This window comes from Dendronephthya gigantea, unplaced genomic scaffold, assembly GCF_004324835.1.
Source record: "Dendronephthya gigantea isolate DGI-Jeju-01 unplaced genomic scaffold, DenGig_1.0 000083F, whole genome shotgun sequence".
Lineage (NCBI taxonomy): Eukaryota > Metazoa > Cnidaria > Anthozoa > Malacalcyonacea > Nephtheidae > Dendronephthya > Dendronephthya gigantea.
Window position 1 is genome coordinate 357,006 of NW_021163093.1, and position 72,089 is coordinate 429,094.

A 72,089-nucleotide genomic window follows, 5' to 3' on the forward strand; every position below is an offset into this window, starting at 1 on the left:
TGCATCATTTCTGGTATTGTGTGTTACTAGTGCCTCTTATGTCTTCTTAAATTATTTTGAAAATTTTGAGCAAAAATCTCGGTCATATGCCCTTGTACTCACCCCAGCCAATGGCGTAAAAGGCCTTCATATACTTTCCCCCCAACCTCAAACCTGCATACAATTTCACAAGTTGGAGATGGATCACAATTGCCTCGCATAACATCCATCCAAATAACGCAAGTGCAGAAAAGTACAATAAAATAGAGGTGACTATGCAGAAGGTCTAGAAGAAAGAATAAATAACATATTTTATCGACACAGTGTGGTGTTCAAAAAGTTGGCAGTTAAAGGTATCCAATTACCTCGTGATCACGTGCGGGTCCTGCAAGAATAGCAAATACATTTGTCATTCCGATGGCAACACAGAGATTCATGAGAACTTTAGAAGGGACTTTGCTTGTGACATTTCTGTGGATTTTTTTCCAGTGTAATACGTGAGCTAACATCGTCAATATCACACCAGCCAATGATAGCGAACAACCAACTGTAGATATTATCTCAAAAGCACCCTGCTAAGGAAAATATACATTGGGTCATTCAAAACATGAAAAATGATCAAATTATGTCGAATAGAATGCTATGTACTGAATATGCTGATATTTTGTGCGATTTTTTTTCGAACTTCCGTATTCTTACGGTGCAGTTCATTTACCTGAAAATAGAATAGTAAACTATTAGCGTTAGTGATATTTCTTTTTCAAAGGAACTTGACAATAAAAAATAAGTTTTATTTAAGCTTTATTTAAAAGAGCTCCAAAAACTATGGTTTATCTTGAGTTTTTTTGTACTTGTTTGATAATTAAATCTAAGTAAATGACGTCACCACCGGGGTAAGAGTTGACGCGCGCAAATCTTTTTAATACAAGCGGAAACAAGGATGAATTTCGTTTTAGGCAAATCAGCAAGTTTGTTTACATTTTCAACAACCTAATCAGAATGCATAATTCTTGATAAAATGTACAATATATACCATTTTATATAAAGTGATTAAAATTTAGGCATTCTCATTAGAATCCATTATGGCGATTAGTTTGAAGCGAAATTCCCCCTTGTTACAAGCCGAAGGCTTCTCCTGTATAGAAAACGTGTAAGTAAATTTAAAGATTATAGACGAAAAGGTATTTCGAATAAACGATCTGTCGTAGCATATAATGAAAAATGGAGAAATCCAATAGAACGACAATAATTGTGGAAAGAATAACTTAACCGGCCAGCCTTCCGGGAAAATTGTATGAAAAAATTGAAAACGTATAAACGTATAACTACATATAATTTAAACGTGGGTAAAATAAGTATTTCAGAATTTTTTTTAATAGTATATATTAAAATAGTATTAGAATAGCAATTCACTTACTTCTTCTGCGAGACTGGTAAATCGGTCTGTTTCGTCGTTGGAAATTTTCTCTATACAAAAAGCGCATTCATTAAACAAGTAATGCAAGAAGAAAATTATCATTTTTTATTGTAATGAATTTTGAGACGCGATACATCTAAATTCATGTACATCGCCTTCACTCCAAACTGTAGTTACCTTCACAAATCATTCCATTTCCTCTGAATCCTGCATTACAAGTACAGGTGTAAGATCCAATGGTATTCTTGCACGTCGCTTGAGAATGACATCTGTAATTGTTTAACGCACATTCATTCTTGTCTAAGAAATAATAAAGATTGCAAAAAATAGTACTTTCCCAGGCAACCATTCGAATGAACATGATCTAGGAAATATTAGCAACAAAAAATAAAAGTCAGTGCACAAACATGCGCGCGCATGATCTCATCTGGCAAGCGGTTTTGATTATTACTATTATTATTATTATTATTTAAAAATATTTAAACACGGTAGCCTTTCACTTGGTGATATTCAAAGTGTTAATTTATTACCTGTTAGCCATTTTCAAATATTTTTAGCTAAGTCACATTTTAATTTGGACTCAATGTCTGCCGATGACTTTCCTTTACAAGAAAGGTTAGTGTCATCTGCAAACATAGAGGCCTTAAGTTGTTCGAGAAGATATGATAGAGACATTTAGGAAGTTAATTGATGTATAAGTTGAATAGTAAAGGGCCTAGTGTTGATTTTGTAGCACGCAACTATATATTAGTTACCTTCACAAATCATTCCATTTCCTGTGAATCCTGCATTACAAGAACAGGTGTAAGATCCAATGGTATTCTTGCACGTCGCTTGAGAATGACATCTGTAATTGTTTAACGCACATTCATTCTTGTCTAAGAAATAATAGAGATTGCAAAAAATAGTACTTTCCACAGCAACCATTCGAATGAACATGAATGCTATATCATGGGTTGTATGATTTTCTTTACCTTCGCAAACACTCCCATTTCCTGAAAATCCCTCATTACAAGTACAGGTGTACGATCCAATGAAATTCGTGCACGTCGCTTGAGGATGACATATGTAATTGCTTAACGCACATTCATTCCTGTCTAAGAAATAATACAGATTGCAAAAAATAGTACTTTCCACAGCAACCATTCGAATGAACATGAATGCTATAAAATTATCGTGGGTTGTATGATTTTCTTACGTATACCTTCGCAAACACTCCCATTTCCTAAAAATCCCTCATAACAAGTGCAGGTGTACGATCCAATGAAATTCGTGCACGTCGCTTGAGGATGACATATGTGCTTGTTTAACGCACATTCACTCTTGTCTAAGAAATAATACAGATTGTAAAAAAAAGTACTTTCTACAGCAACCATTCGAATGAACGTGAATGCTATATCGCGTGTGTATGATTTTCTTTGAGAATGACACCAGCCTTTTCTTTAAGATACATTAGAGGTTAAAAAAATTCAATATATTTTCATACTAGCAACCATTTGAATACAGGTTAAAACTTTTTTTATATATTTTCATACTAACAACTATTTGAATGCATGAAAATGAAGACTAACGCGCGCTGTTACTGATCTAACTTAATTTACCGTGGCAAAATTTCCCATTTCCAGTAAATCCTTCATTACAAACACAAGTGTATGATCCAATGGTATTGATGCACGTGGCTTGAGAGTGACAACTGTGAGTTTTCAAATCACATTCATCAATGTCTAAGATATAACCCAAACTGCATAAAAATGACTGACAAATATTTCATTAAAAATTAAGTATGATATTTGTTACTGTACTTTTGCAAATTCCCGCGTAAATCCTTTATAACATGGTTGGAAGTGAATGAATATATGCAAACCGGATAATTTTTTCTTCGTATAGTATTTGAAAACAGTCGAAAACTTTCCAACCTTGTATATATTATATATAGGAAAGACCAACAATGTTTTTTAATAGTGATTGCATAAGCTCGGGCTCGCAATGTTGGATTACTTGTAGTTTTAAATACAGTATGAAATATCGATTATTTTTGTTTTGTTTTGTTAATTATTCATGTCTTTAGAATTTCATTGTTTTCGCAGTCAATAAACACCAAAATATTATAATAGTGGGACAAATCGTCAGTCTACGCTATGATAGTTTAAAAATATCAAATTCGTAATTACTCAGTCTCAGACAGGGTCACTTCATGTAGAGTTTTCTAATAGATATTGCATAGTGTATTAAATTATGACTTACCCTTTTCACAGATAGATGGCCACGTGGTGTCGCATGAATGGTCATTCCACTTTCCGTTTGTTAGATATTCAACGCAATATTCATTTCCCTGTGCATTATTTGGCTCGTTATCATTCCAATTGAAATAGGTGGATAGGCTATAATCAGGATAACGCCATTTACCATTGCGCCATGTCAAGCCAATCCACACAGAGGACTTTTGTATAAATTCTCTGAACAGGAAATTATTAAGACCGCCTCCCGTAACCCTGGCGAGCTGTCCACTTTTGGTTTTACAATCGTTGTTCGCACTTTCCCACGATAAAGATTTAGAATTTAAGAAGTAACAAAAACCGTAAAAAATTTTCGAAGACGACGGACATGCAACTGCAAAAGAAGAAAGGCTTCACAATAACGCCTTCGAAAGGCGTTAACTTTAAACGGTGGATAAGCCAAGCTTAACGCCTTTCGAAAAACTGGCTCCAGGAAAAGAATATTTAAAAATTTATCAAGTTGATTTCAAGTTTATGATCTCAATAATGGCCATTCCTCATTAAACTATATTTTAAACTACGAAGCTTCATGAAATAGAACAATTGAAAAGAACACCCAAATATTGGTAGGATTGAGAATTTGATTGCGAAATATTACAAATGAGTAACTAAGTAAATACAATAATCAAAATATAAGGCAAGTGAATAAAGATTCATCTAGGAAATATTAGCAACAAAAAATAAAAGTCAGTGAACAAACATGCGCACGCATGATCTCATCTGGCAAGCGGTTTTGATTATTACTATCATTATTATTATTTAAAAATATTTAAACACGGTAACCTTTCACTTGGTGATATTCAAAGTGTTAATTTATTACCTGTTAGCCATTTTCAAATATTTTTAGCTAAGTCACATTTTAATTTGGACTCAATGTCTGCCGATGACTTCCCTTTACAAGAAAGGTTAGTGTCATCATTCTGCAAACATAGAGGCCTTAAGTTGTTCGAGAAGATATGATAGAGACATTTAGGAAGTTAATTGATGTATAAGTTGAAAAAGTAAAGGGCCTAGTGTTGATTTTGTAGCACGCCGCCACATATTTCACCTATATCCGACTTGGCATTGTTGATTTTGCAGATTTGTTTTTTTGTGCGTAAGTATAGGATTTGAACCATTCAAGTGGAGTTCCTCCTACCCCACAGCGCTCCGGTTTAGTTAGGAGTAGGAATGGTCGCCTGTATGGAATGCCTTTTTAAGATCTAGGACTACAACTCTGTTAAATTCTTGGGGTTTAAAGGGTCTTAATTTCGAGTGGAATGATACACACTTCAAATTCAAGCCAGGAACAGTTGATGGGAAAATGAGTCAACTATTGTTCCTTCGGCAGGAATTGAACCTACGCTTTTGCGATGCCGGTGCAATGCTCTTGCCACTGAGCTAAATAAACATTGGATGGAGTTAAATTCTAGGAATTTATATATAGGTCTTAATTTCGAGTGGAAATATACACACTTCGAATCAATCCTACAACCATGTTAATTTGTTGCCATTTATCCATGCGTGTTGTCTAGTTAGGAGAATAGGAACTTGATTCTCAACGATAACTTCATTTGCTATTAAAGATTTGTTTATCTGGCTATAGATAATTTTTTCAAATATTTGAGCTACTTATGATATGATAGAAATCGGTCTATAGTTACCGCAGTCTGTCTTATCTTCAGATTTGTAAATTGTTGTAATGCAGGCGATTTTCCAGTCATCTGGGAATATACCAGAATTTATAGACAAATTGAATATAAAGTTCAAAGACTTCGATATAGTTTTCCCTACGGCCTGCAGGAGTTTATTCGAAATTTTATCAATTCCTGCAGCTTTACAAGTTTTCAAGCTGATAATAATGCAGTTTATTTCTTCTTCAAATATTGGTTTGAGTAAATGAACTTCTGCAAGTTTTTGCGGAGAAATGTTTGTTGAATTCGTTTGTTATTTCTTTATCAGCAGTTATTATTTTACCATTTGTATATACGTCTAACACTAATGATATCATATCTTCTTGTTACTGTTTCAGGATACGCGGTGAGATTGATATAATATATTTTAGTGGATACGCGGATACCTGGATTCACTGTCAGGTAGTCAAACCACACGTTTTGTGATATAGACCTTTGCGTTGTGGACCTTTTGAAGCATTAAGGCCCGCTTACATTTGTAATTTTTCCTGCGGTTTCATGCGCGTTTTTCCTCTTTTGACTCTTGGTCAAATGGCCCGATTCTATAATCTTGAATAAAATAGAAACCTTTACTCCACAAATTTTAGATTATCTCAATAACCAACTGTTATTCAATTAGCGAAATTTTTATTCGAATATATGCATAATATACTTGTTATTGCAAGGCATTAATGAAATTTTAATACATACTTTCAATCATTATATATATTATATAGTACTTAGCCACTCACAGAATTACAGTATGGATACTTGCTTACCACTTTAAAAATTTCCATACGTATAGGTCTACAAAAAATCCCAAAAATGGGTCACTTCCTTAATTTGTGCTCATAACGCCACAAGAACTCAGCGAATAAATTATTGCGTTTGCGGTGGCGTTGCTTACAAAAATGAACTTGAGTATATCAAAATCCATTCCCCTTATTTAAATATACTAACGTTTGAAAGACCTCCAGGCCGGTTAAAATACTTATTCTTGTGAACTTGGACCATATGAACAGGCTTTAACACCTACACGGAAGTGGCAATCTCTTGAAACTCGATCATCAGTAATTTAAGTAGCGCTTTTCTCCTATGCTTCGTTCTTTAAAATATTAATCGACTGCGTATCCACGTATCCACACAAAACCTATCTTACGTCATATATTGCTGATGTCTTATTATTTTATCCTTCCTATCTTACCTATTCACGCGCATCGTTTTTAGAAAAACTGATTTAATGCGTATGGACGTATCCATGGTATTTTAAAGGTATCGCCTAAAAAATTGTCGAGTACTCGGCAATCGCTCCTGAATTAAACAAATTGCCCGTAATTCATCTTTGATTACCGTGATTTTCCGGCAACGAGTATTACGTGAATATTGGACACACAAACAATAAAATAAGTTAGAAACAGTAGCGTAACTAGCGTGACGGTTTGTCCCTCTATACTAATATTTTGGTGTTCATTGACAGTGAAAACAATAAATTTCTAAAGACATGAATAATAATAATAATTTGAAATTTACATAGCGCGACGAAATTGTCAGGCTGGCCACGCCACTGTCTATACGTAATGTCTGTTTCTATGACAAGTACACTTGCTGAAATTTCATTTTTACCTAAGCCAATTATAGGGGACTAACATTATATACCGTCATCTTTCAGGCTGTCGGAAATAGTTTTATACGGCGTTTAGCTATTATGAATCTTTAACTTGATCGATTAGTAGTACGTTTAACAATGCTAGAATATTTATATCGTACAAAGCAAAAAAATCATCTTATTAACGAAATATATTTTTCCTATTCTAAGAATTTATTTTTTAAAAACTTTTTTTAAAATAAGAAAATTGTTTCTTATAATGAAACAAAAACGATCATGTTATCCGGCAATTGTTTCCAAAATAAATGTCATCCACAACTGACTAAAATTATTTGTTTGCAAGATGCTGCTCCAATAAAACGCCTCGACCATAGCAGCAAATAGAGTTCATCATTTGTTTCATTTGTTTCAAAATTAGACTTATGTCTCGTATAAACACATACCTCCGTTGTTATAAATAAATAATTGGGGTAAAATATGAGTGATATATGTGTATAGGTAACTAAATATTATTGAACAACATACCTGGCCGTATGAATACTTTTACGTGGCAATAAACATCGAAGCTTTCGTATTTGCTGTTGTACGTGTATTGGTAGCTTCGCGTGTGATTTCCAACAGGCAGCGATTCACTGGTATCATTTGGATTCTCTGAACTTGCCGTAGCCGGACACCTGGGTTTGGGTTCTAACCAACTCACAAAAGCACTTTTCTTTGCGGATTCAACTGTGATATTTAGCGTTTGCGTACACGGGCATTCACAGGCTATATATAAATGGGAAAATCAAAAGGATGTTAACCATGTGAACTATTCTAAAACGTTTAAAGGGCTAGGTCTAAAATTTAGAATTGCGCTTTGATGCGTTAGCGGAATGTAATCTGTACATTCTAGGGATCATTAAAGTGTCGAATTATTGAATTCAGTGGTTGCTCACTGATTTTTATTCACAAAATGGTGGGCAGTGCATGCTGTTCGCTTTCTTACGAATTGATGAATGACCAGCAAAAAAGAATCCTACTGGAGTTTTATGAAAGTAGTATGGAGGGAGTTATCAAAGAAGTTGCAAGTAAAACAAGCATCACTGTTGATAGAGTAAATTATTTAGTGGAGTAGAGTAGAGTAAATTATTTGCATAAACACGACTAAATATATATATATATATAACATGGCTAGCTTTGCCATTAGCTGATTATAGTTTCAGAGGCCTTCATACGTCCTCCAAGAGCCCAGATTCCTTTTAATTTACAAATCATTCGTTATACACATATTTTTAGTGATTTCAGTAAAGTATGAAAGCTCGTGTTTCCTGATGTAAGTGGGGTGGACATATTCATATGTTCATGTTAACAGACCGCTATAAAAATCAATTTGAAAATAAATTGATAATGTAAAACACGTACGAATATATAAATAAGTCCATCCCACAAGCTGGCGACGCTACCGATTCCAATATGTGTGCTGCACAGTCTGTAGTCTACTGGCTGTAATACTATAATAAATTGTTCATATTGGCAATAGATATTTATTGCATTTTATTTTTAATTCATTTTAATGAAGCAGAGAATTTCAAAATGTAGAATTTTATTTAGGATAATTGTATGACTATAAGAATTAGCTAGTCTTGTATCAATCTGCAGAAGTGTCCAAATGTGTCCAAGCTTGAGTTAATGCTAGTTCATTGTCATCCGCAACCGATATAAATTAAGGGCCGCCCCCCCCCTCCCCTCCTTTGAAACATTTATTGCTAATATCTACCAGTGAGCTCCACATACATCTGGTGTAAGAACTTTGGGTGCAAAAAGTGAAGCCAAAGATGGCGGAAATTGAAGCACTATAATACGTCAGTTTCAGTCTCTTAACTCGCGCGGCTAAAAATTTCTCATTGTTTTTGGCTGGGAATGACGTTCCCGAAATCTTCAGATTTTCGTGTTTTTCATCATTTTGAGAACACAAAGATGGAAAAAATGGACTCATTTTACTAAGAATTTGTTTCTCTGCACCTACCCGATGTGGATGCCTTATTTTCCCACTGTAAGTGTGAGTAAATATGCATTTTCGCCATAAATTCTACTACGCATTTCAGTTATGCATTTCAAATTCTACTACGCGTTTCAATTTTGAGTTATTTTCATATATTTCCAACTTATGTTTTGAGTTCTTGTTTCGTTTTTGGTTTCGAAACGCTTTAACACTATTTTTCGTTCATTTCTTGGCCAGCTTTCCTAGCATAGGACTCTTTTTAAGGGTCCTTTACGCGCATTATGAGTTTTTTTTATAACTGATTTCATAATCATATATTTGAATTATTTAAAACTCGTACGTTTTAGGGAGCATACTCTGTACATAAATGTTCTGATTTGCGAAAACATCAACAATCCGCCACTCTTTAGCTTTCTTTGTAAGATTTTGCGAATTTCTTTGTTAATTAAATTGAAAGTATCTCAATGCAAAGCATTACTATTATACTTTTCATTGAAATTTTTCTCATTTTTTACTCAAAAATAGGGAACAATAAAATTAAAAAATACGAATTTAGTTGACAGCACACATAAGATAACTGAAACTGACGTAATATAGCTCCTTTAATATCCGCCATCTTTGGCTTCATTTTTTTACCTCATGCACGGAAGCCTTAAGTTCTTACTCCAGATATATGTGGAGCTCACTGACATATACTCACTTCTAAAAGAATTAATTAAATCTACTCAGTCTTTTAGGTATGCTTGTTTATTACGCACCTATAGCTATAGTCAATTTGATCAATTGTTCTTTATAAAATAAAGGAACAAAAAAGATACTCATCAAAGGCAATCGGAGGCAAGTCAGAATGTAAATTGTATTTGTACTTTGATACACGCTTTTTCATTTGTTTAATTTTTATGTGCAATCACAGTCCCTTAATGGTCAAGTTATTGCAGGTTTTTAAAGCACTCATCGAAGAATAGAAATATAAGTCTAATAGCAGCCTTTACTAACTCATTTAGGGCTGAGATCTCAGCCTGGTCTTAGAATAATGCTCACGTGCCATCAGTAGCGTAGTCAGGCTGACGATTTTGTCCCGTAAATTTCGAGTTGTTATGATTATTCATTTTTTTAGAAATTTATTGTTTTTACAGTCAATGATCACCAGAATATTAGCATAGCGGGACTAATCGTCAGGCTGACTACGCTACTGCATGTCACAAACTCAGCCCAGGAAACTTTAAAACGAATACCTGATTGCCCGAAAAATAACAATTTCGCGCGTTTGTATCCACAGTAGATTCGAATCAGTTGTGGAAGGGGAATGTCTTGTGAACAATCGCATATTTCAGTCTCGGAAACTTAAATTTCTTCGAATTTTTAGAACTTACGTTCTATAGCGTATTAGGATACGTTAAACGGGTGACAAAATGTCGAAACTCGCAGTTGTGAGACTCCTTCCAAACGAACAGAAATGGATATCAGGGGCCTGTTGTATAAAAATGTAGTTGGCTTTAACTATGATTAGCGCTAATCACTGTAGTTAAATCCTTAACTATGATTAGTTAACTACACGACTTAAATGCGTTGCATGCACAAAACGTAGTTTGTCCAATGATTAACTAATCATGCAGTAAACTTGCGTGGAGCTTGCCTGGGGTTGTTAAACTTCAACGAAAAAGGTGTTCTTAATATAAAAATATCAATAATTATTTATTCAAACTAGAGGTTGGCGACATTTTCATACAACCCGCTTAACTACGTGATTAAAGTTAACTACGTTTTAACTACATTAATTCGGGTAGTTAAAACGTCGTTAAAACGTTGTTAAGGGTCTCATTCAACCGGCCCCAGAAGCCTATGTGCGTTGCGCACATTTTATCAAAAAAACGCTCACCAGAAAAAGTGATCAGAAGCCTCGAAGATAACGGCAACGACAAGCTTATCTGGACCGCCATTGTTAGCAATGACAAACAACTATAACTGACCATTCTCAGCCTCAATGTCACCTGACTTTGATATTTGTGCTAAATCCATCACTTTTTTGACATGTTTTGTTGCAAGCTACAATGCTACATTTAAATACGTGTTTAAAATCCCGGAATATTTTTGTCTTCATGAACAGTTAGAATCACGTCAACAATGTATTTTTAACAAGTGGCTGTAATTATAGTGCTTAAATCGTTACCAATGCCGGAGGTATTTCGTTTTAGACAAATCAGCAAATTTGTTCACATACTTAGTAACACAATCAGAATACATAAATATCTATTACTGTGGTTAAAAAAGTACATTGTTTACCATTTAACATTAAGAATCAACTATAGGTCCTCCGGCAGGAATCGAACTTATGCTTTTGCGATGCCGGTGCAATGCTCTTGCCACTGAGCTACAGAGGTAGCTGACAAGAGCAAGCGTGGTTAATGTGTATATGATGGTAATGCCCGGAATATGTAAGCGTTAATCAATTATGATTTTTTGGCCTTCGAACCGATGTAGGTAAACTCAGTGTATAGGTTTATTTTAGCAGTTGCGAACAATATATGAGTTCAATATACTGTATGCTCGGTATGAGACGCACTAATACAAGGTCGATTTTACTCTGACTTTGTCACTGGATATGTAGAATACAATTTTACAAAGCTTTATCATTTCTGATTTATTTAATGATCATTAGCGAATATTTGCAATTATTTTTCCCAGCTAATGAATTTTCCCTCTCCTTTATTTGGGATTAGAAACAATGGTTAGGTTGGAACCGACAAAATCACTTACCGACGACAGTGAATTCAACGTAACATTTGAACTCAACGATCTTGCCATTACGTTCATACGAGAATAGATAGGTTATTACACGCTTGCCAATTGAGAAATTTGCAGGGGACTTGATGCCTGGTGGATCCTCTTGGACTATTTCATAATCAGGGCAGGTTACCTCTGGTGCTGTCCAATGGACCAATCCCGTCAGTGTTTTAGGATTTGCATATGCAGTAAACTCGTAAGATTCTTTGCATTCACATTTACCTGAATAAAAAGGTTGCTTGATTCAGCGTTAAAATTTAGGTTGTGGCTATACTATCAATATAATTATATACCTACATACCATATGATTCGCATACCGCATCGACTGTTTTATTCACGGCCTCATCTAATTCCTCTAATTTCGACTGAAATACTGATTGTGATGATGACCAGTGTTCAACGATTAGGTTCATCTCGCTGCCCACCAAGCCAACGATAGTGACATTTTTCTTCCTCTTTAGGATATTCTTATATTCATCTACCGCCTTTGTTTGATTTTCTAGACCAAGCTGTGTCCCATTAGTTAAGAATAAAATAACGTCATCCACCTCTGGCCGGATATTTTTAGGGCTGGTCTTGTTAAACACCTTAAAAAAAAAATACTTATGCGTATTGTATTTTTACGAAGAAGTAAAATTGAGTAATATATGATATAACGTTAAGAATTCTATTAATTTCAATGGTCGGTCAGACTATTGGAATGACGTAGCCGATTAATTTGATAAGTCATTATTTGTTTATTGTTAGTTAATCACATTTAACACGTGACTTATGCTGGTCAATAGCTTTTCCGAGTGTTTGAGAAAACAAAGATAAACTATATGTTCTTTGAAGTTTGCATGGTGTTGTTAAATAGCTGTCAAATGTTTCTGATATACACCATGTAATTTATTTATTTCTGAGCTTAAAAATTCTAATTTATTTATTTATTTACCTATTTATATTTTTGTTTAATTTATTTATTTATATAATGGGCTGAAAGCTTAGAATTAAATAAATTACATGGTGTATATCACAAACATTTAACAAAAAAGATAAACTGTTTTTGTCTGTTTGATTTGGATATTTTTCGATTTTTTAAATAAACTGAGAATCACAAAACCAACAAGTGCATTATATAAAAACCGTACAAACGGGCTAAGTATAAATTAATTTGTTTGTTAAACGTGCATAGAGAACAATTTAATGAAGATACGAGCGTTAAACGTAAGAAATACAATGAGCAACAAAAACCTTCTGCGTCAAATATTATTTCCGTTGCACAAAATTGCAAAAAAAGCTAAAGTGTAATAAACATATTATTTCCGAAATATTTCATTATGTGTCGACAGTAAAAATGTCTAAATCTAAAATTTTGTCTAAAAGCTTTGAATCTCACTACTATATTACGATGTCATCTTAAGAAAATGTAAACAAATTGCCGTCAAAATTCCATTTCAAAAAGTTCCACAACAATTTTACACGTGTGAAAAAAATGTTCGTCCAATCAAAAGCCGTAAATTGCATGTCCGGGGAAACAAACCTCGGTTCATCTTGGTGCAGGCTATCTTATGCTTACACGAGTAAACAGTGTGGTCCTGGCTTTATTTGAAATAGCAAAGACTGTGATATACACAGCACAAAAATAGCTACAAAGATGAAGCTATAGCGGAGAGGGAATACCTTATGCATGTATTCCCTAGGCTAGGATAACGTGAACGTGACGCTATAATGAGACGTTAAAGTAATAAACGAGAGAAAACCGATATTAATACGATAACTTACATTGTTTGCAAGCTTAAATCCCTTTTCTAAAGAGGCCGTGTTGGTCTTCACAAAGGTGTCATTGTTAAAAATTTCCGGCAATTCTGTTTTTCTCTTCACCTCTCTAATTGTCAACAATTTCTTAGTTCGGTTGTCGTTAGAGGTGATAATGCCAAGATGCGTGCCCTGCTCTGCTACATGCAACTTTTCATTTCTGATAAGCTTTATTAAAAATTCTTTTACTTGGGAAAAATTCTTCAGGCCAATGGAATACGAGCTTTCCCAGAAAATGAGAATGTCTTTCTTGCACACTGAAACAAAAGACGATGTTCCTATTAGTATCGATGTATAAATCAGTATCCAAGTATGAAGTAATTACGTTTTTGTTGCTAAGCAACATCTCAAATAACATGTAAGGAAAATTTCATATCTGATCTAATAAATAAATTATTATTCCCTGTAATTTCTTTTTATATCCAGGTGCAAGCCAGGCCAAGTAGAAATCCATACCAGAGATCAGTGCACGCGTTTTGCTATATATATTGTCCAGTTCCAGCAAAAACAGCAAGAAATGATGGATTTCGTTATTCTTGGTATTATCATTTTGTTAATTACGGTGAAAGATTGATGGAATATGACATAGTTGTCTTTATATAGGACTTCACTGATGACAAAAATTTACTAGAAAACCAATCGTTTTATTTGTTTGCGTTTTACGGAAATTTGATTTTGTAGCCTGGCATTCAATCTCGCATAGTATTTCATACAGGATTTACTGCCAAAACAGCCAAAATATAACTAAAATTATTATACATTGTAGTTGGTAAAATAAATTTGATTCGCTAATAGTTGACAGTTAAATCAAGTGAGCTTGCGGCGGTTACCAAGCGGCATTTATTTCTCCAAGAAAAAACGTAGAAAAAATAACTAGTAAATTTAGAAGTATTTATCACCCATACCGTGTAATTCAGATTTTCTACAAAGGGGTTAAGGTGGCTCGATACAGTTTTCAAGAATTCCATTGTTCATCACTTAACACGTTCAAACAACGAATTTTTATGATTTATTCCAGAGATATTGGGGGTTTTGTATATTTTGATGTCTCTACTTTTAAATCGTATTAGTTTTAGTAACAGATCGTCCGTTGCTATGGCGACATACGTGTACAAAATTCACTCCAAAATGACCAATCGCGTCTGATAGTTATAAAGAACCACGGTGAGCCTAATTTTTTTTCGTGCAATATTTTACTTGGAAGAAAAACTAACAATTAACAAAATATAAAAACATTCTATAATGCCACATTTTTGAAAAATGCAAAAATGACATTTTTTTCGATAATTTTTTTTTGCCATTATAGAATTTTTTTTATATTTTGCTAATTGTTAGTTTTTCTTCCAAGTAAAATAATGCACGAAAAAAAATTGGGGGTCACCGTGCTTGTTTTCCAACTATCCGAGGCAACTGGTCATCTTGGAGTGAATTATGTACACGTATGTTGCCATAGCAACGGAGGAATTGTTACTAAAACTAATACGATTCAAAAGTAGAAACATCAAAATATATAAAATCCCCAATATCTCTAGAATAAATCATAAAAATGCGTTGTTTGAACGCGTCAAAGTGATGAACGATGGAATGTTTGAAAGCTGTATCGAGCCACCTTAATTAAACAGATTATTTATTTATTTATTTATTTATTTGAATATGGCGTTTCTTGTACCCGCTTTTTATAGTGCGCGTGAGCACAAAGTTACCTACTGCGCATGCTCGGCAAGCGCCTGAAATGCTCAAAATGGCTTAGATTTCTTTCTCAAACATTTTTAATTAATGGAAGCAATTTTTTGACTGTACTTCAAGAGACTGAACTGCCAATTTAAGGCCACGAAGTACGCATTTAAAAGTACCTATGACGTAATGACTGCCAAACTGAATAATTTACCTTTCTTTGTGGTATTTCTTTTCGTCATTTCTTCTACTTCTAAAAAAATGTGACAATAATGTCAATAGCCTAAACCTTTTTTATAATAAGTTTTTAAAGACGTCAAACGCTGAAGTTACACGAAGTTTGACTGGCTTTACGTAGCCAATCAAACATGTGTAACATCACGCTTTTTGTCTCATTAGTTAACATTCACCGAAGGCGTTAAACGAACGTAAATTCAGTTATGTAAATTTTTAACGTATGAAGTTGAACTCTGATTGGCAGCATTTGTAATATATGTAAATGTTCATATGCACCTATCGTTTATTGTGCTTCAATGCAATTCGCTAATATCAATAATTTCGGATCGAACGTAGCTATGTCGGTACCTGTACACGCCTAATCTATAGATCATTAGCTTCCCTAACTTATCGTGTCGTACGTGTCAAGTTGTTCATAATCGTATAGTGTTTAAAAATATGAAACAATAGTCAAAAGGGAATAACCTTAGTTATTTTTCCTGCCCCGACAACGTAATAAAGAGCAATAAAACTTTCTAGGGACCCCTTTCTATCGAGTTATACAGTATAAAACTCGTTTTATCCCTTAACCCCGGTGAAATATCGATTTGTTATCGGCTATACATGTAGAGTGTAGTAATATCATTTGATACACCAGCAGATTTCAGAATTCCAAAATATTCAGTACTTTCGGGAATAGAAATATATTCAAGCATAAGTACTATGATTTGAATTTGGGATACATTCGCACTGAGCTACATGCACGACGATCTTAGAAAGTTATTGAGTAAGCTATATGCCGTTTCCCTGAGTTGTGAAATATAAAATTTGTGACGTGCCACTGGTCCGGCAGAGTTATAACATCTCATCCAAGCAAATTCCATGTTGGCGTTCCGTACGAAAGTAAGCAAGCGTTCAGTTCTCAAAGCTGGCATGCAACTTTCGTGCGAATAAATTAAGTCGAACGTTATTAAACGTTTCTCCAATAAGAGCTTGCTATCCTATGGATTCAGCGCTGTCAGCCAATGGAAAATGTATTTTAACAATTGTTTCTTCACTAATGAGACTTTGCGTTCGTTTAACGCCTTCGGTGAATGTTAACTATTATGACAAAAGTGCATTAATGCTTACTTTTAAAATTTCGCAAGGAAAACATTTATTAACATGATGTAGATGGGTAGAGACAGGTTCTTACAAAATAAATCTACACTGAGATGATGTGACAATAGGCTTTTTCAGCTTGTATGCCAATTAACCATGTCAAATCAAATGGTCTGAAATAGTTAAGTTTTTTTGGATATTCCATGGTCACAACATCCGAAACAGGTTAATTTCCATGCAAGCTGGAATGGTCTATTTGTGATATATCAATATATGAATCTATACATATGCAAAGCTTAATGTATTTACTATACTTGCCTTTGACATCACATGAGCGAATATAAACCTCTATTTCACATGCTTTCTCCATACCGCCATAAAGCGTGAAGATATATCGGATTTTATGTAAACCAGCAGGAAACAAATGAGGTGACGTTATATTTGGTTCCACTTTCAGACGATTAAGTTGGGACTTATGCGGGCATGTAATATTTGGCTTTGTCCATGGCACAATAATTCCTTTTTGACCGTCATTAGTCGTTCTCTGTATTCTTCGCTCTTTAATATCACACTCGCATTCTCCCTCTAATGAAAAGAAATGCACGGTTGAAGCAAGCAGTACTCCGATCTCGAGCCGTACACAATGAAGCCTGGATGGAAATGCTTATCACGACTGACAAACCTTTTTTCCAACTAAATTCGTTCCCAGTCTATTTAATAAAATTGGTTAAGTTAAACTATTTTGCATTACTAATGCAATCTCGATTGTGATTGGCTAAAAACCATCAGATAATTCTCAATGTCTTGCCACGTTATTATTGGATATTGATGGATTATCTCTTGAGAAGGGTTTTCCAGTTATATACATATCTACGCGTACGAAGTCATTTGAAGCTATGGGTGAAACGGCTTTCTAAATTAAATGTTTAGCCAGGAAAGGAAGCTTAACGTAACAGTTCCTTGCAAAGCAAGCACTTGCAAAATAGCCAATTAAACTGTGAAGAAAAATGTTGGCAACCTTCCTTTGTCATCGGAATATAAGTCTACCTTGATTGCCACTGCTTCAATATTTCATGCATGGTTAAGCTTTACGTTGCTTTGTCCAAAATATAAGAGCAGTTAAATCACAAAGCTTTCCACAAAGTCAAAAATCTTATATTATGGAATGACTCATGATTAAGCGTCGATAGCCAATATTTTTATCATTTGGTTTATAGTCGTATCATAGTCAAATATAGTGATAACATTGAAGGTGATGTCACCCATTTTCTACAGGCGTTTCCAGAATTCCAGCTTAGGTAACTGTGGAAATTTAAACATTTGAGGCTTCACAAAAACATCAAAACAGTCCACATTCTTCACGTGCAGAACGTGAAGTATTCTTCGAATATATAATATATGCCATTGACGTAAAAGCTTTGATTTTGAAGCGACAGTTTATATTAAAATATAAATTTACGTTTTAAAAAACCCTTTGTGAAGTTAAAGTGATGGTGTAAAAGCCTTTCATATATAGCCCAACATGACTTTGGAAAACTACTTATCAAGTTCATATATAAATAAACTGTATCTATAGGCCTTTTCCGTTTGCGCTCGGCGACTTTTAAGCAATTTTTTAAAATTTGAATAACTGTTTGGTTTCCATGCACCTACCTAGAGCTACTTTTATTTTTTTGAGTAACAGGAAGCAACTTTTAGATCCATACTGCTAATTGCGCACTAATTATTAAACAAAATCTTGACTATTAAATTAATTATTTGTTCACATGCAAGCGCAATCGGGAAAGGCCTGACTGCATCCTTCTTCATAAAGCAAATTCAGAATATTATAAATGACGCATGTACTATATATATATATATATATATATATATATATATATATAATATTATATATATATATATATATATATTATATATATATATAGACTTTAGATATAGAGTATAAATCGTTCCTTTTTCGCTTTTTAATCTTGAAAGGCAACCCTTTTTGTTTTTTTTATAAATGTCTCATTGGATCTATTATTATTTTTCTCATTTTATTTGGTGTAATTTTCAAAAACAGTTTTATAAAAAAGTTTGCCAATTTGCAGTTAAATTGCTGACGTTTTTATTGAAATACAAATTTCTGACTCAGCCATGCAACCGGAAAGTTGCTGATGTCATATGTAGTCATATGTAGTCTGTGTCATATAAAAATATAAAATAGAATCCATAAAGTAGAGGCCATATATAAGTAGAAATGAATAAAGACCATACTAACATAACTATTTATAACTAACTCTTGCCATCCAGAGTAGAGATAATGAAGAATTTGAGTAGCAAAAGTATGGTTATAATACTTTAAAAAATAAGGAAAAGTTTATGGTGCATTTGACACACTAGCTGACAATATATTTTTTAAATTAAGAAAATGACCTTATGCGTTTCTTTGAAAGTTTGTTTAGAATCATTCATGACAACATAAACAATTATGATGAAAAAAATCTCGAATTTTTTTTTAATATTAGATATCCCTCAAATTCTGCCAGGCAATTCACGAAGGTATTTTCAGCTGTGAATTTCGCAACCCATTTAGCACCCCCGCGCACTTAGTTCTCTATTACTATGAAAATTGGCTATAGTGTAGCGAAATAAAATTTTAACTTTATGTACTGTCTATGCCGAGCTTCTTCACCAATGATGCTTTACCAAAAGCACCATTTTAAAAAATAACGGAAAATATATAGAGAGCTTACCAACAATTGGGCACAAGTTTACGTAGCTGTCATATCTGAACTGAAGATATTCAGCTGTTACGTTGCAACATGGTTTCCTTATGATAAAATCTTCACGCAAACATTCTCTCTCCCACTGGATTCTGTCGTTAACGAATGCAGACCATCCTCTTTCACAAAATTCGGATTCATTTTTATGTTTTTCCTCTCCAAAAACAAGGTTTGTAGCAAAGTAAAGCATTATAGCAGTCCGCAAAGCTTCTTGACAATTGCCAAAAATGATTGGTTTCAGTGAGCTTCGCTTACCCCTCATCCTATGAATTAAGATATTTCAGCAAAATTTAATTACCGTGTAAGAGTGAAGAATCTCTACTTTTTAATTTCAAATTAAAGTGCGCAACGGTACTCTTAATTAAAGAAATTACATGTAATAAAAGATGGAATGGATTCATTGGTAAAACATGGAACTCCATAGTCGATACTGAAAGATGGATCGGATTAGTAAAATATTGACTGGATTAATACAAACATTGACTGGATTAGTAAAATATGGCCTCGATTATAGTAAAACTTGCGCTAATTAGTAAAAATTGGCTCGATTAGTAAAACACGTACTCAATTAGTAAAACATAAACACCATTAGTAAAACATTAGCAAAAACATGAACCTGAATGGTAAAAGACTCGATTAGTAAAATATGTATTTGATTACTGAAACATCTACCCAACCGTTAGTAAACCGTGGATTCAATAAGTAGAAATAAACGGTGGATAAGTCAAAATTAAATAACACTCTTACATCTCTCATGGATGTGTCAACCTGAGTATTATGCACTGAATATGTAGTTGTAAAAAGTATCTTTGTATTAAAGTATAAAAAACATTTAGTTCGTTTGTTGAATAAAACGGCAGACTTGCTTTCTATTTTGAACTTATCCACCGTTTAAACTAAACGGGTTTGATACAACTGGCCCCTCAAAGCACCGGTTAATGCAGTATTTATTATTAAGTTTAGCTTAGTTTTGATCTAGACACAGAATTTGGCAATTTGCGTACATGCAGATGTTTAATTTTGATCGCACAGAATATGCGTGCAGTCGTTCAGCGAGATTTGATCTAGCCTGCAACGCAGACTATATATTGGGGTATATATAGTCTGCTAATCAGCGGCACAAAGCTTGTATGGTCACGTGGGTTTCCCGAGAAATTGTGGGACTCATTTTGATTGGTTAGCTTATAATTATGCAAAATAATCAAAATTTCAGAATATTTATTATTTTCACAAGCAACATAACGTCCTTCATCGAACAATCTTTGCTTGAAGAAGAGCACTTTTCGGAAGCTATTCGGATTGTATGCTGTTTTTTTCAAAGGGAAAGTCTTCATCGAGAGCAAGTCGAGGCACTCAAAGCCTTCTTACTCGGTAAGAATATCTTCTTTAGTGCTGGCACAGGCTACGGGAAGTCTCTAGTCTTTCAAGCGGTTCCTCTCCTCGCTGACCTTCTCGAAGAACAAGTCGTTGGAACCAGCATTGTCATCGTAATATGTCGGCCGCAATGTCGAGAGAACGCTTTCCTTTTACAAGATTTATATCTGACTTCTTTTCCAGCACAGAGAAACACAGCACGCACATCAGCGCGGCCATGTTGTCACAAATAATTATGCAATTTGCGCGCAATCATATACATAATCATAATTATAATACCGGAAATAATTCGAACATTCACGTGACCATACAAGCTTTGTGCCGCTGATTAGCAGACTATATATACCCCAATATATAGTCTGCGTTGCAGGCTGGATTTGATCAAGTTCACAAAATATGCTTTCAGTCGTTTACGTTTGATCAAGAACACAGAACATGCGCACAGTTTCGTTTAACTTTGATCGAGACAGAGAATGAGCGTGCGGTGTTGCTTAGCTTTGGTCGAGTACACTTAGAAAGCGTACAAACACAAAATACCTGGGTGTGCATGACAAATACCTGGGTGCGCATATTAAAATTAACTGTGTTAAAACGAGTTATATATTTGTGAACATAAAGTGTGGTATGCCAGAAAATAATCCTCATACCCGCAGCTGAAGTTAGCACGAAAAAACAGGAAGTTGAATGAGCTGCTGAACGCCAACATAATATTGCCACAAATATGTCACATGCAACCACGATTTATTTCGATTAAACAAGATTAAGATTGGCCATATGTGTGGGAATAAGTCGAAAAAAAAACTGACCGACTTTAAGACTGTCGCTTTAAAGCTCGAGTAATACATATATACACTGGACAATATTTTATTAGATGGAGAGAATTAAACTATATACTTGGATTTATAACTTGTGTGACGTTTATTAAAGTTTATATTTTTAGTTAAATAAAGTACGCGGTAACTGCCGCTGGTCAGAGTTCTGCGGACGCGCGGAACAAAATAAGAAACGTTGCGAACACGTTTTTTGTCTTTGATCGAGAAAATACAGCAAGTTTAAATTTGATTTAAGTCACAAGTTTCTACCTTATAGCCTAAGTTTATCGTCGATATCAGAAGTAAGTTACGTCATGATTATTTGCGCACCTTTTTCATACAATTTTAGTCGCAGTTTTAGCTCTTATTTACATATTTCTTTGTATTATTCATAGTTTTTACCGCTCTGTTTACGTGTACCTTTGTTGAATAAATCAATGTTAAAAATGGAGTGTTGTGCACAACTGAGTGGTTAAAACATGCGAACTTGACGCATCAGCAACCTCGTGATGTGTTGAGAACGCGACAGTAAAAATTCTGATCATAAAGGATAAAGAAATCTCGTATAGAAGGTAAGCCAGACCTTGACATTCATACGACCATGAATAACCAAGGTGACAAGGACTTGTCTGAGCCCAGTCAAGCACAAAACATAGTTTGTGGAGATATGGAGAATCAAAAGAGGAGAATCACTCCGTCAAATAAAGTGTTTCAAAACACTGTCAATGACAAACTTGAAATAACTATTTGCAAACGCAGCGAATTAACTGCATTAGTGAAGAAATTCGAAGAATGCGAAGACTACATTACTGAGAAACGTATAGAACACCTAACACAGATAACTGAGGAGTACGAACTCATAGTAAGCGAACTGAGATGTTTGTTTGAGCAAGATAAATATGGGATTTTTAGAGAAGAAGCTGACTGGTTACAAAAGGAACAAAACATTACTAAAGCATATGGTATAATTAAGAAAGCAAAGATTATACAATCTGATAGACGCTCGGTAACCCCTTCATGGCGCACAAAATCTCGATCGCACCGCAGTTCGCGATCATCTTCCTCATCAAGTAGCCGCACTAGATTGGCTGCCTTAGCTGAAGCAGCCGCAGCTCGTGAAAGCGCAGAGTATGAACGAGTGATGGCAGCGAAAGAGCATGATTGTCGCCAGCGAGAGCTAGATCATGCAAAAGAAATGGCAATACTAACCGCAGACAAAAAGGTAGCCATTGCCAACGCGAAATTGAAAGCCATTGAAGAAGGATTGCAAGAGGAGGAGTTAGCACAAAGAATTGAACTTCCAGAAATTCCAGAGGCGAGAGTAGAGGAAAGAACAAGCGACTGGGTAAGCTCGGTTGCTTCGCAAGGAGATGTCGGAGAAGTTCCTCCTCCCAATGTCATTGAAGACCCCCATGTACCCAGCGATCCAATTCCACCAGCAACCTTCGTAGATGGCCTACAAGTTTCCCATAGTCCCACTACGAACCTCCATGACCTTGGCCCATCAACAGGTTTCAATCCGTACAATCCTCGCGTTTCCCTCAGTCCTGCTACGAACCCTGTTAGCCAAGCCCCGTCTATAGGTGCCAGCCACAAACTTCGCGTTCCCCATGGCCCATCCACAAACCTTACGAATACAGACCCAGTGATAAGTGCAATTAATAGTCCACCTCGTATGGCCAACCAGGTTTTCGTTTCCCAAGCCTACCACAACCCTGCCACGAATTTTGACGGCACAGTACCACTGTGGAGCGCAAGCAGTTACCCACAGCAAACACCTAATAACCTGATACCTACCACCCCACTTGGCGCAGTTGGAGATACAACCGGAAGTCAACTAATAGAGTCGCTGATGTCTGCGAACCGACAAGTAGTCTCTGGCCTGGCAAGACAGAACTTACCAAAGTGCCATCCAGACATTTTTGCTGGTGATGCAACACTCTTTAACCCCTGGAAGAGAGCCTTCAAAGCCATGGTCAAGGACACTTCCGTCACCGCTGAACAAGAAATCAATTATCTACGCAGTTTCACTCGCGGAGAACCCCAACGTGTTGTAGACAATTTTAGAAAACGATATCAGACTGACCCTACAACCCTTCTTCAGAACCTCTGGAAAGAGCTAGAAGTGCGCTTTGGAAGCGCAGCTGTCATAACGAATGCCTTATTGGAACGCCTACACAACGCATCGAATTTTCAGGAGAAAGATCACGCAAAGCTGCAAGAGTTTTCGGACCTATGTATTGATGTGAACAGTCAAGTCGAGAGTCTACCTGGACTAGCCTGCCTACACTACCCTGGGGCAATCCGTCCGATTGTCGCAAAATTGCCAACATCCCTGAAAACGAACGACGCAACGACGCGTATCCAGGCTTTGGTGTTTTTACTCGGTTGGTAAAAGCTCAAGCGAAGATCAAAAACCATCCAAACATCCTTGCTGGCATCCCCCAGAAGCCAATTTTCGAAAGACATAGAGAAAAACCCAGAGATCAAAGGGCTCTACGAACAAATCTGGGCGTTGAAACTGACCCCCACCAGAACTCTCCACCAACACCCACCGAAAAGTGGTGCCCCTACCACAAGTGTGATCGTCATGGACTAACAGAGTGCAAAGCGTTTGCTACAAAAACACTAAGCGAAAAAACGGAGTGGATACAGAAAGCAGGACTATGTTTCAGGTGTCTGAAAGAGGGACACCGAGCGAAGCAATGCAAGGTTAAAGTCAGCTGCACTACGTGCGGAAATGATCGCCATCTGGCACTGTTACATAAAGAGAAGGAAGACAAAGAAAATAATAAAGATGATAAGAAAAGACATTCTGACGGCGAGGAGAGCGGAACTGAGCAAGTGAATAATACATGTACAGCTGTATGCAGAGAGAACAACGGTGGTATCTCTTGCAGCAAAATCCTGCTTGTTGACATTCTCAAACCTGATCAACAAAATGAATCCTGCCGAGTATATGCGATCGTCGACGACCAAAGCAACACCTCTCTCATCAGCAGTGAGCTAGCAGACATACTTGGAGCAGATGGTCCAAAGGAAAAATACTACCTGTCGACCTGCAGTGGCAACAAAGAAATCAAGTTTGGTCGAAGAGTCCCTGGCCTGGTCGTGAAATCCGCTTCAAATGGTAGAGAAGCTCCCCTACCACCACTTGTGGAGTGTGACAACTTCCCTGAAGACAAGAAAGAGATACCCACCCCTGAAGTAGCGCGGAGGTTCCCACATCTTCAAGACATCGCTAAAGAGATACCCCAGCTAGACGATAGAGCAGGCGTACACGTTCTCCTTGGTCGTGACGCACCTGAGCTGCTAAAAGTCCGAGCTTTCAAGAATGGCCCAAAGGGTGCCCCCTGGGCTCAGAAGCTACTGTTGGGATGGACCATCACCGGTCAGGTATGCTTGAATTTCCTGAATGGTCCAGTCCACATCGAAGCTCGCAAGGCAAGCATCGCCTTAGGCAGAGAAGAGAGAGCAGGAGTTTCAGCCTCCGTGGGAGCAGATGGAGTCGAGTACCACGTTGTTCCTTGCCCAAACCAACTGGAGATCACAGATAGCGTAACATCGCGTAACGTGTTTTGCTCAACTCCGATAGACAACGAAGTCAGCCTTTCTATTGAAGATCGGAAATTCCTCGAGATAATGGAGAGAGAGGTCCACAAAAACAGTACCGGACATTGGGAGATGCCCCTACCATTCCGCGAAACGAACACTGTTTTGCCGAACAACCACCCTCAAGCTGTTCATCGTCTCAACGGCCTACTAAAGACCCTGAAGCGCAAGCCACAGATGGAGAAGGATTATTTAAAGTTCATGGAGACAATGTTAACTAAGGGTCACGCAACACCGGTGCCACCAGAGGAACGACAAGGGAAGAGTGGCCGCATTTGGTACCTGCCACACTTTGGAGTGTACCACCCCAAGAAGCCGACGAAAGTACGTGTGGTGTTCGATGCTTCAGCAGAATTTGATGGAGTATCGTTAAACAAAGTTCTGTTACCCGGCCCTGATCTTGTGAACAGTTTGCTTGGTGTCCTGATTCGCTTTCGCAGAGAAAGAGTGGGAGTAATGTGCGACATCGAGCAGATGTTTTATTCCTTCTTCGTCAGTCCTGAGCATCGTGACTACCTACGATTCCTCTGGTACCAAGACAACGACCCCCAGAGGCCAGTGATTGAGTATCGTATGAATGTCCATCTTTTCGGAAACGGACCCAGCCCAGCAGTGGCCACGTTTGGGTTACGAAAAACCGCTTCAGACGAAAAGCATGGCAAAGGAGTTAAGGACTTTGTGCACCGTAACTTCTACGTTGACGATGGCCTCGCAGCTGTTCCCACTGCAGAAGAAGCTGTCAACCTCATCACCAGCACACAAGATGCCCTAGCAACCTCGAATCTAAGGCTGCACAAAGTTGTCTCCAACTCGGTCGATGTCATGGAAGCTTTTCCGATAGAAGACAGAGCGACAGGCGTACGCGATCTAGATCTTCGACGAGATGCCCTTCCAGCCCAAAGATCCCTTGGTGTCTATTGGAACCTGGAGAACGACACGTTCACGTTTCAGGTGACCCTTCCACCTAAACCATTCACTCGCAGAGGAGTTCTCTCCATGATCAACAGCGTATACGACCCCCTCGGAATGGCAGCGCCGGCCATGTTGGAAGGAAGAAAACTACTCCAGCAGCTGATAGCTACTAGCAAAGGTCCTAATGGGAAAACCCCCCTTGGATGGGACGACCCACTTCCCGAGAACATAATGAACCGTTGGCAGTGCTGGAAAGACTCCCTACAAGACCTTGAGCGCGTCTCAGTTCCCAGATGCTACCGCCCAAAAGAGTTTGGCCCAATGGCAAGAGCAGAGCTGCATGGGTTCTCAGACGCAAGTCAGGACGCAATCGGAGCATCAGTATATCTCAAGCTTTGGAATGAGCAAGAAGCAGTGTCTGTATCGTTCGTCTATGGTCAAGCTAGATTGGTGCCGACCCATCCTGTCAGTATACCACGCTTGGAGTTATGCGGAGCAGTCTTGTTGGTCGAGGCAGTGCAAAGGATATTGAAAGAAATTGACATTGAAATTACCCAAGTCATATACTACACTGATTCAAAGGTGGTCCTTGGCTACATTACCAATGAGAGCAAGCGTTTCTACGTCTATGTTGCAAATAGAGTCCAGCTGATCGAAGTCTGTCATCGCCAGACCAGTGGAGATATATCGAGATGAACGCAACCCAGCGGACCTTGCGACACGCGGCGTCAAACCCAGCAAACTGATGGAGTCAACCTGGCTAACGGGGCCAGAATTCCTAGAAATCACAGACAGTGTCTATCTTCCGAACGAGATTGAGGTTCCGAGTGAGAATGATCCTGAGGTACGAAAGGAAGTCACCACAAAGACAACTGAAGTGAACAGGGATAGCAACGCCGAAGGATTGGGGGCGAAAAGGTTTGAGCGATTCTCGAGTCTCTCGTCGCTCCAGCGTGCGATTGCAACCCTCATACTCAAAGTAAGAAGGTTCAAGCAACGAAGAAACCCACTCCAAACGAACCAAACCGTGACGGATAAGGACGCACTGCAACACCCGAGTACGGAGATGTTGACGCAGGCGATGGCGGTGATAGTTCATACAACACAAAGGGAGAAATTCAGCCAGGAGCTGCAACAGCTACAGCGATCACCAACGAATCAAGACTCGAGGCAACGCGAAGAAATCGTCACAGATAAAAAGTCTCAAAGAAGCACTCGCCTATACCGACTTGACCCATTCGTAGATAGCAATGGAATACTCCGCGTCGGCGGACGTCTGCGGCGAGCGGAGTTCGAGTTAGGAGAGAAACACCCCATCATCTTGCCACGCAACGACCACGTATCCAAACTGGTAGTACGACACCACCACAGTAAAGTGCATCATCAAGGGAGGTCATCACCCGGGCGCGGTTCGCCAAGCTGGCTACTGGATAGTTGGAGGATACCGAGTTGTATCGAAAGAAATACATTCCTGCGTGACCTGCAAAAAATTACGGGGCCGACCTTTAGAGCAGCAGATGGCCGACCTACCTGCAGACAGAATGGAGGTTGGACCCCCCTTCACCAACGTCGGGTTTGACGTGTTCGGTCCATGGGAAGTACATACGAGAAAAACTAGAGGCGGTGCGGCCAAGTCGAAGCGTTGGGGTCTGGTATTCACCTGTCTTGCAAGCAGAGCGATACATATCGAGCTCCTAGAGTCCATGGATGCAAGTGCCTTCATCTGTGCTCTCAGGCGCTTCTTCGCACTACGAGGCCAGGCGGCACTACTTCGTTGCGATCGAGGGACGAACTTCATCGGAGGGAAATCGGAGTTAGAGGATGCTTTCAACGATATGAAGCTTGGAAAGATCGAAAGGTTCGTGACAGAACAAGGTTGCAAGTGGGAACTAAATCCGCCGCACGCATCCCACTTCGGCGGCGTATGGGAAAGGCAGATCGGGACCATTCGTCGCGTTTTGGAGGGCATGTTCGTTGAACTCGGCAAGGCTCAGCTAACCCACGAGCTCTTGTCAACCTTGATGGCGGAGGTAACAGGAATTGTCAATGCTCGGCCGCTAACCGCTATACCAACGGACGTTGACGATCCACAGCCTCTATCACCCGCTATGTTGATTACCATGAAGACCCGTCCTTTAGGTCCTCCACCTGGCAACTTCCTACCTACGGATTTGTACGCACAACGTCAGTGGAAGCGGGTACAGTACCTCGCAGACCAGTTCTGGCTGAGATGGCGTCGAGAGTACCTCCAATCTCTTCAGTCAAGGAAAAAGTGGAACCAGCCGCAGAGAGATCTCATCGAAGGAGACATCGTACTAATGAAGGATGGAGAATATCGTAATGATTGGCCCCTCGGACGAGTGACGGACGCCGTGAAAAGTGAAGACGGAAAGGTGAGAAAAGCGTACATCGCGATCGAGAGAGACGGCCAGAAAAAAGTCATGTTTCGCCCCATTAAGGAGCTGATTCTTCTCATTCCTGCAGATAAAGTTAAAGACGGTGAAAAGTAGCAAGGATGTAATCATCCTTGGACGAGGAGTGTGACGTTTATTAAAGTTTATATTTTTAGTTAAATAAAGTACGCGGTAACTGCCGCTGGTCAGAGTTCTGCGGACGCGCGGAACAAAATAAGAAACGTTGCGAACACGTTTTTTGTCTTTGATCGAGAAAATACAGCAAGTTTAAATTTGATTTAAGTCACAAGTTTCTACCTTATAGCCTAAGTTTATCGTCGATATCAGAAGTAAGTTACGTCATGATTATTTGCGCACCTTTTTCATACAATTTTAGTCGCAGTTTTAGCTCTTATTTACATATTTCTTTGTATTATTCATAGTTTTTACCGCTCTGTTTACGTGTACCTTTGTTGAATAAATCAATGTTAAAAATGGAGTGTTGTGCACAACTGAGTGGTTAAAACATGCGAACTTGACGCATCAGCAACCTCGTGATGTGTTGAGAACGCGACAACTTGGATCTTACATTTCTTATATTTTTGATCAAAATTTCACGCACTCGGATATTAAGGTTTACACCCAATAGGATATTATTTTCTTGATATATCTAAACCGCGCAAAAAAACTTCGTTTATAGCTAGCAATAAAAATGATCAAGCATCGACAATGACATATTTTACTTTCTAATGCAGGTACGCACTACCCTAGTGTAATATAAATGTTCACACCTAAAAAAAATCTTCTCCGTTATACAGGGTGTATAGAAATAAACTGTTCTTATAATTTAAATGCCTGAACAATTTTCCAAGACCACGGGTGCACAAACATGCACAACCGAATATCTAATGCTGCCGGAATTGATATACTAGCTACTTTAAGTTAAGAAATTATGTTCCTGGAAGAACTCTCAGATCGTTTAACGACGTGAAATTGGAAGTGCCGTTAGTTAATGGTACTTTCCACGATAGCGCTGCTGCTGTTTTTAAAAATTTTCCAGCAGATATTAGAAGTTGTAACGATTTTAATATTTTGTAGACGAGAAATAAGAACTCATTTAACGGCCTTAGCCAATACTAGATTATTAGGATCACCTAAAATACATTATTGTACATATCTTATAATATATTATTTGTAAATAGCCGTCGTATAGTTTTGACTATTTTTCTAAATTGTTTTTATAACTAGCTAACTAAATAATGGAAATGTAAGCGCCACTCTGTGGAATTCGCATTAAACCTTTATTATAATAATTATATTTATTATTATTATTGTTCAAGGTTGTGCTTTTCACCCGTTATCAAGAACATTTCTTCAAGCGTTTCATGTACCAGACGTGTTTTTTATGTCTTGATATAAGTGTGGACGATAAGAACTAAATAAAGAGATGATTTTGTCTTCCCTTTTAAACTTATTTAAGCTAAACGCCTTTCGAAAAACCGGCCCCAAGAGCAGAAAGGCTTTTGTGCTTGTGACAAAGATATGTAATATATGCACAAAGCTGACAGTATATACTGTATATTGTTGATTATCTGCATAAATCATACAAAAAAACGCCGTTTATAGCTAGCAAATAATGATCATGCATCGAAAAATTAATGACAGACTTGTCTTTCTATAGAAATTATAACTTAAATTACACACTTTCATTGTAATGCTAAAGATACGCATTACCATAGTTAATATCAATGTTCATAATTGCATGCAAGGTGTGTAGCGAGCCCCAAAAATCGACTAGGCTTTACAAGGGTGATGGCAAAATCGGACGTACATAACCTTTCGTAAAGACCAAGGAGTATGAATATTTTGCAGACGTATTGAGCATTGGCTGAAATAAATGCAAATTACACAGCTGTTTTCTTGAAATTTGTTGATCTTAATTGTCATAAAAATGCAAAGACAATCGAGGACGCAAAACCACTTATAATATTGGCAAATAACGCTGTTACGTTTGCTCAAATTTCGACTGACAAAGACGATCTTGGCGGGCTACAGATCTCTGGCAGGAGCCTTTTGTCTTAAGAGCAGGTCTTCAATGAAATGGTTGGTAGAAAAGTGGAGCACGTATTCCGTTGCATGCTCAGAGGAAATATTAGCAAAAAAAATTAGGGGTGCTGTTACGAACCCAGTTTATCACGCACACCATAACCACCTATAAGCGCCTTTTTCACAATGATATCGGCCTGTTTTTGTCAAATTTTATACAGACAATGAATTTTGTTCTCTGATTAGAAAGCAGCCTTGATACAACATAATACAATCGTTAATACAAAATTTGACCAAAAACTTGTTTACCTATCTAAAACGGGTATTTGTTAAACTGATTCTTAGTAAGACTGGCTTTTTGTAGAAATTTATCATTTTCGTGAATATACCGGCGACAATTAAGGTTGGCTGCATGGCTCTTTTTACACTGAAAGACATAATATTACTTAATTTACTCTGTTAAAAAATCATATCGGGCATTTCAAAACCATAAAAGGAATTGAAAGCAATTGATATAAATTAGAATGATTCAAAAGCAATATCTGTTCGGAAATATGTGTTAATTCAAGACAGAACTAAATATAAAAGCCACACGAATGTGATAAACAGGTGATCACATGATGCATGGGCTCGACTATATCACTTTTATCACCCTCGGGTGTATATCACAATTGCATAGATAATATATTATCTATTATCTACACAGTCGTTTAGTTTTGATCGAGACAGAATTTGCCTACATGCTAAGGTTTGATTTTAATCGCGCAGAATATGCGTACAGTCGCTTAGCTTTGATCAAGTTCACAGAATATGCATGCTTTCATGCAGTCATTTATAATTACGTTTGATCGTGAACACAAAATATGCGTCCAGCGCCGTTTAGTTTCAATCGAGTATACAGAATATGCATGCGTACAGTGTCGTTCAGCTTTGATCAAGTTCACAGAATATGCTTTCAGTCGTTTCCGTTTGATCGTGTATACAGAATATGCGTGAGCGCAGCTTAGCTTCGGTCCAGTACACTTAGAAAGCGTACAAACGCAAAATACCTGGGCGCGCATCACCAATACCTGGGTGCGCATTTTAATTCTAATTATTATTATTACACCTTTTGTGAACATAACGTGTCGTATGCCAGAAAACGATCTTCATACCCGCAGCTGATGTTATAGCACGAATTAACAAACAGGAAGTTCAATGAGCTGCTGAACGCCAATATAATATGGTCACAAATATGTCACATGCGACCACGATTTATTTCGATTGGCCAACATTAAGATTGGCTACGTGTGGGAATAAGTGGGAAAAAGACTGACCGAATTTAAGACTGTCGCTTTAGCTCGAGTAATACTTATACAGATCAATATTTTATTACATGGAGAGAATTAAAGTATGTAACTTGGATTTTTGGATATTTCATTTCTTATATTTTTGCTCAAAATTTCACGAACTCGGATATTAAGGTTTCAACCAATACCATATTAATTTTCTTCATTTATATGAAATCATCCAAAAAACGGCGTTTATATAGCAAGCAAATAATGGTCGTGCATCGACAATGACATATTTTACTTTCTAATGCTAAAGATACGCACTATACCATAATGTAATATAAATTTTCACACCTACATGCATGTTTTGCAAGCCCAAAAGATCGTCTAGTCTTTATAATTTTGGTGAATATGCGTTTTGCAAAGTCGCCGGGTCGTAGCTATAACCTTGGGCAAAGACTGAGGAGTATGCAGGAGTATAATATACTCGTTCGCAGTTTTTTAAAGGCTTTCTTGGTGGCGGCATTTACAAATTATAAAAAAAATCTTCTCCGCGTTATACAGGGTGTATAAAAAAGAAGACATTTATCGAAATCAAACTGTTCTTATAATTTAAATGCCTGATCAATTTTCCAAGACCACGGATGCACAAACATGCACAATCGAATAATATCTAATGCTGCACGAATTGATATACCACCTTAAGTTAAGAAATTATGTTCCTGGAAGAACTCTCAGATCGTTTAACGACGTAAAATTGGAAGTGCTGTTAGTTAATGATACTTTCCACGACAGCGCTGCTGCTGTTTTTAATAATTTGCCAGCAGATATTAGAAGCTTAATTTAACGATTTTAATATTTTGTAGACGAGAAATAAGAACTCATTCAGCTGCCCTATCCAATACTAGATTATCAGGATCAGCTAAAATACATTTTTGTATCTATCGATCTTATGATATATTATTTGTAAATAGCCGTCGTATATAGTTTTGACTAGTTTTCTAAATTGTTCTTATAACTAACTAAAAATGGAAATTTAAGAGCCACTCTGTAGAATTCTCATTAAACCTTTATTATAATTATTATTATTATTATCATCTTTATTGTTCAAGGTTGTGCTTTTCACCCGTTATCATGAACCTTTCTCCAAACGTTTCATCTACCGAAATAACAAAATATAGAACAAAGAGGCAACTTCAAAGAAACAAGACTGGCTTTTCGTACTAAAATGATTCAAAAGCCATATCTCATCCCAATACAAGCATGCATATGTCTTTACAGTTATTATATTTTCCGCAAAATTTCATGCGCTCGGATATTAAGGTTCAAACCCAATAGCATATTTGTTGATTATCTGAATAAATCATACAAAAAAAAGGCCGTTTAGCTAGCAAATAATGATCAAGCTTCGACAATTAATTACAGATTTAACTTTCTAATGCTAAAGATACTCATTACCCTGGTGTAAAATAAATGTTCATACCTGCATGCAAGGTGTGTAGCGAGCCCCAAAGATCGACTAAGCTTTACAATTTTGGTGAATATGCGATTGGCAAAATCGGAAGTATGTACCCTTTCGTAAAAACCAAGGAGTATGAATATTTTGCAGACGTATTGAGTATTGGCTGAAGTAAATGCAAATTATACAGCTGTTTTCTTGAAATTTGTTGATCTTAATTGTCATAAAAATGCAAAGACAATCGAAGACGCAAAACCACTTATAATATTGGCAAATAACGCTGTTAAGTTTGCTCAAATTTCGACTGACAAAGACGATCTTGGGGGGCTATAGATCTCTGGCAAGAGCCTTTTGTCTTAAGAGCAGGTCTTCAATCAAATGGCTGGTAGAAAAGTGGATAGCAAAACAAATTAGGGGTGCTGTTACGAACCTAGTTTATCACGCACACCATAACCACCTAAGCGCCTTTTTCACAATGATGTCGGCCTGTTCTTGTCAAATTTTATATATATGAATTTAGTTTTCTGATTAGAAAATAGGCATGATAGTACGAAAGAAGCGAAAAAATTCGGCCTAAAAGTATTTCAAGTTAAAAACTGCGTTAAATTTTTCTTTAACATTATTTCGCTTAAAATTTTGTATGAGCCATTTAAACATTAAAGGCTGTTTCTACTTACGAGTTTTTTATACGCATGTATATATATACACGTACGGAAAATTTTAAATGCTTTTAAATTTTTATTATTTAACATACAGGTCAACTAATGCATACTAAAATATGCAGGAAAACTAAGTTCCTTCGATTTATTCACTTAGTTTTTTCAAAGGTAACATGTATAAGGATTTAGACTTTTACCTGAGTGTATGTGCATATGAAGAACGCGGTACAATTAAAATGCGGTTTTGATACAAAATAATACAATCATTAATACAAAATTGACCAAAAACTTGTTAACCTATCTAAAACGGGTATTTGTTAAACCGACTCTTAGTAAGACTGGCTTTTTGTAGAAATTTATCATTTTCGTATATATAATACGACATTTAAGGTATAGGCTGCATCGCTGTTTTTGCACCGAACTGAAAGACATAATATTATTTAATTTACTTCTAAAAATCATAAAAAATTATATCGGACATTTAAAACCATCAAAAGGATTGAACTGCTATAAATTAGAATGATTCAATAGCAATATCTGTTCGTAAATATGTGTTTATTCAAGACAGAACTAAATATAAAAGGCACACGAATGTGATAAACAGGTGATCACATGATGCATGGGCTCGACTATATCACTTTTATCGCCCTCGGGAACATATCACAATTGCATAGATAATATATTATCTATTATCTACGCAGTCGTTTAGTTTTGATCGAGACAGAATTTGCCTACATGCTAAGGTTTGATTTTAATCGCGCAGAATATGCGTTCAGTCGCTTAGCTTTGATCAATTCACAGAATATCCTTTCAGTCGTTTAATTACGTTTCATCGTGAACACAAAATATGCGTTCAGCGCCGTTTAGTTTCAATCGAGTATACAAAATATGCGTACAGTGTCATTCAGCTTTGATTAAGTTCATGCACAGATTATGCTTTCAGTCGTTTACGTTTGATCGTGTATACAGAATATGCGTGAGCGCAGTTTAGCTTCGGTCGAGTACACTTAGAAAGCGTACAAACGCAAAATAGGAGTATGCAGGAGTATAATATACTCGTTCGCAGCTTTCTTAAGGCTTTCTTTGTGGCGCATTGACAGATTATAAAAAAATCTTTTCCGTTATACAGGGTGTATAGAAAAAGAAAATTTTAATAGAAATCAAACTATTGTTATAATTTAAATGCCTGAACAATTTTCTAAGCCCACAGGTGCACAAACATGCACAATCGAATAATATCTAAAGCTGCACGAATTGATATACTACCTTAAGTCAAGAAATTATGTTCCTGGAAGAACTCTCAGATCGTCTAACGACGTGAAATTGGAAGTGCTGTTAGTTAATGGTACTTTCCAAAACAGTGCTAATTTAATAATTTGCCAGCATGCAGATATTAGAAGTTGTAACGATTTTAATATTTCTAGACGAAAAAATACGAACTCATTTAACTGCCTAGCCAACACTAGATTATTAGGATCAGCTAAAATACATGATTATGATATCTATCTTATAATACATTATTTGTAAATATAACCGTCGTACAGTTTTGACTAGTTTTCGAAATTGTTCTTATAACTTACTAAATAATGGAAATGTAAGAGCCACTCTGCGGAATTCTCATTAAACCTTTATTATAATTATTATTATTATTATTATTATTATTATTATTATTATTATTATTATTATTATTATTATTATTGTTCAAGGTCGTGCTTTTCACCGGTGATCAAGAAACATTTTCCAAACGTTTCATACCGGTACGTGCTTTTTTATGTCTGCATATAACTCTAGACGATAAAAACTAAATAAAGAGATGATTTTGTCTTCCCTTTTGAACTTATCCGCCGTTTAAGCTAAACGCGTTTGGAACTATCGGTCTCAAGAGCAGAAAGGCTTGTGTTCTTGTGACAAAGGTATGTAATATATGCATGCACAAAGCTGATGGTATTTTACGCATCCAAAGGCTTAGCTAGTGTAATGATGGGGCATTTGAATTATAACATGTACAGTAACTTAATTTCCAAAGGTCTTCTTTTATATATATATATATATATATATATATATATATATATATATATATATATATATATATATATATATATATATATATATATATATATATATATATATATATATATATAAATACATAGTTTAATTACATTTGTCACTGCAGTGATCGCTTTTCGAGTCTTTTGAGCATCCAAAAAGCGATATTTATGAAACACGTTTTTGGTTGAAATTAGTAATGAAGAAGCTAAATTAAAAACTTCAGTAGCGAAATAACAAAATATAGAACAAACAGGCAACTTTGAAGAAACAAGACTGGCTTTTTGTATTTAAATTAACCATTTTCAAATTTTTTAACGATTTAAGTTAAAACAAGACATTTCAACACACTACTACACTACGCATTACTCTAGTGTAATATAAATGTTCATACCTGCATGCAAGGTGTGTAGCGAGCCCCAAAGATCGACTAGGCTTTACAATTTTGGTAAATATGCGATTGGCAAAATCGGACGTATATAATCTTTCGTAAAAATAGAGGAGTATGAATATTTTGCAGACGTATTGAGTATTGGCTGAAATACATGCAAATTACACAGCTGTTTTCTTGAAATTTGTTGATCTTAATTGTGATCATGATAAAAATGCAAAGACGATCAAGGACGCAACACCACTTGTAATATTGGCAAATAACTCTGTTAAGTTTGCTCAATTTTCGACTGACAAAGACGATTTTGGGAGGCTATAGATCTCTGACAAAAGCCTTTTGTGCATATGAAGATAGATTTTAGTAAACAGTTTTTAGTTTCCAATACTAAAGATATATACGCACTGCGGAAGGGTCAATTACACTAGGGCAGTGACAAATTTCAATGGCGACATGAATGGGTGATAATTATTTCTCCATGACAGGTATCTGTCATGCATGTCGTCGTTGAATTTTCTATTGTCTTTGCACCCCCTGCAAGATGGCATCTTTAACCTTGGAAGGGTCTATACGTATACACCTGCAGGCATGTTGTACCGAGTCCCAAAGATCGTCTAGGTTTTACAATTTTGGTGAATATGCGATTGGCAAAGTATATAATAATATAAATTTTATACTCGTTCGCAGTTCTTAAAAGCGTTCTTTGTCACGGCATTTATAAAAAAATCTTCTCCGATATACCGAAGTTTTCTGTTTAGAAAATTCCATGCCCATTATCTCCACGGCCTTAAAGTATTTCAAGTTAAAAACTGCGTTGAATTTTAAAGCGAAATTGTTTCGCTTAAAATTTTGTTTGAGTCATTTAAACATTAATACAAAATAAAACAATCTTTAATTTAAAATTGACCCAAAATTTGTTTACCTATCTAAAACCCAAAATTTGTTTACCTATTTTATCAGCCTCGTATGGGCTATCTGTAAAACAAGGAACGGGGAATCGGGGAAAGGAATGGGGAAAGGAACGGGAAACGGTAAAACCAGGAATGGGAAAAGCCAGAATCTGTAATACCAAGAACGAGAAAAGCCGGAATCTGTAAAACCAGGAATGGGAAAAGCCGGAATCTGTAAAACCAGGAATGGGAAAAGCTGGAATCTGTAAAACCAGAAATGGGAAAAGCCGGAATCTGTAAAACCAGGAATGAGAAAAGCCGGAATCTGTAAAACCAGGAATGGACCTAGCCCCTTCTATATTATTATCATAGTCTCTTATCATTATTAAAATTATTCGTTTATACTTTACATTTTACGCGCAATATCTTATATATAAAGATAAAACGAACAATTCAATACGTAAATAAAGCAATCTTGAATGTCAAAATTTCGACTTCATTTTAAAGAAATCTTCAGACAGAATGAAATACGATACTTTACAACGTATACAACACAGAGAATTTAAGCGCACGTCTGTCAAACGTCTGTTGCGAATAAAATTATAAAACTGAATATGTATATAAAAGCAAACATAATAATGTTGATATGATAATAATTTTAGATAGTCTATGATAAATATGTATGATAACAACAATGCTACAGTCTGTTCCCGTTTGTTAATTAACACCAGTCGCCCCGTAGGACAAACACGCTCTACTGTTGTGAATATGATCAAAATCAAAAGAACATAAACATAACATTTATTCCTGGTTTTACAGATTCCGGCTTTTCCCATTCCTAGTTTTACAGATTCCGGCTTCTCCCATTCCTGGTTTTACAGATTCCGGCTTTTCCCATTCCTGGTTTTACAGATTCCGGCTTTTCTCATTCCTGGTTTTACAGATTCCGGCTTTTCCCATTCCTGGTTTTACAGATTCCGGCTTTTCTCATTCCTGGTTTTATAGATTCCGGCTTTTCCCATTCCTGGTTTTACAGATTCCGGCTTTTCTCGTTCTTGGTATTACAGATTCTGGCTTTTCCCATTCCTGGTTTTACCGTTTCCCGTTCTTTTCTCCATTCCTTTCCCCGATTCCCCGTTCCTTGTTTTACAGATAGCCCATACGAGGCTGATAAAATATGTTAGTCGCAATCTCATATTTTCACCTTTGTGCCTAATTAAAGCAGTGCATAACAAAAGAAAAAAACAATTAACGTTCTAACGGATCCTAAGGCTCACATCAGTACGATAGCACACCAGCTCTTACACTATATTTTTGCCCGCTGCCGATCGGTAGGGATGGAGACGGTATCCGAGCGAAACGGTCGGGCTAGGGGTGAAACGGTGTTTCTTTTGAGTTTGCTGTTTTCGGCGCAGATAATAACTCAACGAACCATGCTATTTTAACGGTACCTCCTCCAAATATGTCTCCAAGCCAGATGAGGGGTTGGAGTTAGGTTACCGTTAACCTTCTCCACCAGTCTCCAACCCTACAGCAGCGGGGCAACGTTGAAAAATGACTGCAGCGATGTGCAAACGTAGCGAAGGTAAGCTTGGCTAGTCCAACGTCCAAGAGCTTGAATTAGATGATCCGGAATCCCAGCCGCAGCGGCGGAAGTAGCAGCCCCAATGCGAAAGCTGTGAGATGAGTAGTTCCCCAATTACGCCGGCTCGCCTCAAGATTTTGCGAAGGAAAAAATTGACTTGTTGAGCAGTTAAGGGGAAGCCATCCGACCACAGGAATAAAGGACCAGGGCCGCTGCCACGCATATCGAGGTACGCCTGAAGCGCGAAGACAGGGCAGAGACGATTGCTTGAAGACCCGATGTACAGGACCTGTCCGACGCCAAGAGGATCAGTCTTAGAAAGCCAGAAAGCACGCAGACCAAAACATAACTGCATCGTAGACGCCAAGATCACCAACCGTCGACGAATGAATAACATCCAATAGATCGCGGGTTATGGGGCAGCGTTATTAAAACTATTATTATTAAAACTTTATTTCATGAGGGGTTCACATTGTTACCTTAAGGTATTCTTCCCAATGGCGTAACGAGGAAATGCCAGACCGATAACGACGGATGCCCTGAAGCAGACGACGAAACCGTGGTTTCTCTTTCGTGGGATCCGGGAAGCCAAGGTCAATATGATAGGAACCGACAGCAGCTAGGTAAACATTAAAGGAAAAAACTCCGTATTGAGCCGAATAGGGTGGGTAGGTGAACGAAAAGCGCAGAGCAAATTAATCATACGCTGGAGGAACGTGCGACCGGGCGGAACAACTTTCGTAACGTGGTGAAGCGAGCCGATAAAGGATTCTAACTCTCGACGAGTGCACCAAGACTTACGATTCCATTTTTTAAGAAGCTCTACGATGGCCACAAATTTTAGCGGATGGCAACCGAGCAGACTGGGTGAGAGAATTTAGTTCCACACCTAAAAAGACTAACGTAGTAGTAGGACCCTCGCACTTTGACGGATGGAGAGGCAAACCCAAACGGAGGAATAAGGACCTGGCGATGGCTACATTATTAGCGCACTCGGTGGAGTTGCCGGGGCCAAGGGTCAGGAAATCGTCGAGGTAGTGAAGGAGAAAACGAACGCGATAATTAGCTTTAAGAATCCATTCCACCATTTCGGCGACGGAGTTGAAGATAAATGAGGCGGAACGCAGACCAAACGGAAGAGCCAAATCGACGAAATACGACTCAGGCCACCACATGCCAAATAAGAAACGTTCGTCAGGTCTGAGAGCGATGTTACGGTACGCACATTCTACGTCAAATTTGGCCATAAGAGCACCCGGACCAAGCTGTACAAACGAGCAATGGCATGATCGACGGAGATGTAAGTCAACGAGAAAGGATCCTTGGGGATGCCGTCATTAACGCTATGGCCTTCGGGTGACGACAAATCCTGAATGAGACGCCGTTTACCAGGCTGGCCTTTCTTTGGAATGACCCAAAACGGGCTGCACTGTAGATTAGGAAACGGTGGCGAGGCAAAAGGACCCACGACACGACCATGCGAAATTTCATTTGCCAAATATTTGTCGATAACATCGGGATGTTGCAAGGCCGATTTCATGTTTCGGTGCGATGGTCGTAAAGAGACTAGTGAAGGATCAAAACCCGACGGAAAGCCGTGAGCTATACCATCCAACACGTAGCGAACCATAGCTTGATTGGGATGGTTGATTAATTCCCGATGAAACTCGACGTATTGAAGCGGCGAAACGCGGGAGACCAACGGAAACAGGATGCGGGACTCCGGCAACGGTGGATCTACAGCACGAACGAAAGCACCTACAACGGAGCAGAAAAATAGCAAGAACAGCGAGCGGAAACGAACGGAGCGACCGGTGCGAACGGTACGAACGGTGCGACCAGTGCGATCGGTACGAACGGTGCGACCAGTGCGATCGGTGCGAACGGTACGAACGGAGCGACCAGTGCGAACGGTACGAACGGTGCGACCAATGCGATCGGTACGAACGGTGCGACCAGTGCGATCGGTGCGAACGGTACGAACGGAGCGACCAGTGCGAACGGTACGAACGGTGCGACCAGTGCGATCGGTGCGACCGGTACGAACGGTACGAACGGTGCGAACGGTGCGATCGGTGCGACAGTGCGATCGGTACGAACGGTGCGACCAGTGCGATCGGTGCGAACGGTACGAACGGAGCGACCAGTGCGAACGGTACGAACGGTGCGACCAGTGCGATCGGTGCGAACGGTGCGAACGGTACGAACAGTGCGCAACTAAATCACAAGTGAAGCTAGATAACTATTTTATTCAGCAAATTCATAACCGAACACGAATTACAAACAAGAAAAAAAAACTAAAATAGCGCACAGAACAATGTTAACGTCCGGAACAACGGGAACAAACGAACCGACCACGACGTATTAACTAACGACGCGAGGTGTCTGATGATAGACGCTACTTCGCGGGTTGCGAGCGAGATGGTGAACGAGGACAACGTGTAGACTGGTGGGCCACGCTACGACGATGGATTGCAGGACAACCCGGAAAATCACAGGCATGACGGAACCGACACCGGAGGAATTGCGATGAGCACCGACCAGCGTTCCAAGAGTGACAAATAATGGACGACGACGGGGTACCGGACGCTTCAAGGGAGCTGGAGGACGAGGAAAACGAAGTAGATACCCGCGAAGCAGGAGTAGAAGAAAACTCCCGGCGCCGAATATATGAAAATTATACAGCTCCGGGTGGAGTTGTAACCAATCGGTGAGGCGGAGAGCAGCTGCATGGCGACGAAAAGCGCGATCGTACGCGATCCACCCCGAGCCAAGATGCTTCTGAGCGGAACGCAAAATAAGTAGCTGGTAGCGAAGCAAATCCGGGGAGCGAGACGGCCAAAAATTCGTCATCACGAGGATATAAACAGAAAAGGCTGGGAGCCAAGTCATAATATCTGTAATTTCCTTAGGGCGCTTTGACGGTCGCAAAACTAATTCGTTATCCCCGATGGTAAACGAAGGAGCGTCATGAACTGAAGTTTCTTCGATAAGAGAGGCCAACTCGACCAACTTGCCGTTGAAAATTGATGCCATAAGCTTTGGGGATACCGGAGGAAACAAGGCCCGACCACGAAGGGAGAAAAAGCCGATACGGTAAGCGTAGAGAAGCGAGGGGGCGAGGCAGTACCACCAGAGGCTAAAAAACACCCGGCGAAACAAACCCCATCCCGGGGCCCGGGGACGTAGACGAAGAAAACAAATATGGCGTACCTGAAGGGACAGGATTTTGAATCCGATACAACGGCTGCTGCAGCGTCTGTTGAGGCGGTTGCCAATGTCCAGCTACGGCACGATCTTGTTGTTGGGTAACCATAGGCGTCGCTGATTGAAGTAACACGGGTTGTGGTGGCTGCTGAGCGAAAAATGGTGTCAAACTTGGATGACTCGATGGCCAAGTAGAAGCAACACTGACGATTTGTTGATTTGCAATAGCCGGCGATGGAACACGAGTTGGGAATAACGGTGAAGCAATATGCTGATGTAAACTTGGCTGAAATTTCCGAGATGGCGACGAGCGAACGGCAAGGGGAGCCGTAGCGATCAACTGCGATGCCACTGTTGAAGTTGTAACAGCAGACACGACTGGTGAGCTAGTTGGCGTTACACTCAAAGCAACTCCTTGAAGAGACATATTTTCCTGAGCCATTATAGCGAAATAATTTTGTTGGACAAGGTTGTGACGGCATCGATTCACGCAAGCAACTAACAACTCGATCAGGCAAACTGGGCTCATATTTGTACTCACCGGAGGGGGCAAGTAGCCGACCGGACAAGCGTCCTAGGACCCGCGACACTACGATACGAAGACCCGTATAACATTAACTTCCTTTATTATTTAATAATAAATACATTTAATCACGAACATGTCACGGCTTGCTCTGGTTTTATGCCGAATTGCTTAGAATGTTCTCCTGATGTGATTTATTCCAACTTTATATGCATATGCGGGTTGTTTATTGAAAAGCAAAATTCTTCAATTAAGTCCGAAAGAGAGTTAATTTTCAATGGTTTTAGTCCCAACTCTCAGAGGTAAAAATATGCGATTTTGACTAACACTTTTTATCAGCCTCCTATTTGCTCACTTTTTCACCATTTAATATCAAAAACATGTCATTCGATATTTAAAAGCCTTCGGAATGTGAAAAAAATTCGTTAATAGAATGATTAGTTCACGTACAATAGCGCACCAGAGTTGAATTACCTTTTTTTATACACTCTGTATAGTCACCTGTTGTGATGGCGTTTTTAGACACATTACAGTCACCGAATATCCCTGGCTTTATCTGAAACTGTGTTTTTCCAGCAGTCATCGCATACTCTTCCAAAGGGAAGAACGAGACTAAGGGGGAGCGTAAAACCCCTGCCTCCCTCCAAAAATTGAATAATATGGAATGCCCTACCACACCTTTTTTGACGTCAGACTATATATAAGACTATATAATTTTATTATATACACAAGCGCCAGATATGAGGTATGCTGCAATTTCATTGGTTGGCTACTAGACAGATATTAGCTCATATCTGTCTAGTAGAGAAAGTAAACAAAATGGCGGAAAGACTTGGGGAGTTGAGTGAAATAGAAATCCAAGTTTTAGTTGATAATAGCACATATCAGCACATATACGACTGGAGTTCGCAGAATAACTGTTAAATATACGTCCTTTGTAAAGGTCTATTCACACAATACGACTAGTAGTGGTTTTATTAACGAGTAACCTACAGTGCGATGCGAAATATGTGTCTATCGAGGATCTTACAATAAAGTATTATCACAGAAGACACGGTTATGCCGCCATTGGTGATTTGAATTATAAATGTAGCTATTTCTAGTGCGTGTGAAAAGTTATATAGTTTAAGATTTGTGACAGCAATGCATGAGGTTCTATACATGCTAAGCAACATATGACTCTTTACAGTAACCTGAAAACACGAAAAGGGACTGAAAATAGTCGCTAAATAATTGACAACAACAACTTACAACGCATGTATTCCAGTATGGTAGAAATAGAAAGCGACCACGTTGCTATATAAAATTATCTGTAAAACGTATTCCGTTAAATTTACCACGGACGCCAATATTTGCCAATAGGGAAGTAAGGGAACTATCACTGAACATACTAACAACGTTACAAATTGTCAGAGAAAGAGAAATCATTCCAAAAAGATAAATGTCTTACTCGGCGTCAGATCAGCTGTTAAAACTAATAATAAGGTAGCCTATTTTGTATGGTTTATAAATGCTTATATTAAACTAGTACTTGAGTCTCTCTGATATTTGATTCGTCACCTCCATTGTTTCTTACACCAGTTTGGCGTGGTTTCTCTTGTTGCTTCAAATGTGTTATTAATTGAGTTTTGCGTAATTCTGGTTTGCCAGCTGTAAATTCGTCCGCTAATATTTTCACTCGTTGTTTCAACTGTTGTTTCCACGCATCTTTCTGATCTTCTCCTTTTTTCGCCGCAACAATATTCATAATGTAAGGAAAAGCAATCACGCTGAACGTTGTGAGCAACTGGACTGTTGGGGAAACATCGGTGGCTTGAAGAACTCGAACAAGAGTGAGAATAGGATAAGCGGAAAGAAAAGTGATGAAAACTTTTAACGCATAGTAAAAAAGGCTCACATGATATGGCAGGAGGCATTCTCTAATGACATCGTAAAGTTCCTCTGATACCACGCACACAATCTTGCGATTTTCATTGCTGCTTCTTTCGTTTGCCTTGTTGCCTGTGTTATTGCACTTGTTCCCTGTACCTGTGTCACTCTTTTCTATATTATTGCCACTGTCCCCTCTCTTTTTGCCATTTTTGCTTCTGTTTTTGCCATTCCTGCCTGTCTTTTTGCCACTTTTGCCAGTGCCATTCTTACTTTTTTCATTGCCATTGTTTTCTTTGTTGTTGTCATTCTTACATGTCTTTTTGCCATTGTTTTTTCTATCGCTTTCTCTGTTATTTCCATTGTAATTTTTGAGGTTGTTATTGTTACCTCCCCTTTCACTATGCTCGTCGCATTGGTTCTCGTTGTAATCCTTGTTGCAATCATAGATCAGCCTCATCAAGACGACATATTGTTGTTCAACAGAAGTCCAAAACATCCAGGAGTAAAATGTCAGAATTGATGTATAAACAATGTAAGGGAAAAAGTAAACAATATTAAGGATTATTCCCGAGAGCAGCGGCATTAAAACATCAGGTATAGAAAGAACACAAATTTCCAATAAATACGAAGTAAAAAGAGTGCACAGGCAATAAATTGAAAACCATTTATTCGCCTTGATATTGAACATGCTAGATAAAAGAAAAAAAAGAGGATTGAAAATCAATATCACCATCGACATAATCTGCAATAGAATAACCAACGGAATGTAGACTAAGCATAATAAGCCAGTTTTTCCATATGTCACAACTTTAAGAGATAAAGAAACTTCTGATGCGGAGCAAACAGACTTACCAAAAAAAGTATTCATTGATTTTTTCCAGCGTTTGATGTTGAAGGGCAAGGTGAATACAGAGATGGCTGTGGAAGCACTTTCTTCGGGACACAAATAGACATTATTTATATCATATTCAAGATAGTGAAAGAGTTCTAAAAAACTTGCTAGAGGGTCAGTTTTGTGAAGTTTAGGGAAATCATTAGCATTAAAGAAGAACAATGGAAGAACAAGGAAGAACAATGCCCAAAGCGAAAAAGAAAGTACAAAGGGAACTGAATCAAACCGGTTTAGTTGCCAGAAAGTGAATAATAGCACGGCTACAAAAAGGCATCTCCGTACTAATGATTCGATTCTTCCATCACCATCCCAAAGTAACATGCGCAGAACAGATAGTATTGACATCGGACTTTCTGTTAAATTCTTAAAACCACTCGTTCTATTTGCCTTTTTCCACAAAAATGTTTCGCTCAAATATATCAGTATTGCATTACCACCAACATACAAAACGTATCTGTACACCAATAACATCGCTTGAATTGTGTTCAAAAATTCAGATTTAGCTGACCTCACATAACAATGATATTTCAGAGGAACATTGCTGACACCCTTACAGCATCTCTTTTGCGAGAGTTGGCTGGAAGTGTTGTCGAAACAGATTTCTTTCTCATGAAAAATAGACAGATTCTTCAAAAGAGCTTCAGCAATAAAATCTCCTGGTGATTCTTTACATGCCGCACAACCTAAAGGATTGTCTTTTACACGTAATCGCCTTGTTTTTCTCCCAATATTGAGACTCCAAGGGATAACTTTTATATCTAATTTCATTGTGAGCATAGCCAAAATTTCATGACCAACACTGTCTGTCCACATCCAGTTTAATTCATTTGTAGTAGAGTTGGGATCGTTTCGGGCAAATTGGAGATCAAGTTCTACAATATGAATATTTTTTTTTCGCCCTAGCTGCAGCAAAAACAACAAATCTGTTTCGTTGACGATCAAAATACAGTTCCTCTTCGTTTGACTTCAAACGGCTGTTTCAATAGAGAAAGTGTCATTTTGCAATCGATTGGTAATATGTGGTCCGTCATTATTTGCTGTTACCCAGGATATCATATCAAGGACAATGAGGACATATTGCAAGGATGTAATCATTTCAAGTTGATAAGTACTTCTTGTAGCAAGTGACAGCTTTCGTTTAAATCTATTAGTTTAAAATTTGAAAACATATATGGATGGCAATTATGGATGGCGTAATTGGTAATATTTCTATAAAAAGTTTATATAGGTATTGTTTATCGGCAACGGGGTCTCCGCCAATATATCATGGGCCTGCCCTCGTAGAGAGCTTTAGATTTAACTACGGCTCCCGCTACGAGATTCATCACATTGACGTGGTATATATTCGTGATACTTTGTACTGACGCCAGAGACTCGTAGCCGTCGTTCATCTGACTACGACATTTTAAGAAAACTTCGTAGTCCTTAGTCCTTACTATACGTGATTTAAAAAGCAATAAAAGTTGACATTTTCTCGTTTTTTTCCAGAGAATAATTTGAGAAAACTGTTTTTCATGACCGTGGCCTTTGATTATGTGTATTTTACGAAATAGTGGGCGTAAAATTGCCGAAATATTTGACAGGATAAACATGCATATATTATTGTGCTTGCAGTGGTTTATCATGCCAGCACGAAGTGGCGTATGCATACAACGTTTGTTTCGCGCCATAGTGACAAATCTCGTAGCCGTTGCCATAATCTAAAGCTCTCTATAGGAAAAAAAGAAGACAACAAAGTGAAAGAAAGCTTAATACCGCGTCCCCCGACGTATTGTATTCCTATTCCGCAAATGCGGGTTATAACCTATTTTTAGAGGAATAATTTCGCTCAGTGTTTAAATCTTTCCCACTGATTTTAGAACTTTGGCTATACCGGGTAGTATTATACATTTACTTAATGGTTTCCGTGTTTGGATGGCCTGATCCAAACACGCGGGAATGTTGCGAGAGTTAAGAAAAGCGCGCGAAACACGAGCCGAAGGCGAGTGTTTTGCGAGCTTTTCTTAACTCGAGCAACATTCCCAAGTGTTTGGATCAGATCATCCAAACACGGAAACCATTAAGTAATTGTTTTATAAAATAACAAAACATAATAAATTTGTTTTTAAATTCCCGCGAAATTTCCGTGTTTGCATGGATGGCCTGATCCAAACACGGGCTTCAACCAATCAGAACAGGCGTTATATACATGTTATTTTATAATATTATTTAATATGCCGAGCCATTCCTAGGCGACTTTGCGTCTGCTGCTTTAGTCGCCAGCTGTATGTGTTTAGCGTTTGAAATATATGCTTAAATACGCTTATACGACACCGCAGAAACTGGTGCTTATATGAAATTTCAACCCGAAAATCTAATCACTGATTCACAATTGTAGATTTCCGTATCGCTATCAAAGAGCGTACTATTGAATAAGTTGAAAAGTTCAATTTTTCACATTATGCATTCTCTTACGGCTCAAGACACACATCTGTAAAATAGCCATTTTGAGGCTTAACGTGTATACAAGTTCTTTAATTCAGACCATTTGTTTTTACCATGTGCAAGCTTTAAATCGTTTGTGCAAGTTTGTTTTTTTGTTGAGCATTTTTAAATCATAAAATTGGAAGTATATAGCATTAAAAATAGGGCTAAGTCTTAGGATGTAATTCCTGCGGTGTCAATACTAACAGACTGCATCGTAGAATGGAGTAGTTATGGAGTATAAGCCAATCACCTAGCAAAAAGCCATTTATGAATCAATCACAAAATCATTATCAACGTTTCGACTTTAATATCTTCATCAAGTAAACTCAATATAACAAGCTTATACTTATATACATCTTCCATGTTATTCATCCTTTTCAATGTTCAACCCAAAGGGGTACATTGTCTTAAATCTATTAATGTCGAAACGTTGACAATGATTTTATGATTTACTTATAATATATATATATATAGTATTGCTTACCAAAAATCGTCTACTACAGTCTATTTCATCCGCGTAGAGGAGGACCTTCAGGTGGTAGACACATAACGAAAAAATGCCGTTTAAGTAGTTTTGGTTGAAACGTGGGTGGGTACGTGGGCCTTTAAACAATTAATGCATCACCTAAGATTTTTTTTCGTATGTCGTTATCGACGTGAAACATTCTTTTGTGATCACATATGGAGACTAACAAAAAGGCCTTAACCGATGTTAATCACTTCACCAGCAGGAAACGATTTATCGTCTTTGTTGTTTTTCCCCGATAACCGAAACACATTTATTTCCACTTAAGAGTAACTTCAGCCTCCCCAGTTCTCGTATAGAATTCAGTAATATATGTTCTCATATGTCACTGACAGTCGGCGACGTATAGTGCGAAAATCTATTCAATTATGATCACCCACAATAGCCATCGCCTACCGTCGGTGACATATGAGAATCAGATTTTACGAGCTCTAGGACGGCAGCGACAACGGCAAACCCGTAAATATTTGTGTTGTTCTATTTGAGCCGAACGATTACTCGTTGATGTATACTTAAGTTTCCATTCATAGTTTGTTCTTTCTCTTAAACAGCCCTCAAGAAGGAAATGTTTAGCGAAATCATTTGCATCAGATATTGTTTGGAGCTAGCGCTGTTCAGTGCTGGTCGCATTCAGCGTGAAAATCTTGATTCAAACCCGTTGAGCTTTTAGCAACTACGGCATTGCACAAGCCCTAATTAAAATGATGAAATCCTCATTTTCCTTTTGCGTGGTAATTACCGCGGGAAGGTGGGAAGCACAGGGGTCGTTGACCGTGGCGCGAAAATGAAATTTATAGAATTTATAGAGTGAATATTATACACTTAATGTACGCTACCGCGATGGGAAACAAAACTTACTATCTCCCGAGGGAGCGCGTACATTAAGTGCTTTGATATACAGGGTGTATCAGAAAAAAGTTTACACTTGGGGAATGGTAGGGGCATCGTTAGGGAAATCTTTGGGTATGTGCAGGTAGCTTGCATGAGAATGAGACGTGTAATCAGAAGTGTAACTAGATATTCTTGTATCCTCAAACTCGCCGTGTGATTTTACTTATGTTTCGGTGTTTGCGGAGTTAAAAATTCATTTAAAAATCAATTTATTAATTTCTGACAATTAAAAGCCAACAGGCAGGAAGTTTTTGGCGCTGAGATGGACACGCATCTGTCCATCTTTCTTTCATCTATGGTTTGGCGCATAAAAGCGGCGGTTATCTACCCAGTGAAGTAAAATGAACGCTCACTCTGTCGGAAGTTTGAAGCAAAGATGGCGGGCACTGAAGCCTTTCTTGTAGGTATGATCCAGGCCTCCGCGCGGAAATTTCGTAGGTAAAATGTCGGCAATTATGATTTTTCCTTTGAAATTTCCGCGCCAGAGGCCTGGGTTATACCTACAAGAAAGGCTTCATGATCCGCCTGCTTGGCTTCACTCATTAATGAGGGAAAGTCAGAGAGTAAGCGTTCCAGTCCTATTTGAGTTCACTGTTCCCACCATAAAGTGCCACTTTTGCATTGATGCGTTCATGCATTTCCAAGTTCACAAATTTCAGTCTTAAATTCCGTTTTACTTCATTTCACAGATGAAAACTGGTTAAAACAAGCGCTGAACCCAATGAATATATTTTCAAATCGTAAAGGAAAAGCTGCAGAAACATTTAACATCCTCCGTGGACTAAAATTTAAACGATCAGAAGGTAGAATGCTGGGGGTTTAATTTCATTTTGAAAACACATTTACATTTATATAACATGATGCAAGTATTTACAGCATCTTGCCATTGTAAGCGCCACGATTTTCGGGGCTGACTGAATAGGCCATCAAATCTTCTCAAACTCATTAATAATTCATGAGCAAATACACCAATCGCAAACACACATTTCATCACGTGCATGAGTTGTGAAACCCCGGTAATAAACCAAAAATTGAATTAATAATTAAAAACTTAGATAATAAACGCTTACACAGAAAAAAAGAGTGCATTACAACATTTCTTAATTATAACTAGGGATCCAAGGATAGTGCAAAGTTTTCATGCCCTGTAATACCTAAGCAACACGTTTTCCCAACATAAACATTTTGACTTATGCCAGTAAAAATATAATGAACTAGGTTAAACATTAATCAAAAGGAAATTACTCAAAGTACTCAAGTTACGTTAGTCGCAAATACTGTCACTATTAAATTATAATTTAATTTATATGATGGCAACAATTTATCCGTCATTTCAAAAGAATAGCCAAAATAGTTGCGTTGTAAATAATGTAAATAAACCGCGGTGCATATTATGTCTATGATGTGGATACTTCGACGCGTAAATCGATACAAAACAATATACTTATAATCAATACTGTATACCGCCAAAATGATTTGATTACTGCACAAAATGCCCGTTTTGTATAGTATCATTTATGTACTGTATGCAGAATACCAGGTATCGACTTGCTATCCACATAATATATATTCGTCATTCGTGTAAGAGATTAGAGATCTATCAATACATAAACAACACAGCGTCGTTTCTTCCTAACCTCTTATGTAGCTCTATTTATGGAATAAACCTTCCAAATTATATTTGTGTCGAATTGAATGCTCGTAATTCATAACATAAGTTCATAAATCGCGTAGATTCTCAAAGAATTGCACGATTTTTACGCCCGGAATGTTTTGAAGCAATGCTCGTCGCTCCTCGTTTCTTTACATCGTGTGTTGAAGGCTCGACGGCACATGCGCAGTTGCGACGTATAGGAAAAAAATCGGGTGTTCCGGGGGCAAATCTGCGCAAATCCCTTTGAAACAAAACCCAAACCGCGGAAAAGCAATGCTTCAAAATTTACAATAACGGTCAAAATCCCTCAATATTTTGGTGAACTTAGCAAAAGGGATGTAGAGAATTAATAAATAAAGCAAGTTAAACTGATTTAAAAACTTTAAATTACTGATCATATACAAAAAGGTACTATACGCATAAATCAATCTACCCCCCGTAAAGTTTACACTATGACTGACTGTCTGACTGACTGACTGACTGACTGTCTGACTGACTTACTGACTCGTTTGAATTTTCGCCACTCATCACAATACTGCAAAGTTTCTCAAACTTTGCACTAAAAACAGCCAGAACAATGAAAGCTGTATTATTACCACAATTCTTAATTAACTATGCAAAAGTCAACACGGAAAATGCTTACAAATTTTAATAACGCAAAATTACACACACACACATTGCACTTTTTTCACAACAAACTTCACATCGCAGTTTACAAAATATGGCGTTTGGAAACTAACAGCATTTTTAGCGGCACTTTCTTCGTTAACAGAAGTTAAACTAACATTTCGCCTGAGAAGTTATTTCATAAACTCGTGACTCGTGTTTTACTGGGGTTTCCAAACACGTGAGAATAATTGAATTCACAAGACTGTTCACCAAGCGATTTTTATTGTTCTCTCGAGTATGTAAAACACTCAAGACAATAAAAACTACTCGGCCGTACCGGCCTCGTGTTTTCATTGCCTTTCGTGTTTTACAAACTCTCGAGAACAATAAAAATCGCTTGGTGAACAGTCTTGTGAATTCAATTATTCTCACGTGTTTGGAAACCCCAGTAAAACACTCGCACTCGTTTATGAAATATTACATACACAATTGAATTTTTCGTTCTACATCAGCTCTCTTTCTTATCAGACGCAGACTTTGACGATGCTCCCGGTAAAGATAAGACGATGTGCATTGTGGACAGCGGTATTGCATTCAATTCGCCGTATCCAGCAATGTTGCGACCAGAAAGAAATGTCGAACTCGTCTTGTCTTTCGAATTCAGTAAACGCGATAGAGACGAGCCTCCGTTCAAGGTGAGTATAAGAAGCTGAGTTCTTAAAATTATAGCAAATATTACCAAAATAAAATATATTAAAGAAAAAATATGAAGTAATATAGCTCAACACATTGTGTCAAAGCCATTTACATTCTGTCTCAATTTAACATATGACCGGTCTGACCATTTTGGCCGCTTAATGGAAAGCGCCCTAGGACTGGTTGTCAAATGAGACTGCTTAAACGATATTTTATAATTTTGCAACAGACTTAATGTCTTTCATCATTGAGCGAACTTCATGCAAAGATTAAACTAGCTTTACAAAGACATTTGGTATTGAACGAACTTGTGGATAAATAACCCCCATATTAGTCTTTATAAAGTAGGAGATTCCACAGGGGAGGTGTGCCCTCCGTACCTGACTGTCATTGAAATATGGATACACGATAACTTTCGGTACCGAAGATCGTGACTGAATGATGGTGTATTTTTCTCCGAATTAGGAACTGTTGAAAGCCGAAGCATGGGCGGAAAAACGTGGTCTTCCATTTCCACAAATCAAAGGGAACCCAGTCACGGAGGATCCTGAGATTCGCGAATGCTGTCTTTGAAAACAAAGATGACGTCAGATGTCCAACCATCCTGCATTTTCCACTTGTGAACAAGACATTCAGAAACTATCTTTTCAAAAACCAGGTATCAATAATATTAACTCAACGAAGATTCGAGCAAAGTCTCTTAGTTACTGGTAAAGACTAATGTTGGGCTCAAAAGTTTGCCATTTTGCCATGCTAGCTTCAAGCAAGGATCATTTTCTCTACTACAGCGAGCAAGCTTTATTTACTACCCATAAAGTTTGATGTTTAAAAGTGCGCCACCACCATACCTTGTTATAGAGTGAGTGGATTTTGCCCCTTTAAGTAAGTTTATCCCTGGATGTCTTGTAAATGTCATAAATTTCAAGTTGGGTGAATTTAAAATCGAGACACACTGATTTAAGTGCACAAGATAATCGTGGACTATAGTTGTTTGCTTTATGCTTGAAAGCAAATATGTGTGATTAAAAATTAATGCCAACTAATTTCAAATTTCATGAGACCAATGCGATGCCTTACAAAATCAATTCTTTATAAGAATTTAAATAAAACAAAGCCTTGGGATAAAGTGTTAAAAAACAGAATCGGTCGATCAAAGTAGAGCGAAAGAGATCAGCAGACTGGAGATCTTATAGAGATTTAAAGAATCCGATAATTTACCTCTTGACAAGGCATTTATATTTCTAGAAAAAAATTCCAAGAGTCACAAAGATTCCGCTGAAGCGAATGTTCAAACATTTTTATGACAATAATGAAAGAATGCAACACCACTTTCGAATATCAAGTTTTTACATTTAATTTTTCAGGGGTTAAACGTGTGACGATGGAGGATCGAGACTTCGCCAACTTCGATATCTTTGATGACGCTGACAAACCCTATTCAACCTTCGAGTTTCAGTACAAGAAACGAACATTTGATCGACTGAAGGAAATGATGAAATTCAACACGTTGTTGAATATGGATCTCATCAAGGAAAAGATTGCATACCAAGTTGCGTTGAGAAAAAACAATCCTCATTTGCTCATTTGAACATTGGCTATCTTTAAAACCAGGAACGGGGAATCAAGGAAGGGAACGGGGAAGGGAACGGGGAATGATAAAACCAGGAATGGGAAAAGCCGAAATCTTTAAAACAAGGAATGAGAAAAGCCGGAATCTTTAAAACCAGGAATGAGAAAAGCCGGAATCTTTAAAACCAGGAATGGGAAAAGCCGGAATCTTTAAAACCAGGAATGAGAAAAGTCGGAATCTTTAAAACCAGGAATGAGAAAAGCCGGAATCTTTAAAACAAGGAATGAGAAAAGCCGGAATCTTTAAAACCAGGAATGAGAAAAGCCGGAATCTTTAAAACCAGGAATGAGAAAAGCCGGAATCTTAAAAACCAGGAATGAGAAAATCCGGAATCTTTAAAACCAGGAATGAGAAAAGCCGGAATCTTTAAAACCAGGAATGAGAAAGTAAAGTAAAAAGCAAATTCCGAACAAACAAGACATCTTGAGAATCAAAATATAATTCAAACAAGACACAGATTGAGACTGTAAATTTTCGACTTTATTAAAGGGAAACTGTTGTTATATGCACAAAAGGGGTCGTTTAACACTGGAATGCTGGGTTTTATAGTATTATATTCATTCTTGTGATTAAATGCAAACTTCCACCCTGGCATGGCGGGCTGGCCTGGTTGCATGTAATCGAAACGTTAAAATTGGCTATAATTACCATAGGAAACGGGCCAATGCAGCCCAGTAAGACGCGCTACCCCGATCCATGTAATCGGCCCCTTAGTACCGGCTTTATACAAGGCTGTATTCATATACTAGTTTGCTTTAAACCAGAAATTAAAATTGATAGGCGCATGATTCCCCAAGTGAACACATCCATACAATTACACTGCTCATTAAACACTGTTCAAGTAAAATCACCAATGTGTATACAAAATGCCGTCCCGAAGCTGAATCCGACAGCAATGCAAACCCATTGTGCGTGCAACCACACTACACTGAATACCCACGTATTCAGTGTAGTGTGGTTGTAGCACACTACACTGAAAAATTAGAGTAGTTTTAGCACGCGCACTATGGTGTAAAGACGCTAAAAAATAGTGCTCCGTGACATTTGAAATTTATACACAATTACTGCTAAATTTTTAGAAACATTATTACGTTATTACTTAAGTAGGGATATCTTTAAAACAACGTTGGTGTTATTTTTTGTTAACTTGGTGTTTTCGCGCATTTTGTGACTTTATCAAGATTTGGACATCGAACATTGGTCATTGGAGTGGTTACGCGTTCATTGCTTTTAGCGTGAATAATTTCCAGTGCTACTTCAACTGTGAATTCTGTGAGTGCGAATTGGTTATATTATATATATTTTTGGAATTTTTACGCAAATATTTTGCTATTTCTCGAGTTTGGACCGTTAAATTATATTTGCGAACGTTATTCCGTTAACCGCGTGCTACGTGATTTGGTAAATTGGTTTGTGACGACGCACGCTAATTAGAAACTATGCCGCAAGAAAGCAAAGACGGAGGGCGCGCATTTCAATGTAATTTGTGCCCGAGACAATTTGGTTCGGAACGAGGACGGTCGCTACATTTAAATTCATGCAGGAAAAAACACGCAACTGGTGGAGCGCGTCAACAAGATGGACAAACATCAAGTATGCCTGGTTCTATTGTTGTCGATCCGGTTACTCCCTCAAGTTCTCAAAATAGCGGATCACCAGGTGTTTGGGGCAGCCTCACTAAAGACGATCTAAAGCAAGTTGTTAACGCAGCCTATGAAGAGGTGGTTTTTTGGCGCAAAAATCTGTTTATGTTGCCGAGTGGAGCTGCTGGAAAGTCATACGTCAGGGAACTGGAGAGACTTGTTAACGCTTGGAACAGTAACTCGGAGATCTTGCATGATATTTCTTTAAAACTTACTATGATCATGCCTGCTCTTCTCTTACAAAAACCGAGTTTCAAATCGAGATCGAAAGACCATGTGACTTGTCTGTCTCGGCGCATGGCTTTGTGGCAACAAGGTAACTTTGATGGGTTACTTCGGGAATGCAGAACCATCCAGTCGACACTACTGGCTACTAGAAAGGTTTCGAATGAACAGCTTTCCAAGACCTTCGCTAGTCTCATGTTTCGTGGCAAAGTGAACGCAGCTCTACGTTTGTTGGATGAACAATCATGTGGTGGAGTTCTTCCTCTTAATGACGCTGTGTACAAGGACCTCTTGCAGAAACATCCACCTGCACAACCTGAGGATCATTCCGTCATGATTGATGGTGAAATTCCATATGTCGATCCATCGTTATTCGCCAACATCGACGAGGCAGCCATAGCAAAAGCAGCATTGAGGACTCAAGGTGCTGCTGGTCCTTCAGGTCTTGACGCACTTGGATGGCGGCATATTTTGGTGTCTCGCAACTATGGAGATGCTGGCAAAGATCTACGATCCGCAATAGCGTTAATGGCGAGAACACTTGCAACCCAGAAGGTCGTTATTGGAGCAGATCAGACCACCAGCTTAGAGACCTTCTTAGCGTGTCGCTTAATACCTCTGGACAAGAACCCTGGTGTCAGACCGATTGGGATTGGAGAGGTTCTACGACGGATAATTGGAAAATCAATTGTCTTTGCCATTAAACCACAAATCATGGATAGCGCAGGAGACTTGCAGCTATGTGCAGGACAACAATCAGGCTGCGAGGCTGCTGTTCACGCCATGTCGAAGATTTTTGAAGAAGAAGAAACAGACGCTGTCTTACTGGTAGACGCCACCAATGCGTTCAATTCCATCAACCGCAAGATCATGTTACATAACATTCAGTACATTTGTCCTGCAATGGCTGTTTATACGTTCAATTGTTATGTAACAGCTTCAAGATTGTTCGTGCAAGGTGGTAAAGAAATTGCATCAGCTGAAGGTACCACGCAAGGTGATCCGTTAGCCATGCCGTTATACGCCGTCGCCATTACTCCACTCCTGCTCATGATTAAATCTGGTGAAGCTAGTGATGTAAGGCATGTTGCGTACGCGGATGACCTTAGTGGGGCAGGTAAGCTAATGCAACTGCGTGCCTGGTGGGAGAAGATTGCCGTGCATGGTCCGAGTCTTGGTTACTACCCGCGAGCTGATAAATCCTGGTTGATTGTGAAGCCACACCTGGAGCAGACTGCCATTGAGATCTTCGCTGGAACTAATGTACGAATTTCAAGTGAAGGGCATAAGTACCTTGGAGGATATCTTGGATCGGATGACGGAAAAGATAAGTATATTAGTTCTTTAGTTAGTAAATGGTGCCAGCAACTTCACGTTTTGAGTGAAATTGCCAAATTCCAACCCCAAGCAGCATACACGGCGTTTGTCTCGGGTTTTCGGCACAGATTTACTTACCACATTCGTGCCGTTCCAGGTATCAAGACCGCGATGCAGCTTGTTGACGACACCATCAACCTGAAGCTCCTTCCTGCACTCCTCGATAACCGTAGCTTGTCCATCCATGAGCGACAATTGGTTTCGCTTCCAGCTCGTATGGGAGGTCTTGGTATTCCGATCTTTAACGACATCTGTGATGAAGAATTTGAACTCCACAACCATCTGTCATCTTCTCTCAAGTAGAATCATCCACCAGAATGGTACACCATCAGCAGAACATGGAGATTCCATCCACGATCTTCGCCGTGAGATTGCAAAACAACGTCAAGCTAGGAACTCGTTGCTGCTACAGAACTTGAGATCGAGCATGAGTGAAGAGCAGATTCGAGCAAATGACCTCGCCCAGTTGAAAGGATCCTCAGCTTGGCTAACTGCTCTGCCACTTGCTGAAGAGGGCTACATCTTGACCAAGCGTGAGTTCTTTGATGCAATCTACATGCGTTATCGATGGCCTTTGAAACGCCTTCCATCTTTCTGCGCTTGTGGAAAATCGTTCACGGTAGATCATGCCCTGTCGTGCCTGAAAGGAGGTTTTATCCATCGAAGACATAATGAGATCCGTGATCTACTTGCTGCTGCTATCGATGACGTTGCTTACGATGTTTCAATTGAACCTGCTCTTGCTCCTTTGACTGGCGAGGTTCTTCCATCCAGTGCTAACTCAGCCGATGACGCCAGAGTGGACATTGCTGCGAGAGGTTTCTGGCAGAGATGTGAAAAGGCATTTTTTGATGTAAGGGTGTTTAACCCATACGCCTCCACACATCGACGCCAGACGTTGAGCAGCTCGTTTAAAGCCAACGAACGGGAAAAGAAGCGACATTACAACCAACGGATTGTTGAGGTCGAGCATGGCTCCTTCACACCGGTCGTCTTCAGCGCCTTTGGCGGATGCGAAAGAGAGACCCAACATTTTCTCTCCTTCCTGGGTGCGAAGCTGGCTGACAAGAAGAATCATTCTCCATCTATGGTGGTTAGCTGGTTACGACGAAAGATCGCCTTTGCTTTGCTTAGAGCTCGCGTGGTGTGTGTTCGTGGCAGTCGAAGTTGGAGGACTGCGTCCATCACATCAACTAACGACATTACGTTGTCGGAATGGAACTCCAACATTAGCGAGTAGTCTAGTTAAGTTGTTTTTGTAAATAGTCTGTAGAACTATTATACTTAATTTTAATGCATGATTGATTATTGTAAATTTCCCTAGTACTAATAATGTGAATAAATTATACTTTACTATTGAACCTATTCAATACCCACGTATTAATGTATAAACAGATTTGTTATTACCGATTGAGTCTCTGACACTATTAGAATATGCACAGTCTTTTAGTACCCTTCAAAATTTGACCCGCTTCAAAAGAAAACACTGATATCGACGAAGATACGGCGAAGAATGAAACACAAGGTCCAGCATCGAAGTTAAACGAGGCCTTGTCCTTGATGGCAAATCGATAACGGCAAACTCAAATCGCAATGTACTTATAAGATTGGCTATTTGCGTGGTTTGCAGTCAAACGATTGCTTTAGCTTAAATGTAAAAGAAAAGCTGATATATCAGATAGCAAACAACTATCTCTAAACTTATGTTTACCGTTTGCCGTTGACTTGCTGTACACATCAAGCTGAAGGTCTAATATATAATCTTTTAGCGTGTTCTGATTGGCTCCGCGAAGCAGATGGGCAAATTGCACTGTCAAATTGTTACCACTAATTTACTAAAGTTTGTTATTCTTAGTATTTTAGTATTTTGCGATGGATTTAAGTGAATATAATTCACGCAGGAATAATGTCGTTTTCGTTTATTCTTAGATTGATTATTTTAGTAAAACTGGGTATCTTTAGAAGCGGATATCAAAAGATACTTTTGCAAATGACATAAATCATAATGAACTTAAATTTAAAAAGTCCTCGGGCAGGTTGTTCGAAAGGTATTTTTGTTTAAACGGTGGATCAGCCAAAGTTTAAAAGTGTTCTTATAGACCTTCCGAATGACTCAACTGCGCCCTATGTACTTAATATGTACTTCCATTGAAAATTAAAATATTTCAGCTCAGTTGTTCAATGAATAGATAATTCTGTTTTCTATTTTGAACTAATCCACCGTTTAAGCCAAACGCCCTTCGAAAAACCGGCCCCTGATATCAAAAGGACAAAGACATCGACATGCAACAAACTATTTATACTTGCCTTCAAAAATGCGGACTTTTCGGAATCGTTGAAGTCTTTTTCGACGATCTCCCAGAGCCAATTTATCACACGATGTTTGTTGTGGTAGCCACCATAGTAAGTCGTGTTCGCTCTGAGGAAATATTCACGAACATGATTACAACAGAACAACTAATCGCATTGAAGAGTCAAATGTGCCTGAACCCAATAAAAAATCTCAAACATGAGGTCAACCAGCCTCGTACCCAGGCGCTTTAATAATAGAAAATGTAACGTTGCGCGCAACGGTGTTTGGGGAGGTTAAATTTGCCAAAACCACCCCAAGCAACCCCGCGCGCTCGCGTTTTTTTTAGCTGACCTCGATACAATAACTGAATGCAACATTTTTTTTTACTATTAAAGCGCCTGGGTACGAGGCTGGAGATCAACCGTTTCTTAAAGTTTGCATGCTTTATTTCTATGAATGAAAACATACCGTAAATCAGAGACATCCAGTGTAGTGCTATCGCCAGAGATCAGTTTTTGCAACTCGGGACCCGAGAACATTCCGAGCCAATTGTGTTGGATGAACTCTCGAAAGCCATGAAAGAACGCTCTGCTCTGATCTCTTAACTGGACGCACATCTTGTAGTGGGCCATCAGGATATAGCTTATTCTGGAAAAATAACAGTGAAAATTTTTGGGCCAACTATATATAGCTGCTTTAAATCAAAATTATATTTAACGAAAAAAATTGGCTGTACACTTTACAAAAACGCAATCTGTTTGTTATAAATCTTTTTATAAAGCAAATTGAGGCCTTCCAAGGACATGCAGTAAAAAGACACGAGATACTGCCAGTAATCATTTCATACGACAACAAATTCATACACAAATACCAACACTTTGAAGTTGTTTATTCCCTAAAGAATAAGGTGGGGTGTTGGCAAAAAGAAGGGCAAAGCATTCTTTAAGGTCTTATTTGTTAGTCCTTAATATCCTAATATTTGCAGCGCATTCTGATAAAATGTGTATACCGGCCATCTTTTTCGTAACTCTCCATCACTCACTTATTTTTATCAGTAACGTCCATAGTTCGTCCACCTGGCTTCAAATCGTGCGTTATGATCTTGGTATAACAAGTAAAACAACAATTCGTTAAAAACAGTCCTTATCCCATCACAAGGCCTCGCAACATTATTGGACAGATTTAGGATGACGACGCACACTTCAGAATTGACGTGAAATGGCGAATACATGGCGTGATGATCCCACATATGGACATGCCATGCCTTTTGTTCGCCAATTTCACGTCGTCTTTGACGTCACCGTCCTCAAGCTGAATCTGTCCATGCAGCTGCTGGGAAAAGACTACTTTGCAAGTACAAGCAATTAGCCAGTATCGCAATGGGTAAGGTTGTGTTTCTTCATTTTTTCCCTTATATATTTTCTCGAATCAAAAAAGTTCTAGACTTAATAGTAGTACGTACCTTTCCTAAAAATTCTTCATCAAATGAAAATGTAAGCCCCAAATCAGTCAAATCACCGTCGTAATTCTAAACAATGAAAAAATACAAATATTTACACAGTAATATTAAAATCGCGCCCAAGAATGAATCTACACACAAACATACAATACTAGGATGTTTATTTAATTTTGCAGTTGTTTAGCCACATTTTACGAGAAGTTCCCTTTCAAACCTTGACATAGTTCAGATTCTTATACAGATTAGGGTCCAGCGAAGGAAGCTCGTCGATGGAACTGTACAAAGCACCGTGCTGACGTGACAAGAGCAGACTGAGGAAGAATGGGGCGAAGGGAACATCAACGACGATACCTTATATAATAAAGTAACGACGCATGTTAAAAAAATGGATACGAAAGACATATCCAAGTTTTCTTAATCAAATATCCGGGAGATCTCAAGCTCGCATTTTATTTATAAGAACTATAGCTCTGAAATAAGTTTGAATCGAGTAAAATATATTTTAGGTATTTCAAATATTAAGTAGTTTCAACAGAGAAATGGATTTTTATTTGTCAACTAGTCATGCAAATGCATCAGTGAAAATTTTACAAACACAATAATTAAGACTAACTCTCCTCCTAAACTCTTTAGTAAAGTCACCGATATTTAGTATTCTCAACTAAACACGTTAACTAGTCTACCCAAAGGTCAAAGGTTTAAAACAGATTGACGCAGTAAAAAAATAGTGAAGGTCGAATATACCGGAATTTGGTATCTTTGATCTTGGTAAGGTCGAATATATAGGCTTGTTATCACCTCGCCTTCTGCGGCTAATTGTAAACACTAAGGTCGAATATACCGGAGCATGATATATTCGATCCTGGATCCTGATGTCTTTTTAGAGTTTACTGGGCTAAACCTTTATCTCAGAATGTAAAGAGCTCAATCAGTATAACGACGGTTTAACCTACCTCATAGACCGCTTTTCCCAACATTTTCCCGACAAACTCGAACAAAGCAAGGTGGTTGTCGTGGATGCAAGATGTTGGCGATGGATAAAGTCGTTGATCTTGAGTGAGCTAATTACTTACATTGAGATATCATGAGAATAAGGTCTGTTTTTAACTACTGGGTTCATGCGGGAATTAAGATTACGATTGTCAATCGTCTAACGATGATATTTATGATAATTTTAATCCTGATTATGATTACAATCGTGATCGTAAATGATTAATATGACCATCATCAAGATTTCGATTTAGATCATAACTGCAATTGTGACCGTGATTATCATCAACTGGGATTATGGACATGATTACGAATAAGATTAGGGTTACGAATGCGATCGTGATTATCATCAACTATGATTATGAATATGATTCCGAGTAAGATCATGGATACGAGCGTGATCGGGATTATCATCAACTGCGATTATGGACATAATTACGAATAAGATCATCGTTAGGATCGTCATAGTGATTATCATCAACTGTAATTATGCACATGATTACGAGTAAGATTTTAGTTACGATCGTGATCGTGATGATCAACAATTGTGATTATGCACATGATTACGAATAATATCATTGTTACAATGGTCATCGTGATTGGTCATCATGGATTGTGGGAATGATTAGGAAAGAATGTTGATTACGATGATTTAGCCTACACACAATGCTGACTGAAAGAACAAGGATTTCTACCTTAAACAAATTGAGCTGTGGATTAAAAGCTTGCTTGATTGCTTCCTCAAGAAATTCCTTAAACACTCCGTCTTGATCTATACCAGCTTCATCTAAACCCTGGATTGTTAAATGGAAAAATATATGCATATAAATTCATCTAACTCATTGCCACGATAATAAAAAAAGAGAAGGTCTACCTACATACTCATTGATGTGAAAAGCCAACTGAAATTCCCAGAAAATTTTGAATACTTTTGTGTAAATATTACGGGCCGAAAATTGATAACCTTTTCGTGAAAACGTTAGAGACTGTACGAAGCTTTCAGAAGCACACAACTGAAGAAGAGATTGAAGGTAATAAATATAAATCATGTTTCCTACATCTCTATGGGGTACGACGTGAGGAATCATTTGTAAAACTTCACTTGCTCTTGGCTTTCCTGCTGTTAACTCAGATTTGAAGGAACCAATTTTCAGTTCTCTGTAAAAGGTAAAATTTTACCTCCAATCAATTAGATTACATATATCTTCCCATAAAAAGGTAGTGAATGAAGATGCCTTGATCCATTCGAGCAAGGGTTACCATGCAGACGATCCATGCAAATCTTGATGCACATAAAAGTAATCATAAATGTCCATGAATTAGACAAAGTTGATAAATTTTAGATCATGGCAAAACTCCAGCGTTTCTGTTGTTCTACATTATGAATGACATAAAGGGACCGAGGCCAAAAGGTAAAGGCCTTTCCACAACGGCAAAGAGCAAAATACGACAGCCACTTGAATGGTATGAACATCAAGGTAAGTACATATTGACAGAGGTTACGGATACAACAGCAGGATGGAAAAAATGTTGTTTTCTTACTTGATTAACCAGTGATTCTTTGGCGTGAAGCGTCTACGAGAATCCCTGTCATAAATTAACATCAGAAGTGAATAAACCAAAGACAGCAGACGGTCCGTGTTGTCCAGTTGATTGACCACATCAGAATTTTCTACAACCATAGAAGAATGTCAGTTTGCGAGTTTGTTGCGCCGAAAATCAACCACTGAACTATAGAAGCCTGGACTGAATGGTGCATACCACCCAATCTACTTTTATTTGACCAGATAATGAAACATACATACAAAATTATTAACAATATTAGATTTTATAAATCTTACTCTTTCCGCGGGGTCTGTTCCACAGTAGTTTATAAGTCAGCGTGTTTAAAAACCCTGATAAAGCAGTCAGATCTTCCAAACTGAATGGCTTTTGTTTCTCGTACATTTCATAGTCATCCACAATGCTGAAAAGAATGTACGTTGATCCTATTTCATTTTTACACATGCATGCTATTTTCTCTTGCAGGAGTAGCAGGAATGGCAGAAAATGCATGGGAAAGCGTAGATAATGCAGTTAAGTAAATGGAGCTATATAGTGTATATACAGAGTGTAATCTAGACAACTATAGATCTAGTTCTAAGAAGAGGGCGTACTGCCTGCGTATTAACACAATATTGGTTCATTATGCTTCCATATGGCTACAAACGAGACTGTATGTACTATGTACAGAAAAATTTGAAACATATACGCCAATTTATAAAAATCTAACTTATATAACCCAATGGCTGGGATATATATTAAACTCGATACTTACGGAATGAGATGACCACAGCAATCACAAAACAAAATAAGCAAAGATTGAATGGAGGTCAACATTTGTGAAGATTCCGAAGAAACAAAACTCAGTATCAAACTCAGTCCACCATCGCGGCCTAATTCTTGCAAGAACTTTAATAGTCGTAGAAGAAACTCCTCGTTGAAACTGAGACCTATGAGTAAGAGAAAACAAAAATATGACGGAATGAAGATGATTAGTGATTGGTGATCATGATGTGATGTATGGAGGCTTAGGAACCACGGAATACCGAAAAAAATACATGTTTTATTTCAGCACAAATTTTTCCTGTTTGCCTGCTCATTCTTTCAGGTGGATGATGCACTTCCAGGTTAGGGGTTAATCACGATTGGGAATAAGGTGAAAAAATTGCATTCATCATTAACCCTATAAATTAAGGTAGGTCTTCGAAAAGTGGTAACGCTTTTTATACAATATAAATACAATTACATACAATATATATTAATATTTTAAGCAAAATATAAGTGTTAATGGATAAACTATATATACATTATAAACTATGCATTATAGCTAAGAGTTATAATCCCGTTAACACTTGCAATTTTAAGTGCGATTTAATATGTGATTTTCTTCTTTTAGTAAATGAGAACGAGTGACTAGTTACGAATGCTCTGATGTGTATAAATAAGATTTGGAGATCAGTAACCAAAATCGCAGAAAAATTCGCAAGTGCATGTAAACGTCGGGTAGCATTGATACGTAATTGGGGGAGGGAGGCGTTAAAGACAATCGATTTGAAAAGAAATTAATTCCCCAATTATCGAAATTAGCTACGCCATTGCATGCATGTATTTAGTGCACATTTCGACGTTAGGGGATACCTTTACTTTTCGCCGTGGTCTTTTCGGAGTCCTGTTACTCCAGTGTGCTCCAGTTGCTGGCGCTGTTGAAAAATTTTAAACTTCGCGTTTCGCCAAATCTAATGTCTAAAAAGAAATTTGCAAACCAATTTTTTAAATGTAAAGTATATTTGTGAGAGACATAACTAAAAAAGTAAACAATTGTAAAATGGCCTATAAAATTGATATTTGCCTGAGAACACGGTCGCAAGTTCTCCATGGTCACACGCTATTTACGCAATCTTAGTAGGTAATATACTGTATAATACTGTATGCCGGTATTCAAAACCTCCAAGGGTACATTCTAAGACAAGCAATGTATACATGCCGGCATAGCATGAGTAGACAGAGATGTGAATGGACTTGCTACAAATTGTTCGTAAGATTTTTACAACTACTGTAAGTGGCGCGTTTTTTTACGCTGGTGAGAACCATAGTAACCATAGTATGGATGCACATTACCTGTGGTGAAATGTTTGTGAAATGAAGAAATTGTCCGGGAATTGACATTATATTAACTTGAAATAATTTCATCGATTTTTCATTAAATCCGGACCCTTCAGAAACTCTACAAACGTGAAAAGAAAACGTCGCTGTATTGCTAAACGTGAAACATTTATATAGACAATAAATTCATACAGTATACACTGTAAAATAAGATTATTATAGCAACTAATTTAAAATTGTTTGTCTCAGTTCTCTTTTTAATCTATTTTATTTGGTAAAACCAATTTTATTATTTATTTTTTAACTGCCAAAACAGTCTAACTAATGAACAAAATTGGTTAACCAAAACCAAATACCAAAATAATAAAAATAAATACCCAATAACATTGGTTTACCTCAAGGATAATGTTAAGATTGCTGCAAGTTGCGTGGAGCGAAGAGCTGGATCATTGCGACAAAGACCACTCATTGCGAGTTCCTGTTGAACAAAAGATCGTATAATAATATATCATTGTTTCTGAAAACTAAAGGAAAAACATCTCGACCATGCTGTTGAGACTCAAGGCATAGAAAAAGCCTCGCCGTAGAAGAAATGTAGCCGACGATGACTGCATTGTTAATTCACTCTCGAGATTTCAGTTGAGGGTCTTATACGAGATACGAGTAACGAAACGGGGATGAATTTCCTACTGCATGAAATGTGCAGGTTTGGCAAGAACAGATATACATGAATTCATCATATTGCGAGCTTGCAATGACTCTGTCTCTGTGTATATTTTGTTACTAGCCTACGAAAATTATATTTTGAAATCGATATATATTTGAAAGCGTGAGCCAACAAGAACGTACCCTTAATGAAGAATAAAACTCGTTCATTTCCAAATGAAGAAGAACGTTCTTGCATAACAGACTCAACCCAGGCTTCCACTTTTCCCCTGCAAAGGATAACCTGACTTACAGTAGCTTAAGTTACAAACATGCAGCTGTAGCTGTTGTATGTAGACCTTTCAGAAAGATGATGGAAAGATGTGTCGAAAATGCGATTCAATTTCATAAAAGGTTTGTCCAATACTTTTTTCGCCAGCCGTGGGGAATTGTCTATCAACAGTTTTAAATGATACATGCCGATAGCTTTTAGCTCACTTTCAAGTGCCTCTTTCTAAACACCTAGAACTTATTCAATCGTTTACATTGATCAAAAAAAGGAATTGCATGCACTTAAACTCGGATTCACCCTACCTCCTTTGATCAATGTGACACGACATGCAATGCGGTGAAACGAAATATTATCGCAAACACCACAATATTATCGATATTATCACAAATACTAAATATCGGGCTCATCACTCTGATAACAGGACGAATTGTAAGGCCAGACAAAATTCTCACTCGCAAATTCTCTTTTTTTAAAGGTGTAGCTCAGTGGAACTGGATTCACATGTCACAACTCAAAATGGTGCACAAAAAACAAAAATTACGAATGAAATTTCTGCGCACAAATTTTCAAATATTTCTGTGGCCATTTCATATCACTTACCATGCCTAAGTAAATACTGATAAGTTTTGTGTCGCTTCCAGAAGTTGGCTGAGTAAAAAAGTGGAATGAACATTAAACATAAATCACTACTGTCTGTAGACTTTTAACCCATTTACACCTTACCTTACCTTTAACCCATTAATACCTACGGCAAAGCTCATCAGTTCTAACAGATATATCTCCGTAAATAAATTCATTCAAACCATATACATTTCTACTCTTGAAAATTCGGGAGTGAAGTAGATTTATCGGGAAATTCCGAGCTATAGGTTGTTAAATTTTAGATCTCAAAACTCAAAAGATTGACCGAAGAAAATTTGCCGGTATAAAAGAGGCTTGTCGCCAGTTGTTACCTTGAGTTTTTTTATATAGCGGGAACAAATGACGAGAACTTTCTTCAACTGGGTTATCCATAAAAGAGCCCAATCTTTCGTCAATGCAGGATAGATATACCACATCTAAATATATAAAACAAAGAATCCTTGTATAATTTTGTATATATGAGCATATATTTCAACTTTTAGTTCCCCTTGCTTGTTATTAAATTTGCTTAATAGATTTTGGCATTTCAAATTTTGATAGGAAACAATTGAATGTCAAACCACATTTGTCCGAAATTTTCATCGCTTTGGCATGCATCGAGGGGTGTCGATTTGTAGTATGTCTATTACGTTGGGACGAATGCAAAAATTATTTTTAGGATTGACAAAAGATGGTATAAAAGGAAAGAGCAAGGTCAGAATTAGCCATTTCGGTCGACCAATTAAAATAGAGCATTATTGATTACAATTAATTAAGGGTTAGAGACTGTTGTGAGTGTTTTGTTCAAAAATAAACGCACGTGCTAACCACACAATGAACGAGAAATTTCAATATTGCAATAGTAAAATTTCGAGTTTATTGTATGTATGGTCAGCAAGTGCGTTTATTTGTAAACAAAACACGAACATAAAGTCTCTAACACTTTTAATATACAATCTGAGTTCATTGATTGCTGCATTGAAGATCAATTAAAGCTTCGTTAGCCTTCGTTGCAGGCTGTCATTTTTTAATAAACCACGATTTTCATGCGATTTTCATGATCTGTCGCCAGGCAACGAAAAACCACGTGATTGATTTTGACCAATCGCGTGAGTAGATTTAGGCCAATGCACGAAGATTGTATTATTTGACATTTGTATACCAGGGTATTAACATTTTAAAACAATCATACAATTCTGTTTCTCTGAAAGGCCCATTGTTTGATATCAGCCCATGCACACTCACTCCTTTCATATTAGGTAGATTTAGATTGGACACAAATGGCAAATTGTAAATGACAAATTCACATTGTCCTTAGCGTTCCAGTTCTCGTTATTTATAAATTACACAATAATGTTTTAACATCCTTTCTTATATATACTTCCTTGTCTTTGCCCTCTTGAAAAATAAATAGAAATTTTCTGATCGCTTGAAAGAGACCCAAGCCTGTAAAATAAATTCTGAATTCAGAATGTCACAGGATGCAAACCACACTGAGGCATTTTCAATTTTGCATAAAATTTAGGGGCAAGAAGAACCTATAAGGTGCCTTAACTTATTGTAACATCTAACAGGGTTTTTCTAAATGCACTGCTTTCAATTTTCAACTTTCAATTTTCAATAGTTTCAATTTACTATATTGAAGCAACCATTCAGACTCAGTGTATATATTATATCCACCTTGTTCACTCACAGGGCTCAAGAATTTGAAAATGAACATAAAATTAATACCTGTTGGTTTTGTTTCTTTTGAAGTGATAAGAAAATTATTGATTTCATCTCTAAATGGAATAAAAACAGTGCTTATTCATATAACCTTAAAAATTGTACCTACTTATTAATAGTTGATATGATATAGGATGCATACTGATACTGGTAATTTTAAACTAATTTGTCACTATAATATAAAGACATTGTTTAATTAATACTTTTTCTAAACTTTAATTGTATGGCTGTGCCATACCAACCTGATTTTTCTGTGGATTATACGACAGTATGTATATACTTATACTATGTACAGTGTAGTTTGTACTAAAACAAATGTAAACAAATTTGAGAATCCTACCAAATTTGACTTCTCAACTTCAACAGCACCAAATATGACCTTGCTGCAGCCTATATAATTTAATATAAAGTATGTTAGTAGATTTATGTGATGTACAATATCAATACATACAATGCACTAAGAATGAATGTAAAACTACATATGCAGGCCTTATTAATGAGGGGCTGAATGGATGCAGTGCAACAGTTCAGTGCTTGACATTAACATGTTATTACGGGTACTTGTATAAGAAAAAGGCCCATTCTGGGTGCCACATGTATTGAGCAGGACAATTCTGAGAATTTGAGGCCCTTTTAGCACCAAGCATTTCAGAGACTTGTATCTTCTAGTGAGCTGACTGGCTCATATTTTTAAAATAGTTTTTAAACTTGTTGCCTTGTAATAGCTGGCCATTGTAATATAACCAACATATTATTGAGTATTTTAAAACCAAACTTGAATTTGGCTGTGTTTAATATTTCATATAGGGTGTTATCATGCAGATTACCGAGAAATAAGTAGCTGTTTCCAAGAAAGGACATTTCCATATATTAAATTATATAAAATCTTATTAAAACCCGACGTCTTAATTAACAAGCACGTTCACTCACCCTCACGAATTTGTAAAATTCGAAATAGTGGATTGACCTCAAACGATCGCTAGTCGACTGTCAAGTGTCAGGTGTGAAGGCAAAACTGAAAACTCAGGACAGTAAACCGCCAGGCTCCAGTTACCTGTATTTTAATAACGGCCCTTTCTTTCTGCTTTTCCAAACTTCTCTGATCTCTTGCCGCCTTACTGCGGTTGAGTGTTGACGAAATCATCTTTATTATCCTCAGGGCCTTTTTTAAGAAATTTCGAGTGGGTGGGCCATTGGCAAAAAAGGGCTTCCCCACTAGCGGAAAGAAGCAGGAATGTCGATCATGGCCGAAAGCTAGGGGGCACCCGGGAGATTTTTGAAATCAGTATAGTCAAGAAACGCCGTTTCCTATATTCTGAGCCTTCAAATTTATTCTAAAAACTGTATTTGTATCTCAGATAAAAATATGGAAAACGCACAAAAAATACAAAGTTAACTTACGTCTTACCAAAAGTAATATCAAAGGTACAACATGTGTGTCAATATCAACAGGGAGTAATGGAGTGTATATTTGACAGTTTAGTGTATTTTCCAGTCTGAAGAATATTTTCTTTAAACTGGATAATCTCTGTACACTCAAATATCCATGTATATTTGTAAAGATAAAGATGCATTTGAAATATTGTACGTTACAACAGAAAAATGATTGATCATTGATGAATCTATTTGTCTATTTAAGCCGTTTTTGTTCTTGACTGTCTCGACAAATAACATTCGTCGAGTTACATTGGACAAAGGTTGGGTTACAGAATACAAGAGTGCTAATAGTAATACACTGTCGCAGAGCTAAATTATTCAATATTCTTCATTTTTTGTTAATATCTTTTAAAAAGGGGATTTTCACTGGGGGGGCCAAAATAGTGAACTAGGGGGGCCAACATGGAGGGTGGGGGGGCCTTGGCCCCCCAGTATATATGTTAAAAAAGGCCCTGATTATCCTTAGCAGACGAGCTGAACATTAGTGATAACTGATAACTATGCTTCAATTTTTAAATTTGGAACAATTCTTGTAAACAACAGCCATTTTTGTTTCGATCAGGTTGTCGCTACTTCATGTAATAACGGACACGGTTGCACATGTTGGCTCAGCGCACTAACCTGTATATTAGGTTATTACTCCGGCGTCAGCGACGATGTTGAAAATTCGCCCCGGTTTTGTTTTGTTTTTGTTTTGTTTTTACTGCGTCGCGCACTGCGCGAACGCAGTCTTAAATTGCTGTCGGTGTTTTGTTTTTTGTTTTTTTTGTTTTTTACGTTTTCGACCCGGTCTACCTGGCCGCGCAGGCCAACTAAGATACTCGTATTTTGAACTCGTTTGATTTCGTATCGAAATATTTGCGTGAAACACAACAAACACACTTCAAATAGTAATCTACACGTGAAACACAACTAAACACACTTCAAATAGTAATCTAAGCCTAGTAACCCCCACAAAAGAAATATTTTACAGAAACAAAAAATCGAAAAAGTTTGTTGTCGCCGGGATTCGAACTCGGGTCGTGCGAACTAAAAGCAGGAAACTCGGCATGCACGATACACGTCATATAAAATAACACGTACACGAGTCGCTGTGCATGGCCGATAGCGCAGGAAATCTAGACGTTTGTTGTTCCAGAAAATACGTACAGGTAATCATAATGCTGGATTCTTGACTTGTCTTGTTTAATATGCTCACCCTGCATACACCAGCACACACTGATCATGGTAAACCTACACTAAGACGGGTTTACAGACAACGATCACATGAATCAAGAAAGCCTTTTATGCCATGAAAGCCTTGTATGCTATGAAAGCCTTGTATGCCATTCTATGCCATTTTTCAATCAAACCGCACTTTCCTTTCAAGGGTAAAAACGGCCAGACCAATCCTATTGAATTTCAGTACAAACTGATTCCCAGAGTACATGATTCCAAACTCAGCCATATTCACGTATATCGTTAGCTACATATGCCTAGCACCAATAATGCAGTTTTACCCCTATATTCTGTACGAAGTGCTCTATTTACTAGAAAACCTAAGAAAGAAACATTTTTCTAAAGGAATAAATATTGACAGGAAATGGGGCACAGTTGCATGCAACGATTGGCGCGACGCAGTAACCGCCAGAATAGGCGTCTTGTTACTCCGGCGTCAGCGACGGAGTTGAAAATTCGCCCCGGTTTTGTTTTGTTTTTGTTTTTTTTGTTTTTTTTTTTTATTTTTCGTCGTCGCAAGTGTGTAATGGCGCGAAATATACTAGTACTTAAACGTGTATGTGACCGTATTTATCTACGTCCCAGTCTTATCTCCCAAGAGTTGTGGTGCACAGCTTTGGCTAATTTTCCGATGCGCGATTCGATTTCGCTCGCATGATACGGCAATTCCTCCAAGAGGAACAAATAAACCGTTCTTTTCATGCTGTTCGATTAAGTTTAGATTGAATTGGGGTAAGAATATATTTAATACATGTAGACCCGGTCCTATTTTAATAATATCGCTGCTATTTCGCCGTTTAACAAGATGTGTGGTCGTGTATGGGCGCGTTGACACGTCTCGTAGTTTGCACAGGATCG

At 37.9% G+C, this 72,089-nt stretch overlaps 5 protein-coding genes across 5 annotated transcripts in view; 1 reads left to right on the top strand and 4 right to left on the bottom strand.

The window, feature by feature from the left end:
• Positions 1 to 511, bottom strand: part of LOC114533048 (adhesion G-protein coupled receptor D1-like) — a 7,740-nt gene extending 7,229 nt beyond the window's left edge. Inside the window, exons 1-2 of the mRNA XM_028554632.1 lie at positions 345 to 511; positions 103 to 265 (exon numbers count right to left, since the gene is read on the bottom strand). Coding sequence (XP_028410433.1) covers positions 103 to 265; positions 345 to 488 — 307 coding nt within the window. The 5' untranslated portion in view covers positions 489 to 511. The remainder of the gene's footprint in view (positions 1 to 102; positions 266 to 344) is intronic.
• Positions 512 to 1,036: 525 nt separating this feature from the next.
• LOC114533004 (adhesion G protein-coupled receptor E2-like) lies at positions 1,037 to 4,503 on the bottom strand. Its single transcript, XM_028554580.1, has 9 exons — positions 4,493 to 4,503; positions 3,641 to 3,930; positions 2,998 to 3,120; positions 2,601 to 2,723; positions 2,371 to 2,493; positions 2,152 to 2,274; positions 1,574 to 1,696; positions 1,397 to 1,446; positions 1,037 to 1,114 (listed from the first exon to the last, which is right to left on the bottom strand). Exons 1-9 carry the CDS (start codon positions 4,501 to 4,503, stop codon positions 1,037 to 1,039), a joined length of 1,044 nt encoding a protein of 347 aa, XP_028410381.1.
• A 35,181-nt stretch (positions 4,504 to 39,684) lies between these two features.
• LOC114533054 lies at positions 39,685 to 42,295 on the bottom strand. Its single transcript, XM_028554638.1, has 2 exons — positions 41,909 to 42,295; positions 39,685 to 40,453 (listed from the first exon to the last, which is right to left on the bottom strand). The coding sequence occupies exons 1-2, from the start codon at positions 42,009 to 42,011 to the stop codon at positions 39,924 to 39,926; spliced, it is 633 nt and encodes a 210-aa protein (XP_028410439.1). The 5' UTR covers positions 42,012 to 42,295; the 3' UTR covers positions 39,685 to 39,923.
• A 7,153-nt stretch (positions 42,296 to 49,448) lies between these two features.
• LOC114533005 (cytosolic phospholipase A2-like) lies at positions 49,449 to 53,619 on the top strand. Its single transcript, XM_028554581.1, has 5 exons — positions 49,449 to 49,476; positions 49,762 to 49,875; positions 51,864 to 52,030; positions 52,497 to 52,596; positions 53,396 to 53,619. Exons 1-5 carry the CDS (start codon positions 49,449 to 49,451, stop codon positions 53,617 to 53,619), a joined length of 633 nt encoding a protein of 210 aa, XP_028410382.1.
• Positions 53,620 to 58,845: 5,226 nt separating this feature from the next.
• Positions 58,846 to 67,288, bottom strand: LOC114533006 (ubiquitin-protein ligase E3B-like). Its single transcript, XM_028554582.1, has 19 exons — positions 67,184 to 67,288; positions 66,980 to 67,049; positions 66,831 to 66,878; positions 66,143 to 66,228; positions 65,689 to 65,771; positions 65,309 to 65,414; positions 64,835 to 64,890; positions 63,966 to 64,217; positions 63,490 to 63,614; positions 63,191 to 63,320; positions 62,707 to 62,806; positions 62,344 to 62,442; positions 61,608 to 61,719; positions 60,873 to 61,009; positions 60,662 to 60,727; positions 60,242 to 60,300; positions 59,668 to 59,847; positions 59,214 to 59,325; positions 58,846 to 58,887 (listed from the first exon to the last, which is right to left on the bottom strand). The coding sequence occupies exons 1-19, from the start codon at positions 67,286 to 67,288 to the stop codon at positions 58,846 to 58,848; spliced, it is 1,968 nt and encodes a 655-aa protein (XP_028410383.1).
• Positions 67,289 to 72,089: the final 4,801 nt, after the last annotated feature.

Excerpts from the sequence above, each read along its gene's own strand:
- LOC114533004 (XM_028554580.1), bottom strand. Across the intron at positions 3,121-3,640 it reads GCCATCTATCTGTGAAAAGG|ACATTGATGAATGTGATTTG; the intron begins GTAAGTCATAAT and ends GTTATATCTTAG. Across the intron at positions 1,115-1,396 it reads TTACCAGTCTCGCAGAAGAA|GAGAAGCCTTCGGCTTGTAA; the intron begins GTAAGTGAATTG and ends TTTTCTATACAG.
- LOC114533054 (XM_028554638.1), bottom strand. The coding sequence starts at position 42,011 with ATGGTTACCCAACAACAAGATCGTGCCGTAGCTGGACATTGGCAACCG. Across the intron at positions 40,454-41,908 it reads TCAAAATCCTGTCCCTTCAG|GTGCTTTCGTTCGTGCTGTA; the intron begins GTACGCCATATT and ends GCTCCGTTGTAG.
- LOC114533005 (XM_028554581.1), top strand. The coding sequence starts at position 49,449 with ATGGCGGGCACTGAAGCCTTTCTTGTAG. Across the intron at positions 49,876-51,863 it reads AAAATTTAAACGATCAGAAG|ACGCAGACTTTGACGATGCT; the intron begins GTAGAATGCTGG and ends CTTTCTTATCAG. Across the intron at positions 52,597-53,395 it reads TCCTGAGATTCGCGAATGCT|GGGTTAAACGTGTGACGATG; the intron begins GTCTTTGAAAAC and ends TTAATTTTTCAG.
- LOC114533006 (XM_028554582.1), bottom strand. The coding sequence starts at position 67,288 with ATGTGGTATATCTATCCTGCATTGACGAAAGATTGGGCTCTTTTATGG. Across the intron at positions 64,891-65,308 it reads TCACAAACATTTCACCACAG|CGCCAGCAACTGGAGCACAC; the intron begins GTAATGTGCATC and ends ATTTTTCAACAG. Across the intron at positions 64,218-64,834 it reads CGAAAAGACCACGGCGAAAA|CCTCCATACATCACATCATG; the intron begins GTAAAGGTATCC and ends GTGGTTCCTAAG.